At 36.8% G+C, this 72,089-nt stretch overlaps 3 protein-coding genes and 2 pseudogenes across 3 annotated transcripts; 2 read left to right on the top strand and 3 right to left on the bottom strand.

Annotated features, from left to right (window-relative positions):
- Positions 1-4,546: 4,546 nt before the first annotated feature.
- LOC100154951 lies at positions 4,547-5,184 on the top strand (annotated as a pseudogene).
- A 4,336-nt stretch (positions 5,185-9,520) lies between these two features.
- On the bottom strand, positions 9,521-10,459 carry LOC100153340 (olfactory receptor 4F3/4F16/4F29-like). Its single transcript, XM_001925116.2, has one exon. The coding sequence runs from the start codon at positions 10,457-10,459 to the stop codon at positions 9,521-9,523; it is 939 nt and encodes a 312-aa protein (XP_001925151.2).
- A 21,933-nt stretch (positions 10,460-32,392) lies between these two features.
- On the bottom strand, positions 32,393-33,349 carry LOC100155397 (olfactory receptor 4F15). The gene has a single exon (XM_001925009.2). The coding sequence runs from the start codon at positions 33,329-33,331 to the stop codon at positions 32,393-32,395; it is 939 nt and encodes a 312-aa protein (XP_001925044.2). The 5' UTR covers positions 33,332-33,349.
- Positions 33,350-44,881: 11,532 nt separating this feature from the next.
- LOC100155398 (olfactory receptor 4F6-like) lies at positions 44,882-45,820 on the bottom strand. Its single transcript, XM_001924491.2, has one exon. The coding sequence runs from the start codon at positions 45,818-45,820 to the stop codon at positions 44,882-44,884; it is 939 nt and encodes a 312-aa protein (XP_001924526.2).
- Positions 45,821-66,292: 20,472 nt separating this feature from the next.
- On the top strand, positions 66,293-67,110 carry LOC100738283 (annotated as a pseudogene).
- Positions 67,111-72,089: the final 4,979 nt, after the last annotated feature.

Below are 72,089 nucleotides of genomic sequence, written 5' to 3' on the forward strand. Positions count from 1 at the left end.
TCGCTGTATGCAGATGACATGATACCATACATAGAAAACCCTAAGGACTCAACCCCAAAACTCCTTGAACGGATTAATAAATTCAGCAAAGTGGCAGGATATAAGATTAACATTCAGAAGTCAGTTGCATTTCTGTATACCAGCAATGAAACATTAGAAAAGGAATACAAAAATACGATACCTTTTAAGATTGCACCACACAAAATCAAATACCTCGGAATACACCTGACCAAGGAGGTAAAGGACCTATATGCCGAGAACTATAAAACATTAAGCAAAGAAATCAAAGAAGATGTAAAGAAATGGAAAGATATTCCATGTTCATGGGTTGGAAAAATCAATATTGGAAAAATGGCCATCCTACCCAAAGCAGTCTACAGATTCAATGCAATCCCTATCAGATTACCCATGACATTTTTCACAGAACTAGAACAAACAATCCAAACATTTATATGGAACCACAAAAGACCCAGAATCGCCAAAGCAATCCTGAGAAACAAAAACCAAGCAGGAGGCATCACTCTCCCAGACTTCAAGAAATACTACAAAGCCACAGTCATCAAAACAGTGTGGTACTGGTATCAAAACAGACAGACAGACCAATGGAACAGAAGAGAGAATCCGGAAATAAACCCTGACACCTATGGTCAATTAATCTTTGACAAGGGAGGCAGGAACATCAAATGGGAAAAAGAAAGTCTATTCAGCAAGCATTGCTGGGAAACCTGGACAGCTGCATGCAAAGCAATGAAACTAGAACACACCCTCACACCATGCACCAAAATAAACTCCAAATGGCTGAAAGACTTAAATATACGACAGGACACCATCAAACTCCTAGAAGAAAACATAGGCAAAACACTCTCTGACATCAACCTCATGAATATTTTCTCAGGTCAGCCTCCCAAAGCAATAGAAATTAGAGCAAAAATAAACCCATGGGACGTAATCAAACTGAAAAGCTTTTGCACAGCAAAGGAAACCCAAAAGAAAACAAAAAGACAACTTACAGAATGGGAGAAAATAGTTTCAAACGATGCAACTGACAAGGGCTTAATCTCTAGAATATATAAACAACTTATACAACCCAACAGCAAAAAAGCCAATCAATCAATGGAAAAATGGGCAAAAGACCTGAATAGACATTTCTCCAAAGAAGATGTACAGATGGCCAACAAACACATGAAAAAATGCTCAACATCGCTGATTATAAGAGAAATGCAAATCAAAACTCCCAGGAGATACCACCTCACACCAGTCAGAATGGCCATCATTAATAAATCCACAAATAACAAGTGCTGGAGGGGCTGTGGAGAAAAGGGAACCCTCCTGCACTGTTGGTGGGAATGTAAACTGGTACAGCCACTATGGAGAACAGTTTGGAGATACCTTAGAAATCTATACATAGAACTTCCATATGACCCCACAATCCCACCCTTGGGCATCTATCCGGTCAAAACTCTACTTAAAAGAGGCACATGCACCCGCATGTTCATTGCAGCACTATTCACAATAGCCAAGACATGGAAACAACCCAAATGTCCATCAACAGATGATTGGATTCGGAAGAGGTGGTATATATACACAATGGAATACTACTCAGCCATAAAAAAGAATGACATCATGCCATTTGCAGCTACATGGATGGAACTAGAGAATCTTATCCTGAGTGAAATGAGCCAGAAAGACAAAGACAAATACCATATGATATCACTTATAACTGGAATCTAATATCCAGCACAAATGAACATCTCCTCAGAAAAGAAAGTCATGGACTTGGAGAAGAGACTTGTGGCTGCCTGATGGGAGGGGGAGGGAGTGGGAGGGATTGGGAGCTTGGGCTTATCAGACACAATTTAGAATAGATTTACAAGGAGATCCTGCTGAATAGCATTGAGAACTATGTCTAGATACTTATGTTGCAACAGAAGAAAGGGTGGGGGAAAAATGTAATTGTAATGTATACATGTAAGGATAACCTGACCCCCTTGCTGTACTGTGGGAAAATAAAAAAAAAGCAAAAAAGGTAGGCATTCCTATATGGATAGAGAGGTACAGGTGATATCCTAATTATTTAAAAATGACAAAATCTCTACCTTCTTTGCTCAGTGCCCAAATATTCCTTCAGTCCCTTAGTGTTTGTAAGAAATGTACTTTTAAATGAGCAAGACTGGAGTGTAGAAAACATTTAAAAATGAGTAGAGAATGGGTACTGATCAATTTGAATAAACTACCATCATAAACAAACAAAAAAAAAGAAATCTAGAGGAAGTAAAAAAAAAATACCAAGAAACAAATACAAACGGAAACACACGTTCCGAAAACTATGCAATGCAGCAAAGGCAGTTCTATGAGGGAATTTCACAGCCATACAGGCCTACTTCAAGAAATAAGAAAAATCTCATTTGCAGGAACATGGATGGAACTTCATCTGAGTGAGGTAAGTCAGAAGGAGAAAGCCAAACACCATATGATATCACTTATATCTGGAATCTAATATATGGCACAAAGGAAACTTTCCACAGAAAAGAAAATCCTGGACTTGGAGAATAGATTTGTGGTTGCCAAGGGGGAAGGGGAGGGACTTGGAGGGACTGGGAGCTTGGGGTAAATAGATGCAGAATGTTGCCTTGGGATGGATTAGCAATGGGACCCTGTTGTGTAGCAATGGGAACTCTGTCTAGTCACTTATGATGGAACATGTAAAGTGAGAAAAAAGAATGTATATATGCATGTGTAACAGGGTCACCATGCTGTACAGTAGAAAAAAATATATAAATAAATGATTTTCAAAAAAAAGGAAAAAAAAGAAAAATCTCAGGTAAAAAAATCCAAATGTACATTTAAAGCAATTAAAAAAAAAAAAACAGGCAAAAGTTAAAGGTAGTAGAAGCAAGGAAATAAAGATCATGTGGAAATACATGATATAGAAACAAAAAACCAAAGAAATGATAAATGAAACTAAGAGTTGGTTGTTTGAAAAGATAAACAAAATTGGCAAAACTCAGCCAGACTCACCACGTAAAAAAGAGAGATCCCAAATAAATAAAATAGATATGAAGAAGGGGAAATTACAAATGACACCACAGAAATACAAAGATTCATGAGAGAATAATATAAAAAATTATATTCCAACAAATGAGTCAACTCAGAAGAAATGGATAAATTGCTAGAAGCATAATATCCTCCAAGACTGAATCATGAAGAAATAGAAAATCTTAACAGACTCGTCACTAATAAAAAATTGAATCAATAATAAAAAATTTCCCCAAATAAAGAAGTCCAATTCCATATGGTTTCACCAGTTAATTCTTCTAAACATTTAGAGAATAATTAGTGCCTAGCCTTCTCAAACTATTCCAAAAATTGAAGAGGAAGGACCACTTCCAAACTAATTTTACAATGTCAAAATTACCCTGATATAAAAACCAGACAAAGACACCACACGCACAAAAAAGAAATCATAGCCAATATCCCTACTGAACACAGATGCAAAAATCTTCAACAAAATACTAGCAAGCCAAATTCAAAAATACATGAAAAGAGTCACACAACACAACTGAGGAGATTTCATTTAGTGATGCAAGACGGTTTAGCATTGAGAAGCATTCAGTGTGATAGGTCACATTAAAAAACAAAGGATAAAACATATAATCATGTCAATACATGCAGAGAAATATTTAAAACATTTAAGATTCAACACCATTTATGAGAGAACTCTCAACAAAGTGAGTATAAATGGAATATACATCAACAAATAAATGCCATATTTGACAAACCCCCAGTTAACATCATGCTCAAAGGTGAAATGAATTTAGTAAAGTTGCAGGATGAAAGTTAATAAATAGAAACTGCTGCATTTCCAAACACTAGTAAACTATGAGAAAGAAAAATCAAAAAAGAAATTAACAACTACATGAAATAATAAAGTAAATTGGAAAAACTCAACCAAGGAGGTGAAGGACATATACTCTGAAAACTGACACACTAAGAAATTGAAAGCAAAATAAATAAATAAATAAATAAATAAATAAATAAATAAATGGAAATATATATTGTGTTCATGAATTGGAAGAATTAATAGTTAAAATTTCCATACTACTCAAAGCAACCTAGAGACTCAATTCTCTCTCTATCAAAATACCAATGACATTTTTCACAGAACTAGAAGAAATAATCCTAAACTTTGTATGGGATCACAAAAGTCCCTAAAGCCAAAGCCATTTTGAGAAGGAACAACAAAGCTAAAGGTATCCTGCTCCCAACATGAAATGATGCCACAAAACTACAGTAATAATAATAATAATAATAAAAAGTATGGGAGTTCCATTACGTCTCAGTGGAAACAAACCCAACTGGTATCCATGAAGAAGCAGATTTGATCCTTGACCCCGCTCAGTGGGTTAAGGATCTGGTATTGCTGCAAGCTGTGCTGTAGGCCATCAGCTATAGCTCCAGTTATTCCCCTAGTCTGGGAACTTCCATATGCTATGGAGGAGCCCTAAAAAAAAGGTATAGTTTTGGCTGGCAGGAACCTGGCCCCAAGATGGTGCCCAGTAAAGTGGCAGTATCTACAATGAATAAAAACCCTGGAGCAGGCAACAGCTTTGGATCCTGACTAGATGGACAGTTAGAGGCATTGGGAGTGGACAGAGCCATTTAAGACACCTACACCCTGGGTGTCCTGCAGGAGGATTAGGAACAAAAGAAGCTGGATGTTCTGCAGGGTATCCTCTCTGCTTTCCTGGAAGAAGAATCCCTCCTTAACATCTACAAGGGCATTGTGTGTTGGCACCACAGTGAAAAAGAAGATGAGGTTCAGGTTGTTGCCACCTTCATGAGAAGCAGGCATAGATTGTGATGAAGCCCAGGATTGTGTCAGAAGAGGAGAAGCAGAGGAAAGCTGTGCCCCTGGCCACATATGCTGATGCGGCAGACAAAGACAATAAAGCAGATGGGAAGGATGATTCAGGTGAAGGCACGATGAACATTGGTTCTGGCAAATCTCTGCTCCAAAACACCCATGTGGAAGATGTCCCAAGTGCTGGAAAACTGGAGCAAGACTCACTCTGGGATGAGTCCCAGAGGAAGAAGGAATTGGATAAGCTGCAGAAGGAGAGGGACAAACTAATCAAATAGGAGTGCAAGGAAAAGAAAAAGAAAAGGACAGAAAGAGGGGAGTGAAACTGGCCATGGCTTCAAGTGCTTGTGATGAGGGACTCAATTACCCTATCAGGTGAGTAGGGGGATGAGAAATGTCAGACAACAACCCTGCCAATAGCTGGGAGAATAAATTTTTCTGCTTTGGATGGGTATCTAGGTGGCAAAGCATAGCACACATGACATTCTCTCTAACACTGAGTCTTTTTACTTCATTTGAGTTCTAGGAGAAGCTCCTTCAGGACTTAACCTCTTATCCTGTGGGCCTCTTATAAGAGGAAAGCTAATGGGATGAATGACGATATCTGACAACATCAACGCTGTTTTTTCTTAGTGCAAAGAGCCTGAATTTCCTGGGGAAAAAAAAAAGAGATCAAAATTTAAAGAGACTCTTGTTGTGTCCTTGATGAAAATGTTTTTTTCTTGGAACCAGGAGTTCTGAACCCATAGAGCCCAGATTTACAAGGATGAGAAGCTCAAATTTTCCAACTATCCCCTGACTCCTGGACCCATGTATACTACTCAACAGGGACAATGAACCAAGCAAAAATTATACATTGTGTATGTATGGTTGACCATTGAACAACACACGTTTGAATGATGTCATTCCACTTATAGACAAATATTTTTTTCAATAAATATGTACTCAATCCCCAGTTGGATAGGGCCACATAATCCAAATTATGTGTGGATTTTCAACTGTATGGAGGATAAGTGCCTATAAACCCCTTGGTCCCAACGGCTAACTGTATACAGTGTCCTATCGAAGGCTTTGCATTCTCAGAATATCACCTCCAAGCTAGTGGTTCAGCTGCAGATGTAGTAAGCCATTCCATTTCTCTTTTACCAGCAGATTCTGGATGGTACAGTATGATAGAGACAGTAGATCCAATGGTCATAAGCAACATTCACACATTCCTTTTTTGTGTAGAGCCTCGGTATGATATGGTGTTTGTGGGATGCCTTGTCTGTATATAAACTTTTCCGTAATTTTTAGGGAAAAATGCTACAGAACCATACCAGTCTGCATTGTGATTAGCCCATTGATGCTTGCTAGAAGTTTCACATCTTATCTCTTCTCAATCAACAATTTTTCTAATTACACTGTAGTCTGAGTAATAAGGCCTAAGCAGCAAGGCCCTTTGCACAGAGTCTAGAACTACTACAGAAGAAATTTTTCCAGATTGAGGATCTACTCAAAGCTGACAGACCTATCATCTGTTATATGGGCTGGAGGGGTATTCTTGGATATAGATTATATGTCTTCCAGGAAAATGAACCATACTGTTTTCCTTGCTGGCTGCACCATTTTACATTCTCACCAACAGTGTATAACGGCTCCAATTTCCTCACATGTTCATCAACACTTGTTATATTTTGTTTGTTGTTAATATCCTTCCCAAGAGGTGTGAGGTCACATCTCAATTTGTTTTTTATTTGCATTTCTCTGATAATTAATGATGGGTTATTTTCTCAAATGCCTATTTACTATTTATGTGTCTTCTTTAAGAGAAATATCTATTCAAACACTTTGTCCATTTTTAATTGAGTAGTTTTTTTTTCTTTTTGCTATTGAGATGTAGGAGTTCCTAACTCAAGGAGATATTAATAACTTTTACACAAAACCTTTAAAAATAAATTTCTCTAAGAATTGGTTTATAGAGATCAACAGTGCTGATATGAATCTAATAGAGTTCAAATTCCCCCAATTTTTAAATTGAACTTCTACTCTTCTAGATTTGCTAAGCTTTTATAGGAACCATTCTTATAAAAATTACTGGCTCAGAAGTGTTTTTATATGAGAATCCAAATTCACATAGTGAAAATAAATTCTTAGACAATTCAGACTGAATCAATATTTTTAATAAAACAGTAATAGATCTTCTTGACCATACCAATATAAAGTATAAGACAAGCACTTAGATGAAATTTAAAATCATGTGTTCAGTCATTTGAGTTATACATCTGACAGGTCTGTAGTGTGTCCACTTAAACATAATATTTAATATTTTCAACAATTGTAAGAGCTTAGTTTAGTATTAAGCATAGTATTTAGTGGATATTCTTTGACTAATTTTTTTTTTTTTTGCTTTTTAGGGCTGCACCAGCAGAATATGGAGGTTCTCAGGCTAGGGGTCAAATCTGAGCTACAGCTGCAGGCCTACACCACAGCCATAGCAACACAGATTCTGAGCTGCATTCTGCGACCTACACTACAGCTCACTGCAGTCCCTCATCCTGAACCCACTGAGTGAGGCCATGGATCAAACCCACAACTTCATGGTTCCTGGTTGGATTTGTTTCCACTGACGAGAACTCATTCTTTGACTAATTTTTAAATGCGGCTGAATATTGAAAGATTGGTCATGGTGTGTGTGTGAATGCGTGTGTGTGTGTTTCTCTCTGTACTTATATTTTTGTAGAGTGTCCATGTCTTTTGACCAGTTAATGCACGTGTTCATTTCTTCTGCTTTAAGAATACTATTTACTGTCTGTAAGAAAGTATGAATAGAAAGTGTGGGTCTGTTGGGAATTATATTAGTATGCTCATGAGTTTTGCTGATTTATTAAAATGATAGTATATGACAGACAATTCTCAAGTACTCCCCTTCGAGAACTCTGAGTGGAATAGAAATTAGTTCTTTTGGTTAAGTCATAATTAAATGGGTGACTGAGACTATACTAGAAGTAACATGATAAAAAATATCAAGGGGAAAAAGAGTACATTTATCTTAAGAAAAATGTTATTCTAGAAATTAAGAGTATTCTAAAAGACAAAACTGAATGGACATAGAAAGCTATAGGTGGTTTTCAGGAAGTAAATCCTATTTGCTTTGACATAAATCTGTAAACACACACACAAACACATATACATTTCAAAGAATCAGTCTGAATTGAAGCAAAGATATGTATTAAAATTAAAAGATATGTATTAAAATTTGACAATATTTGGACAGTCAAGTTTTCATAGGCTTATTTAAATAAATTTAGAATTGTTATAATAACAAATATTACATTAAAACACGACTAGGTTTTGGTTTTCTCTGTTAGAATGACATAACAATTTGATCTTGATATATTTATTTTGCTCTTAAGAAGCAGTGCATGTTTAATTGTCTTTTTGGTAATTTTCTGAGTAATCAGAGATTCTGTAAGCAACTCACAAAGTGGGTTGTAAACAGTACTTAGTAGAAAAAAGGAAAGAAAAATTCATAAGAATAAATATTGCTATGTTAAACTGTGATCCAGTCCTTTATTGGGATGGGGCATTGTATGTACTACAATGTATATTACATTTTTTACTGTGGATCACTGTCAAAGGTATGAAAGCCACTTCTCTAAGTTATCTTACCCTTGCCATTTAGATATTCTCTCTTCACTCACACTAGAAAGCTGAACTCCTGAAGAAGAATATGTTCTTTAAGATGTAAAACTGTTGAGTAGGCACTTTATAATATTATAAACTATAATAGAAAAATTTAAAAGGAGCAACAGTGAGGGAAGTCTAAAGGGGACAGAGCCCCAAATGCAGGGAAGTGGGAAAAGAAAGAGGAATCGTGGGACAGGGAGATAGAGAAGGAAGACTGCCTGAGAAAAGAAAGCGAAAGGGGGGAAAGATTTTCCTAGCCCAAAGACCACTTGCTTAGGAAAATTGCATAGGAAGACATAGGAATAAAAGAGGAATGGAAATGTAATGGGTTTGAGTTGCATCATGTTAATCTCAGAGAAAAATCCTGGTGTTTCCCAGTTCTTTTTATTCTAAGAACAGCTTCCATGGCTTCTACCTGGGTATGTGTGAAACATGTGTACATGTTTTCAAAGATTCTATGTGTGTACTCTCAAAGATTCTGCCCTCCTTGCACAGCCCTGTCAGAGACACAAAGGAGAGGTAAAATGTGAGCAGAGTACAGCATAACAACAGGAAGACACACTTAGGAAACCTCACATCAGGTCCTGATAGGAGTTGCTAAAGACTCACTTAGGAAACCTCACATCAGGTACTGATAGGAGTTGCTATCTGTGAGACAGGCTCCTGCTAATGAGAGAGACAGGTTCTCTCTGTTCTGAAGCCTTAGAGAAGTATTCCCTATTATGTATTTCTAATAATTACTTCATAAAAATATTATTCCTTAGGAATTGAGGCTCCAGAATACTATAATTTTTGATTATAAATACTATGATATAACTCCTTTTTTTTTCAGAAGTGGATATCTCTCTCTCCTAAGTGAAAGGAAAAATAGACCCTATATCAGTGTGAATGATTAAATCAAGGGAGGACAAACAAGATCTCCTTTCCAAGTTTGAAAATTATTAATGAACATCAGTAATCAACAAGGGTTCCTCACAGTACAGGCGTCACTTAAGAGATCTTTCTGTAACTCACTAGCTGTCTGCATACTCTTCTCATTGCCACCTTCATTTCTTGATTTCTGAATGTATAAATGACAGGATTCAAGAAAGGAGTGAGAACTGAATCAAAGATGGCCAGAAACTTATCCAGGGGTATGGAGGGAGATGGCCATGTATAGAGAAATATCAAAGGACCAAAGGCCAAGACTACCACAGTAATGTGAGCTGACAGTGTGGACAGAGCCTTGGAGGAACCTGCTGAAGAGTGTTTCTGTACAGTGAGAATGATGACAATATAGGAAATGATCACAATGATGAAGGAGCCAACAGAGATGAATCCACTATTGGCCATGACCAAGGACTCTAGTTGGTAAGTGTCTGTGCAGGCAAGTTTGATGAGCCGGGGAAGGTCACAGTAAAAGCTGTCCAACACATTAGACCCACAGAAGGGTAAGTTTACCACAAAAGCCAGTTGAACCGTGGAGTGGATAAGGCCAGTCATCCAGGCAGCCACTAGAAAGGAGATACACATTCTTGGGCTCATGATGGTCAGATAATGGAGAGGTTTACATATGGCAACATATCTGTCAAAGGCCATGGCAATGAGCAGCATCATCTCCACACCCCCAATGACATGGATGAAGAAGATTTGAGTGATGCAACCACTGAAGGAGATGACTTTACGTTTCCTAAAAAGGTCATAAATCATCTTGGGAGAAGCGACAGAAGAAACTCCTAGGTCAAGGAAGGAGAGGTTGGCTAACAGAAAGTACATGGGGGAGTGTAAGTGAGGGTCAGAAGTCACAGTGAGCATAATGAGGGAGTTTCCCATCATGCTTGCCACGTAAAATGTGGAGATGAACACAAAGAGGAGAAGTTGTATTTCCCAGGAGTTGGTGAGTCCCAGGAATACAAACTCTGACACCACAGAATGATTTGCTCCATCCATGGGCTTTCTTACTATTGCTACCTGAAGGGAGACAATAGGAAAAATATGAATTATGATAATTATTTCAATGAATTTGGAGGAGAGAGATGAAAGTTATGAAAGCCTATTTCCAGTAGGCTATTAGTATTAAAAGTGACCTAATATGTTTATGGACTCTAAAAGTGTTTACACATAGAAATGAGTGGCTCTTATACAGAGTTGTTCTTATCACTGTCTTGTCTCTGTCTTTATGAACCTCTGCTTCCTGTAACTCAGGAGAAACAAAATGGTCAACCAGAGTAATATAAAGTCAACCTCAAACTTTTTGATTTTTGAATCAGATCTGGCATGATTTGACCTTTGTCACATCAAACTAATAATCACTAGTGAAAAAACTTCCAATCCTATAATCTTCATCCAGAGGAGGGCCATTTTCCTCCTTCCCAGTTCCTGCCTCCGGGAACATATTCCTCTTCAATATTATTTAAATGTTGACCACATCTATGAAGTCTTGCTTTATGACTACTAGAATTTAATTTATATTACCACCATAACCACCAGGTTTTCTATGCATTTAATAACACTCTGCTTCTTCCCAGTGTAGATGCTATGATGTTTTTCAAGATACAAGATTGGTCAACAGAGGTGATAGAAATCAACCTGAAATTAATATAGCCTGTCTCCAGTCACACAAACTCTTCATCAATTCTCAACAATTTCATCAACTTTCAAGACTACAAGTCTTATTCTGACAAACGACCCATCCTACTGACTCCCTATCTCTTGAGAACACTTGTCTTCAAGGTTTATTAATAATTTGAGGTCTTGCTTTATACTACCAACTTATATTTTTTAGTATTTCTTGTATTTTAGTAAACTGAGTAATGTTCTAACTCATCTGGGAGACTATAAGCTTCTTGAAGGCAGGGATTGTGACTTATTCATATTAGGACTCCCTGAAGCCATGAAAAATGGTCCATACAGAGGTGCAGGTCCATTAACTGTCTGTTACCAGTTTGCATCATGTTAGGTTTTGAATCTGAGAAGAAGTATTTAGAAATTTCTCCAGAGACTTCACATCACAGCAAAACCCATGTGTATGATTTAATATTTTCTAAAGCATCAGTCCAAGAAGGATTTGAGAAAAACAACCCTGGTCCTTTACCAAAGATAATTTGAGGAGCACTGCCCTAAAGTACTTAGCACATGGTCTGTGAAGCTGAAAACTATGAAGGGCATCATGTATACTGAAAAGCATCTTGTTCTTTTCTGTGTAAGAAAATATCGCATTATCTTATAATTTCAGTTTTAGTTAGAGAAGCAACATCGCACAATGGAAAGAATGTGACCTTGGATTCTGTAAAACATGATTTAAGCTATAATGAGCCACCAACAAGAGGATTTGGGGCAAGTTACTTAAATTCTTGAACCTCAGTTCATCTATGAAATTGCAATTAGTAACACTAACTTCTCAGAGAAGTATAAAATGGGTATAAAATAATTATAACATAATTGAGGTTTTATAATTTTATAAATAATTATAATATTTATAAAATATTATCAATAATAATATTACTGAGAATTAATATAAAATTTGAGGTATAAAATAATTTTGGTTTTATAATCTTTTATTGATTGTATATCTATTATGTGCAAATATTCAGTAACTGATAATGTTGCTTCTCTTCTATTATTTTCACACATCTATAATATTGCTAAATACATATCATAAATGAATAGATAAGAAAAGAAAATGTTATTGGACAGTAGATAATATAAAAATTCCACATATAAAAGGTATTTTGATAGCATATTATGATTTTATCTCCACATATAATGATAGGAGATTATAATATTCATATTCTTTCAGTGAGCAAAATAAAAACTAGTCTGTGTAGACTAAATATATTTGCTTTCTAAAAACTACTGCATTTCTTTGTAATACTCACTACAAATGCAGCTCATTGATATTTTCGTTTGTTCTCCTTCCCGGTGAGACTGCAACTCCCATAAAGTTAAGGACTACACTTGTGTTGTTATCCAAGTATCCTAAAACTTAGAATCATAAGAGGTATTAATGGAGCTATGCATATACTTCAGGAATTATGCCGAAAGATAGAAGAGGATGTATTTGGATGAAAAAAAACCTATAATAATTAGGAATATATAGATATATAATTAAGGAATATTGATAAAGAAAACTGCTCACCTCCTAAGCGACCAAGAATAATAGAAAACAAGGAACTATAAAAGTGAGATGACTTAGAGAAAAAGAAATAAATTGTAAATCTAAAAAGGATGAAAAATTAAGACGTATTTATAGAATGTCAAAGAAAAGAAGCATAAGTCTTACTTTATTTTTATTTATTTTTATTTTTTGTCTTTTTGCTATTTCTTGGGCCGCTCCCGCGGCATATGGAGGTTCCCAGGCTAGGGGTTGAATTGGAGCTGTAGCACCAGCCTACGCCAGAGCCACAGCAACGTGGGATCCGAGCCGCGTCTGCAACCTACACCACAGCTCACGGCAACACTGGATCGTTAACCCACTGAGCAAGGGCACGGACTGAACCCGCAACCTCATGGTTCCTAGCCGGATTCATTAACCACTGCGCCACGACGGGAACTCCAAAAGGTGTTTTTTTTTTTTTTTTTTTTTTTTTGTCGTTTTGCCTTTTCTAGGGCCGCTTCCCACGGCGTATGGAGGTTTCCAGGCTAGGGGTCTAATCAGAGCTGTAGCCGCCGGCCTATGCCATAGCCACAGCAATCCTGGACCCGAGCCGCGTCTGTAACATACACCACAGCTCACAGCAACGCCAGATCCTTAACCCACTGAGCAAGGCCAGGGATCGAACCTACAACCTCATGGTTCCTAGTCGGATTCGTTAACCACTGCGCCACGAAGGGAACTCCCCATAAGTCTTACTTTAAGTAAAAGACAATTTTTGAGATATGATTGACAATACTTTCTGGACCAAATCCAGAAATTCTATAATTGTAGAATTTTGTATTAAAAAATTGTGGTATTATATTCCTGGTAACTTTTACATGTTAAGGTGCTTCAGAGAGTTTCTTAATAAGCTCTTATCAGCCATGTGCGTATAGCTGTGAATTTATTTGCCTCTTGGCTTTCCAATCTCCATCAACTAGGCAAGAACTGAGAGTTTTAGGAAAAGTGAGTTTAAAGAATGAGATATAAACATGGACCTTAGATGTACCTATCCTAATGTCAGGGAATGTAGAAACTCAAAAGTTTGGGTCATTCCAGTTTTGTTCTTTTGTTTATTTTTTGGATGCCCTGTGGCATAGGGCATTCCTGAGCCAGAGATCAGATCCAAGCCACACTTGGACCTATGCTGCAGCTGCGGCAATGACAAATATTTTTAACTGCTGTAGCAGGCCGGAGATCAAACCTACATCCTTGGGTCATCACAGTTTTAAAGTCACCTGAGACAGAGTTAGGATCTATATCTCAGTTCAGGTCAAAAGCTATAGAGAGGTTTCTAAATGGAGACACAGTCATATGATGTTTATTCACGGAAAAGTCATCAAATATTCATAGGCTAAAACTCCTGAATTAGGGTGTTCTAAATGCATCTTCTCTTATCTACTGGTTATACTCTGAAGTACATTTTCTCAAACATAATAATTATACCCACATTTAAAAAACTAATTTGATATCCACCATGCAAAAGACATGGCCTTCCTCTTTGCGTTCTGTTGTGATTAGTTCTTTTCTTGGTCCATGGAGAATTGATTAATACCCCATGGAGACATTTAATCCTTTACAGATGGAGGGAATATTGGTAACTGAAGTTCCAAATAATAGTCATCAAATTGAAAGGGAACTACATATAGCAGTTAGATTTGGACCCGGAATCTAAATTATCATTTATATAAATTTCTTCCTCAATTAAAAATATTGTGCATTTAACAACCCCCTCAGCAGAAACTTCCTGCATTTTATCTTTCAAATGGTCACAAAACCTGCTTTATATCCAAGTAAAACACTGCTTCCTCTGATTAAATACCACCCCTACTTTAACTATTTATATCTATCAAAAAAATAAATAATTCTGTGTTCTTTCAAATAATCTTTTATGTGCAAAAATGAAACAAATGTCACTCCTTCACTTTCTGTTTGCAAGATTCAGCAAACTCAATACCTTTTCAAGTTCCACTCACGGACTCAGGGTTCCTTTCTTGCTTATTCTATTCTATCCCCCTGCCCTCCCAACTCTCATCTGTTAACTTTCTCTGAATCTTTCTTCATTCTATTTACAGCTTAGTGATAAAATTAATACACAACACAACACGCTATTTCTAACCATGTAAGTTAAGAGACCAGGAAAACAAATTCAATCTCTGGTAGTTTCATATACTAAATAATTTCCAATCATATTTTAAAGTGACATGACATTGGATTTTTTGGTCTCTATGTCTCTTCTACTTAGATGTGTATGAAATCCTTTTCCATAATGTAATCTTTAGTTCCTAATAAATGTTTCCTTTTCTTAGAGAATATAATCATTTTATACACATCTCTCTGCAAAGCTAATGGAGAGAAAACACGATTACCTTTTAAAAATATTTTCACATTTCATTAATTTTTCTTGCCTGTTTATCAAGTGGCAGAGGGTAAGAAACATTTATTTAATCAACATTAGGAACAGAATGATTAATTGCCACCTATGATGACCCAAAATATTATAAAACCATTTGACTTTTGCTTATATCTTTCACATTACCCTAAGAACATTGCGATACTAACTTAAAGTCAAAGGCAGTTAACCTTGCAATGTGTCTATATAGTTTTATACAATCATTCTTCTGTACTATTCAATTCCTTATCCTGGATGCTATCTACGTTGTGTTAGGATAACACTCATACACTTGAGGATATTACTCATATTCAAAGCAATTAAAACAACAAATATTATGTCTGAAACTAAAGCCACACTTTGCATTGTTAAATCTATTTACATCCTCCCATTTTACCTGTATAAAGAGAACAGCATCATCAGGTAACCTGAGACTTTCCTATGTTCTCCAAAACAAAATGCCATATAAAATCCTGATGTAAGAAGAAATGAAGCTAATTACCGCTCGAGAAAACAGTGACCAAATGATAGTTCAGAGCTTATGGATCAGGGGACTTTACCCCTAGGGAACTAATTGGTTTGACCAGAGCAACCAAAGGATCTAAAAACTCATAATAAGACACTACAGAGAAAGAGGGAAACAAAAGTGGAATATTTTTAAATATGCTATTTTTTTGGGGAAAATTTATAAATATTGATAATTACCATCTTTTATTCAAGCATAGTTTATTTACAATGTTTCTTCAATTTCTGTTGTACAGCAAAGTGACCTAATCACACACAGTTCCCTGTGCTGTAGAGTAGGGCCCCATCGGTAATTACCAATTAGAAATAACCTCTGAAAATAGGTAAATAATAACACAAAAATTAACTATAATCATCTTAACATCTCCAAAAAAGCCAATGTGATTAATTTTCATATTGTTCAAATACTAGAATACTGTACAGAAGACTTCATTTCTGTACATTCATACATTAAGTAATTGTGGATGTGGGAGTTCCTGTTGTGGTTAGCAGTTAATAAACCCAACTAGTATCTGTGAGAATGTGGTTTTGATTCCTAGCCTCACTCAGTGGGTTAAGGATCCAGCATTGCTGTGAGCTGTGGTGTAGGTCACATGGCTCTGGTGTAGGCAGGTGGCTGCAGCTATGATTTGACTCCTAGCCTGGGAACCTCCATATGCCGTGGTTTGCAGCCCCAGAAAGATTAAAAAAAAAAGCAATTGTGGATGTGTACAAAACTTAGCTATACAGAAGTTGTTTCAGTGAGAATGTCTTAAAGGTGAACGAAAGAACTAAAACATATACCAAATGATGATAAATTTAACACATTATGATACAGCCATACAGTCAATTTTTTTTTTTTTTGTCTTCTTGGCATTTCTTGGGCCACTCCCATGGCATATGGAGGTTCCCAGGCTAGGGGTTGAATCGGAGCTGTAGCCACCAGCCTACGCCAGAGCCACAGCAACGCAGGTTCTGAGCCGCGTCTGCGACCTATACCACAGCTCATGGCAACACCGGATCCTTAACCCACCGAGCAAGGCCAGGGATCGAACCGCATCCTCATGGTTCCTAGTCGGATTCGTTAACCACTGAGCCACAATGGGAACTCCATAAAGTCAAATTTTGAAGGTATTGAAAACTTGTTCAAATTCTATATAGTTAAAGAAAATCACACACATTTTTGAATGAAACTCTGGACAGCAAAGCAGCATGTGCATTGTGTTGTTGTGCAGTAAATATCTATCTTTATCTGTACGTAGTGTCTGAGCAAATAGACAATTCTTTTGAAAAGTACTTCAGGATGGTGCATATTTTATCTTCAATTTGTATACTTCTCTCAGTCAGAATCCTGCCAGAAACAAAACAAAACAAAAAAGCACAGTCAGGTTACAAATGAACACAGAAACATAAAGGATAAGAGAGTACTATGAGCAAATATATGCCAATAAAATGGACAACTTAGAAGGAATGAACAAATTCTTAGAAAAAAAGATAATCTCCTAAGACTGAACTTGGAAGAGATAGAAAATATGAACAGACAAATTACTAGTCCTGAAGTACTGAAATTGAGTCAGTAATTCAAAAACTCCCAAGAAACAAAAGTCCATGGCTAGATGGCTTCACAGGTGAATTTTACCAAACATTTAGAGAAGAGTTAATGCCTATATTTTTGAAATTATTCCAAAAAATCTCAGAGGAAAGAATGCTTCTGAACTCATTCCAGGAAGCTAGAATCACCTTGATACCAAAACCAGGCAAAAATATCACAAAAAGGAAAATCATAGGCTAATATCACTGATAAACAGAGATGCAAAAATCCTCAGCAGAATACTGGCAAACAGGATCCAATATTACTTGAGAAGGATCATACACTATAAGTGGGATTTATCTCAGGGATACAAGGATTTTTCAATATCTGCAAATCAATCAGTGTGGTACACAATATTAACAAATTGAAGAATGAAAAGCATATAATCATCTCAATAAATGCCAAACATGCTTTTGACAATATTCAACACATATGTATGATAAAAACTCTCAAGAAAGTGGGCACAGAGGGAACATACCTCAACATAAAGGCTGTATATTACAAACCACAACTAATATCATACTCAGTGGTGAAAAGCTAAAAGCATTTCCACTAAGATCAGAACAAGACAAGGATGTACAGTCTTGCCACTGTAATTCAATATTTTTTTGGAAGTCCTATCCATGGCAATCAGAGAAGAAAAAGATATACAAGGAATCCATATTGGAAAGAAGAAGTAAAACTATCACTGTTTGCAGATGACATGATACAATACATAGAAATTCCTAAAGATGTCACCAGAAAACTACTAGAGCCATTAATGAGTTTGGTAAAGTTCTAGGATAAAAATTAATATAAGAAATCTCTTGCACTTATATACACTAACAATGAAATAACCCAAAAAGAACTTAAAGAAACAATTCCATTTACCATTGCATTAAAAAGATTAAAATATTTGGGAATAAACCTACCTAAGCATACAAAAAGACCTGTATTATGAAAACTATGACACTGAGGAAATAAATCAAAGATGCACAAACCAATGGAAAGATATAGCACGTTCTCGGATTGGAAGAATCACTATTGTCAAAAATGCTATACTACCCAAGGCAATCTACATATTCAAGGCAATCACTATCAAATCACCAGTGACATTTTTCACAGAACTTGAACAAAAAAATTTAAAATTTGTGTGGAATCATAAAGACCTCAAATAACCAAAGTTGTCCTGAGAAAGAAAAATGGAGCTGGAGGAATCAGGCTCCCTGACTTCAGATCATACTACAAAGCTACAGTCATCAAAAGAGTATGGTACTGCTACAAAAACAGAAATGGAGATCAATGGAACAGGATAGAAAGCCCTGAAATAAACTCATGAATCTGTCATCAATTAATCTACCACACAGGATGCAAGAATATCCAATGGAGAAAAGACAGTCCCTTCAATAAGAGATGTTGGAAAACTGCTCCTCTACATGTAAAAGAATCAAATTAGAATATACCCTAACACCACACAAAAAGAATAAACTCAAAATGAATTAAAGAAAGACCTAAATGTGAGACCAAAAACTATAAAACTCTTACAGGAAAACACAGGCAAAACACTCTTCACCATTAATCACAGGAATATTATTTTGGATTGACCTCCTAGAGTGATGAAAATAAAAGCAAAAATAAACAAATGGGACCTAACTAAACAAAAACTTTTGCACAGCAATGGAAACCATAAACAAAATGAAAAGATACACCACAGAATAGGAGAAAAATCTTTGCATATACAGTGACTGAAAAGGGATTAAACTTCAAAATATACAAACAGCTCATGTAGCTCAATATTTAAAAAAAATGGTCAGAAAATCTAAATAGACATTTCTCCAAAGGAGACAGACAAATGGCCAAAAAGCACGAGAAAAGATGCATAACACTGCTGATTTTCAGAGAAATGCAAATCAAAACTACATTGAGGTATCATTTCAATGGCCACCATCAAATTATCTATAAACAATAAATATTGGAGAGAAAGGCAAACCCTCTTACACTGTTGGTGGGAATGTAATTTGTTGTAGCCACTATGGAGAACAGAATGAGTGTCCTTAAAAAACTAAAAATAGAGGTACTATATGATCCAGCAATCCTACTCCTGGGCGTATGCCATGCACCCTTATGTTCACTGCAGCACTATTCTCAATAGCTGAGACATGGAAACAATCTAAACATTCATATCTAGAAGAATGGATTAAGACATTGTACATATATACAGTGGAATACTACTCGGCCATAAAAAGAATGCAATAATGTCATTAGCAGCAACATGGATGCAACTAGGGATTCTTATATTAAGTGAAATAAGTCAGAAAGAGAAAGATAAATACCATACGTATCACTTATGTGTGGTATATAAAATTGGCAAAATGAATCTATCTACAAGACAGAAACAGGCTCACAGACATAGGGAACAGACTTGTGGTTGCCAAGAGACATGCAGAAGGGAGTGGGATGGACTGGGAGTTTGGGGTTAGTAGATGCAAAGCATTACATTTAGAATGGATAAGCAATAGGGTCCTACTGTATAGCACAGGGAACTATATACAGTCTTTTGGGATAGAACATGATGGGAGGTAATATGAAAAAAAGAATATAGGTATGTATGCATGATGGATCACTATGCTATACAGGACAAATTGGTACAACATTGTAAATCAACTATACTTTAATTAAAAAATACAGGGAGTTCCCGTCGTGGCGCAGTGGTTAACAAATCTGACTAGGAACCATGAGGTTGCGGGTTTGGTCCCTGCCCTTGCTCGGTGGGTTGACAATCTGGCGTTGCCGTGAGCTGTGGTGTAGGTTGCAGACTCGGCTTGGATCCCGTGTTGCTGTGGCTCTGGCATAGGCCGGCGGCTACAGCTCCAATTGGACCCCTAGCCTGGGAACATCCATATGCCATGGGAACGGCCCAAGAAATAGCAAAAAGACAAAAAAAAAATACATAAAAGAGAAAATATAATGCACTCCAATATTCATTCAGCACTATTAATAATAGCTGAGACATGGTCCATAGGTGGATGAATGGATAAAAAGATGTGGAATATATATACGGTGAGATACTACTCAGCCATAAAAAAGAATTAAATAATGCTATTTGCAGCAACATGGATAGATTAGAGATGATCATAGTAAATGAAGTAAGTGAGACAGATCAAGATGAATATCATATGATATTACCTATATGTGGAATCAAAAAAAAAGTGATACAGATGAACATATTTACAAAACAGAACTAGACTCACAGACATAGAATGCAATCATGTGATTACCATATGGGAAAGGTGGGGGGAAGGGAGAAATTTAGAATTTGGGATTAACATATACCATTGCTATATAAAAAATAAATAAACAAGGACTTACTGTATAGCACTATATTCAATATCTTGTAATATGGGAAAAGAATCTGATAACTGAATCACTTTGCTGTATACCTAAAACACTGTAAATCACCTATACATTAATAAGAAAAACATTAATTAAAAAATCTCTACTTGTGTTGCTGTTTATGTGGCTTATTTTGATAAGAGAATCCTTCATTTCTGCTTAACTTCCATCAGTACCTAATCTGGAGAGCATACTCTACTTGGTGGGATAAGTACAATTTTATTCCTATAGGTTATCAGTCTTGAGATGGTCCTTTGTTTAATACGAAGCCACTATTTTCCATTGAAGAGAACTGCTTGGCAAAGCAGCAGTATTAAGCACTCCAATGAAGCTCCTGAATTCTGGTCTTAATAGTCCTTGTCCCTGTTGTGGAACAGAAACCAAATTTCCCTCTAATAATTGTTGACTGTCAATCCGACATGCAATGCTGTCCTTAGACTCAAATGAGAGAATCCTCTGCCCTGGTCCCTGTCTTCTAGAAGACCTTAAATTGGTCCCTCCTCAGGGATGCCCTTCACCATGGTGTGAATATTTCAGGGAACCAAAGAGCCATGTCCACCTGAAGCCTTTGTCCATCCTTCTAGATCATGTTCTGGTCCCCCCAACTCAGCAGTATCTTTTCAAACTTCCTCAAGTCTATAAACCTGACTGTCCAGGATTTGTGTAGATATGTATATATAGTTGTCATGTATTTTTTTTGACAAAGAAGCACAGAATTTTTTGCACTCAATATTTTGTTACTTTGATTTATAACTTTTAAATATTCCAATATATAGCTTACAAATTTCCATTTTTACTCTTGCCCAAGGCTCCACAAATGTCTGAGGTAGATCTTTGCAGTTTCCTGGTTCAGGGACATGAAGAGCCCAAAGTGGTAAAGGAGTAGTCTCAGCTGTGCTCCCTTTGGAAACATTCTTCCTTGGGGTACTAGGACCTCTGAACCTACTAAACCAAAGTTTAAAAGAATAGGACACATAAGTTTCCCTGGTAAATTATTTTGGCTTATTGTTAGAGTAACTTTTTCCACTTGGGTTCATATATTCCAGCTTTAGAGAGATAGCAGTGTATATATTGGCCATTGGTTTGGTTTAAGATACATACTGTGTCAAACAGACAGCATTCTAAACTAGTAAGGTGTTCATTCGTACAAAAGCTGAGTGTTCTCTAGGCCATTCCACTACTCTATCAAGCTAGTTATTTTTGGATGTTGGAATGTGAATAAGTCCAGTGAATGCTATAGGTGTAAGCCCATGACTATACTTCACCTCCTATAAAAATAAGTCCAGATGCAATTTTGTAACATTACTGCAACAGATAAAGCACTAAGTGTATTCAATGAATCAATCAATGGTAGTGCTGGCAGCATCCCTGTGAATAAGAAAGAAAAAGTACCTCAAATAAATAGATAATTTATATTATGTAATTATAATATATATTATGACATATTACATATATGATAGAAATATTTTATAGTTATTTTATATATGTATTAAACACAGTACGTACTTATATGTAATTTATGTTATTAATAATGAATAACTTATAAGTAGTTATAATGTTTATAATATTTTATATTAAATTCATATTTATAAAATGTGTGTATATATGATGTATAAACATGTCTTTTTCCATAGGATGTGAGATTAGAGACAGTGAGATAGAGACAGACAGAGATGGATAAATATCTCTATAGAGATAAGCATCTCCACATTCCATAAAAGAAGGGTTTTGAACTCTATTCAGCCTGCCACAAGGTAGGCAGCTAGTCCTCCCAGAGTAGGGTGAAATACGATACTATGCAGGGCGCTGACCATTTACTTTTGTACTGCTGCTTGAGCACTTCACAGTTATGATAGAGAGATAAGCCTAATGAGGGGACATGTACGTTGCCAATTTTATGTGGAGATGTCAATGAGCTGCTATGCCCACTTTTAGGACCAATTAAGCACTCTAGAATAGCTGGGGAAAGAGGCTGACTGACATTTACAGGGGCAGGTCATTTCACTCCTGTACAGTGAATAACTTCTAACAGGCTTTTACATGGGTATGAATTCTGTCATTCTCTGCTTTTCTGAGAAGTCTATCTACATACCTCTCCACAGAACTCTATGCCAATCCTTTTTAGCTTATTCTTTCTTAGACCCTAAAGAACCAAACAAACCATTAGGCCTGCCCACAGTTAGTAATATTTGTACCATAAGCCACATTTCCTTCCAAGGGAAGTGTACAACTAAAGTTATTCCCTGAGGTTTTTCCCATTAGAAAGTTTTTCCTTCGTCACTATCCTTCAAGGTAATCTCTAAGGAGAAGAGTAGAATTTAATGTAATGGCTATTTACTTATAGTTGATGCCATCATAACATACATAACTATTCATAACCAGGCTATATTTTTTTCCATGTTTATTGGTCATAGAGAATTCCCAATGTCCAAAGACAGAGATGTAGTGAAAGGAGACCATGGGATGCTGATCCTCCTACCCCTCAGGCTGCTTTTACATTCCAAAGTGTCTGTGGAGCCTTTTCTTACTCCAGCTACAATTCAAAACTGGAAATTTTATGAATTAGCCAATAAACAGATCACAGAAACACACTCAAGTATGGCATATGTTGCCTCCAAAATACAAAGAAGTTCACCAAACATTGGGCTTCTTTCACTGCTGGATATTGCAAGGCATAGGAACTTTTGAAGAGATGCCCTGGTGTGCTCCAAACCACTTTACTATGTCACTGATATGAAAGGCCCCTGAAATTCTGGTGGATTCCTTTCATCATCTGGCATACATGAGTCTTACGAAGGCATCTAGAGTGCTTCCTATTTCTAGCTCACAAGGTCTAATTAGCATGAAGTCCTTAATGTAATGTACCAACATAATATTCCATGTGATACCAAAACCTTCAAGTACTCTCTCTGACAATAATATGAGAAGAATCAGGAAAACTGTGTCAAAGTTTGTATTGCCAAGGAAGCAATTCTGAGACGAAGATCAGCACATAGGAAGCTTTTTAGGAAGGACTATCTGGATCAATTCCTGTTTGGAGTTAGGAAATTAAGCAAGATGTAGAAGAGGAGCAGCTGGAAGATGGTACAGTTACCAGGCCTCAGCCAACCTTGCAAGGAGCTCTGAACCTGGAATGAGCTTCTAGAATTGTCCCAAGTGAACTGTTAAGCAGTTATTGGATGCAAACTTACAAAGAATGAGAGCATGACCTTGGGTATATCAGCTTTCTTTCTGCCAAGCACATTCCAAAAAGGGCAGAATAATGAAACATGTCAGACAACAACCCTCCCAACAGCTGGAGGAATAAATTCTTCTGTCCCAGAGAGGGGATCTGGGTGGCAGAGCATAGCACACATGACATCCACCCTTAACACTTGCATCTTGTTGCTTCATTTGAGTTCTAGGAGTAGCTCCTCCAGGACTTTACTGAACTTCATTATTTGGGCATCTTTCATGAGAAAGTTAAAGGGATGAATGACAACACCTGCTCCTGAAGTGGGTTCTGAGTCCATAACTGGTACTCATATCCCTCCTAAGTTGTGATGCATGGCACTCCAAGAGCCTGTTTGCTGGGTTAATCAAGCCATGGCTGTTGCATCTGTCCATTTCCCAACAAGATTGGTTAAGGGACTTTTAAAGTCATGCATGTGGATCAACTGGTGCCAAAGAGTTTTCTCCCTCCTTCCCTTGTATAACAATAGCCTTACTTCTTCTTAATGATCAATTATCCCTGCCAGGCTGGTGATTCTTCTTCTTTCCCATTTGTTTTTAGTGCAAGAAGACTGAATATCTTGGGAAATAGGTATAGAACAAAATTTAATGGAACCCTTGTGTCTATGGTGGAAATGTTTCCTTTTGTTATTAAAACTAGGACTTCCAAATTTATGGTGTCCAGAATTTCAGGGATAGGAAGCTCAAAATTTCAACCATACCTTATATCTTGGGCCCATGTATGCTACCTACTGGGGCAAAGAACACCAAATAATAATTACTTATTACCTGTATTTACATACATATACCTCAAAATATCAACTCTAAGCTGATGCTTCAGCTGCAAATGCAGTAAGCAATTCCACTGTTCTGTTAGACCAGTAGATTCTGAGTGGTGCAGTATGTGATTGATCCAGGAGATCCAATGGTCCTATGTCAACTCCTTCTCTTTCATTTGCATCCATGGTATGTTGCTATGTTTTGTGGCAACCCATGCCTGTATTATTTTTACATGTCCTTTTATTAAACAAGAACTCCTTCATGACTGTTTAATACAACATTTATTAGTGATTAGTACTGAGAAAATTATTTACCTCTACATACCAAAAATATAGATTTGAACACCATGAAAACAATCAGGACAAGTACCATGAAAAATTGGTTCTTCAAAAGAAATAAAGGGGGAAACTGAGGGCAGCATGAGGCTTTGTCTGCTGTCAGGGACACACCAAGAGAAGCAAAGGCTTTGGGGCCCCCAAACAACTCCAAATGGGTAGTCAAACCCAGGAGCTGGCCAGAGCCAGTGGTACCCATCTCCAGGCATCCAACTCAGCTTCAGAAGCCAGGGCACAAGCTCTGACCAACCAACAGATAAACCAAAGTTTGCCAGATGGGCATCACCTCAGAAAGCTCTACAGCTGTGTCTACATTGTTATAGGAAAAAGACTTTTAAGAGACAAGGTATAGTCATAATTAAATTAACATTGCCCCTCTGCCCCAAGTACCACTGGGCCAAGTACTGAGTAATCACATGGGAGTAAACAGCCATCTGACTTGACTGCCTTTGTTAGAAAACAATGACAACATTCTGATCCTTCAAAGTGACAGAAAAATTACTAGTTTATGTTTCAATAAATCCACTCCTTCATTTTACAATGGGCTCAGCTAGTTTACTCCAGATTTTTCTTTACCAGACAAAACTCAGTCCTGCAGGGGTGGGAAGGCAAAAGAGTTTTCAAATCCTGCCTCGTGATGAAACTGACATACGTGGATAAAACCAGTGCTTTTTTACAACTTGATTCTGATGCAGTTTCATGCCTATATTTTAATTACTCTATAATCCTTAGGAAATGGTTGATTCAGAAATGTAAAAATTTTTGTTGTGATTCTGCAATTGGTGATGATTGCTATAAACTTTACATCCTTTCTCTTCTCAATACCAGTGTTTCTAGTATCTCAGGGGTATGACCAACTAGAAGAGCTATACTTACAAAGTCTGGAACTATCACAAAAAAAACCTTTCCAGAAGAGAACACAGAAAAAAACACTCTCTGACAAAAACCATAGCAATGATTTCTTAGTCTTCCAAGGCAATAGAAATGAAAGCGAAAATAAATAAATGGGACCTAATCAAACCTATAAGCTTTTTCACAGCAAAGAAAACCATAAACTAAATGAAAAGACAACCTACGGACTGGGAGGAAATATTTGCAAATGATGTTTTCAACAGGGCTTAATTTCCAAAATACACAAACAGCTCATATAACTCAAAAACAACAAAAAACCCCAACACAATAAAAAATTGGCAGAAGACCTAAACAGATATTTCTCCAAAGGAGATGTACAGATGGCCACTAGGCACATGACAAGCTGCTCAGTATTGCTGATTATTAGAGAAATGCAAATCAGAACTACAAGGTATCACCTTATACCTGTCGGAATGGCCATCATTAAAAAGTCTACAAATAATAAATGTTGGAGAGGGTGTGGAGAAAAGGCAACCTTCTTATACTGTTGGTGAGAACACAAGTTGGTGGAGCCACTATGGGAAACAATATGGAGGTTCCTAAAAAACTAAAAATAGAGTTACCACATGATCCAGCAATCACACTCCTGAGTAAATATCTGGAGGAAACTCTAGTTTGAAAAGATACATGCACCTCCATGTTAACAGCAGCATTGTTTACAAGAGTCAAGATGTGGAACAAATCTAAATGCCCACTGAGAGATGAATGAAGAAGATGTGATATATATATATTACACAGCCATAAAAAATGAATAATTCCATTTGCAGCACATGGATGCAACTAGAGATTATCAGACTAAGTGAAGTAAGTCCGACAGAGAAAGACAAATATCATCCAATATCACTAATATGTAGAATCTAAAATATGATACAAACAGATTTATTTACAAAACAGAAATAGACTCACAGACATAGAAAAAAAATTTATGGTTACCAAAGAGGAAGAGGAGAGAGGGATAAATTAGAAGTTTGGTATTAGCAGATACAAACTACTATATACAAAATAGATATGTATGTAAAATAGATAAAAAGCAAATACCAACTCCATAACATATGGAACTATATTCAATATTTTATAATAACCTATAATGGAAAAATATATGAAAAAATATATTCATATTCTTTTTATATATATAACTGAATCACTTTGCTGTACACCAGAAACTAACACATTATAAATCAATTATACTTCAATGAAAAAAAACCTCTTGCAGACCTGTACCCCTCTGGAAGCTTACAATCTTTCATATCTTTCAGTACATGGCTTAGAGTGGTATCTTATATACAATATGTTTCTTCCAGAAACAGAAGTAACCTACCAGGCATTGTGCTTCTTAATTAGTAATAGGAAGTGCAAAATGTGATAAAATTTTTCTTTTGCTTTGAAGATCATATCCTGACATTCCTCAGACCATTGAACTCCTAAATTTTTTTTCCAACTTGAACTGACAAATATAATTGTAAGTATTTAAAGTGTTTAAAGTGTATGATATTTGATAGGGATTGCAATGAATCTGTAGATTGCTTTGGGTAGTATGGCCATTTTTATTTTTTTTTATTTTTTTATTTTATTTTATTTTTTTTTTGCCATTTTTATAATATTGATTTTTCTACCCCAGGAGCATGGACTATCTTTCCATTTCTTTACATCCTCTTTAATTTCCTTGATTAATGTTTTATAGTTCTCGGCATATAAGTCCTTTACCTACTTGGGCAGGTGTATTCCCAGATATCTGATTTTTGGGGGTGCAATTTTAAAAGGTATTGTATTTTTGTATTCCTTTTCTAATATTTCATTGTCAGTATACAGAAATGGGACTGATTTCTGAATGTTAATCTTATATCCTTCTTCTTTGCTGAATTTGTTGATCAGTTCAAGTAGTTTTTGGGTTGAGTCCTTAGGGTTTCCTATGTATAGTATCATGTCATCTGCATACAGTGACAGTTTTACCTCCTCTCTTCCTATCTGGATGCCTTTTATTTCTTTTGTTTGTCTGATTGCTATGGCTAGTACTTCCAGTACTATGTTGAATAACAGTAGTGAGAGTGGGCATTCTTGTCTTGCTCCAGATTTTAGTGGGAAGGCTTTCTGCTTTTCTCCATTGAGTATTATATTTGCTGTGGGTTTGTCATAAACGGCTTTGATTATGTTAAGGAATGGTTCCTCTATACCCACTTTGGTAAGAGTTTTGATCAGGAATGGATGTTGGACTTTGTCAAATGCTTTCTCTGCATCTATTGAGATGATCATGTGGTGTTTGACTTTTTTGTTAATATGGTGTATGACATTGATTGATTTGCATATGTTGAACCATCATTGTGCACCTGGGATGAAGCCCACCTGGTCATGGTGTATGATCTGTTTTATATGTTCTTGAATTCAGATGGCTAAAATTTTGTTGAGAATGTTTGCGTCTATTCAGGCCCTTGGTCTATTTTTATTTTTATTTTTTGCTGTTGAGTTGTATGTGTTCCTTATATATTTGGGATGTTAACCCCTTAAAAGATATATGGTTTGCAAATATTTTCTCTCATTCTGTAAGGTGCCTTTTCAATTTAATGATTGTTTCCTTTGCTATGTAGAAGTTCTTTAATTTGATATAGTCTCACTTGTTCATTTTACCTCTTGTTGCATGTGCATTTGGTGTCTTATTCAATAAAGCACTACCATGAGCAAGACCAAGAAATTTTTGCTCTATGTTTTCTTCCAGGAATTTTATAATTTCAGGTCTTACATTTAAGTCCTTGATCCCTTTTGTGAAGTCCTACAGCTTTAATGATGTGGCAATTTTCTCATTCTTCATAGAATTCATTCCCTCCCTTGAAAACACATATACATTATCTAAGCATCCAAGGTAATTGCCATTTCTTCCTTAAATGTTTTGATGGCATGATGCTGTTAATGTAATAGATAATTATAATGATCTTTAAAATGTTCAGATGATCCATATCCCTTCAGACTGTATATGACAAAGGGTAAAACAGTAAATATGCCCCTTTTCATTCCATGTACATGCTAACTATTTCTAATTCTCCTTTTTAAAGGAAGAATGGGAAAGAAAATCACCAGAGTGGAAAAAAAACTCTTCAGATCAAAGAACATGTATCACATAACCCGAGGCCATCCTAATCTGCTCTAGCAAAGATAGCACCTTTGGTACAGCAGCTCCCATTAAGACTCCTACTGGGTTAAATTTACAATAGTCCATTATCATCCTCCAGAATCTGTCTGGCTTTTGTAGGGGTCATAGTGGTGAATTAAATGGAGATAAGGTGGATCAAAATTCCTATATATTTTGGATATATTTTTGCCCTTACTATCCCTACAGAACATAATATACTTTTTGAAATACTCTCTTGGATTGTAGGTAGAACAATTTCAGTTCTTCTCCTCTACAATAGCTACAGCCCACAGGGCAAGGAAATAGTGTGGCATTTGTGCCAATTACCAAGTATTTCCATTCAGACTATGCATACAGGAAATGGTGAAATCATCACTGTGGGTTTTCATTTGGTGGACCCATTATGTACCAGATCTAGGACCAGGACTCTATGTATCCAATACCCACTTGCCTCCATTTAAACATGAGGGCCCCAATAACCCTTCAGAAAAACAAGTACTAAAGTCAAAAATTCAGTGTCAAAGAGTCCTCAATATGTTGTGATATTCCTTTTCTCCTGCTGTGTGATTACGTAAGTAAACAGTCATGAGTACCTTCTGGAAAAGCACAGGGAGAGTCATTGCAGTGTATTCTTACAGAGCTGTTGCACAGTCCTTCCTCCTGGCATTTTAATTAAACCAGCCTTGGTGATGTCGTGTCCTTCATCCCCTAACAGAAGGATAGCATAAGTGGTTATCTTAAGGTGTTACACATAATAGATCCATTTAACTATCTTATTGAGCCTTTAGACTCCTTCATGTATAGTATATCAGGGAAATTTTGGCATTTCAACTTTGATAGTAGTTAAGTGCCTAGAAAAGATGCTTAGTTGGTTTTACATACATGATAAATATTTTTGAATTTATTAATCCCACTGAATATAGGATTTTGAGGTGATGGAGTAACCAGAGGAAGGTCCACAAAAAGGGATTCTTTCATGTAAAGAAGCTATTCTGATATCTTTTATTATCAGAAATGTATTATAGTGCAGGAGTTAAAATAACAAATCCTGGATCAAAACTGTAAGACTCTGTCCAGGCTTATTGCTTCATAAACCTTGAAGATATTTAACATAATTGTGCCTCAGACCCTTCCTCTGTAAAATGAGATAGAGTATCCACTTCATAAGACTTAATGAATAATACCTAAATTGTGAAGAGCTCTACCTGAGTGACATCAATTACTACCTCCCCTAGGACACAGATGATGACAATCGACTTCACTGCTCATGAAAGAAGGTAAAATTATTAGGTTTCTTTCTATGATTTAGTAACCAAATTAAATAATAGATTGCACAATTTCTTGAAAAAGTGAATACATTTTATAAATATTTTATAAATATTTTATTTTCTATGTGCTGAAATTTTTATATTTATCTTTTTGGAGAGACACAATGATTTTAATGTGACTTACTTCAGCAGAGTACACAATTCACTGATCACATTTGCTTCCCACAAAAGAGAAAACATCATTAATTGTAAGCATTTGAGAGGACTCCAAGCCTCCAAAATAGAATTTCAATCAAATATCTCTCTGAACACCACTGTAGACAAAAGAATACTATTTAACAGTCAATTATAATTTTTTTTTCATAATTAAATCTATGGCTTCAAATTTGGCTTAGGTAGCACCTGAACAAGGAAATACAATCATGTTACTATATCCAATGTCCTATGATAAACCAGAATAAAAAGAGTATAAAAACAAAAAAGAAATTAGAAATGGATTTACAATTGATAAAGTGCTAAATGGTAATGACAAGTTGCTAGTAAGAAGAAATACAAATGCGAGGTATAAAGCTCTCCTTTAAAACAGAACTTCAGGCAAAGCTCAAGTACAACATAAGCAGAAACTCAAAGACAAAATTGATTTGAAAGTGACAACTCAACAGCAAAAAAGCCAATCACCCAATGGAAAAATGGGCAAAAGACCTGAATAGACATTTCTCCAAGGAAGACATACAGATGGCCAACAAGCACTTGAAACAATGCTCAACATCGCTGATTATTAGAGAAATGCAAATCAAAACTACCATGAGATACCACCTCACACCAGTCAGAATGGCCATCATTAATAAGTCCACAAATAATAAATGCTGGAGGGGGTGTGGAGAAAAGGGAACCCTCCTGCACTGTTGGTGGGAATGTATGCTAGTACAACCACTACAGAGAACAGTATAGAGGTATCTTAGAAAACTATACATAGAACTACAATATGACTCAGCAATCCCACTCCAGACAAAACTCTCCTTAAAAAAGACACATGCACTCACATGTTCATTTCATCATTTTTCACAATAGCCAAGAGCTGGAAACAACCAAATGTCCATTGACAGACAATTGGATTAGGAAGATGTGGTATATATATACAACAGAATACTACTCAGCCATAGAAAAGAACAAAATAATGTCATTTGCAGCAACATGGATGGTACCAGAGACTCTCATCCTGAGTGAAGTAAGTCAAAAAGAGAAAGACAAACACCATATGATATCACTTATATCTGGAATCTAATATATGGCACAAAGGAATCTTTCCACAGAAAAGAAAATCATGGACTTGGAGAATAGACTTGTGGTTGCCAAGGGGAAGGGGGAGGGGGAGGGAGTGGGAGGGAATGGAAGCTTGGGGTAAAAAGATGCAGAAGGTTGCCTTCGGGGTGAATTAGCCATGGGATCCTGCTGTGTGGCACTGGGAACTCTGTCTAGTCACTTATGATGGAACATGCAATGTGAGAAAAAAGAGTGTATACACCTATGTGTAACAGGATCACCATGATGTACAGTAGGAAAAATATATATACATAAATAAATGATGAAAAATTTAAAATAAAAAATAAAAAAGAAAGTGAAAGGGCAATGGCCTGGCAACCAGAGGTATGGCTTCTGGTACCTGGCTCTCTCTGGTAATTTCTGGCTGTGTGTCCTTTGGCAAACTACAGTCACCTCTCAATTCCTCATGAGCAATTGAGGGGGTTGGAACTAATGGTGCTGATAATCTACCCTAGCTTTAAATTATAATATTCCAACATATGATTGACAACTTCCCAGACTACCAGATAGAGAAGCTTCATAAGGAGGCAAAATATGTATAAACTGAGGAAATAGGCAAAGTAGGAACAAAGAGAATTAAAATCAGTATAGGTAGTAAACAGACGAAAGATAATAAGAATGTCTAGTTTATCAACAGTTTATTCAAGAAAAGAAAAAGGATAAAATTTGATTATTTGTTCAATTACATGGCACTCTCTTAGACCATGTAGGTTACAAAGGACATATGATTTGTTTTTTAACACTTTGATGTACAGAGTGTCAAAGAATGACATCATTTTTAATTTACCAATTTTTAATAGATACCATAGTTTAAGAAACAGTATATTTCTAGGCATATAAGATGACCTAAGTCTTGAATATTTCTCTGAAATTACATAATGTCATTTCTGCAACCAGCATGAGTGAGAATTTATAGGTCTGAATCTTCATAGCCATCCACTCAGGAAATATTCCTGTAATGCACAAGATGACTGAATAGCCTCCTCATTGCTACTTTCATCTCTTTGTTCCTGAGTGTGTAGATGACTGGATTCAGAAATGGAGTGATAAATGCATCAAAAATAGCAAGATATTTATCCAGGTGTGATGTGGGAGAAGGCCATGTGTAGAAAAATATCAGTGGCCCAAAGTACAAAACCACCATAGTGATGTGAGCTGACAAAGTGGAAAGGGCCTTAGATGAACCACCAGAAGCATGTTTCCAAATGGTGAACAGAATAAAGATATAGGAAATGATGAGCAAGACAAAGGAGCCCATAGAAAGGAGCCCACTGTTGACAGTTACCATGAACTGCAGCTCCTGGGTGTCTGTGCAGGCAAGTCTGAGGAGCCGTGGAAGGTCACAGTAAAAACTGTCTAATACATTCAGATCACAAAAAGGTAAATCCACCACAAAAAATAATTGAGCCATTGAATGGATAAGGCCAATGATCCAGGAAGTCACTAAAAAGCATAGACATATTCTTGGATTTATGATGGTCAGGTAATGGTGAGGCCTACATTTGGCCACGTATCTGTCAAAGGCCATGGCAATGAGCAGCACCATCTCTGTGCCCCCAGCAGCATGGGTAAAGAAGATCTGGGTAATACATCCACAAAAGGAGATGGCTTTGTGCTTCTTGAAAATATTGCCAATCATTTTGGGGGCTGTGATTGAGCAAAATACCATATCAATGGCTGGAAGGTTAGCCAGGAGGAAATACATGGGGGAGTGCAGATGAGAATCCAAGGTTACAGTGAACACAATGACAAGGTTCCCCATCATGCTTGAAGAGTAGAACAAAAAGGAGAAGACAAAAAGGAGAAGCTGGATCTCCCATGAATTGGTGAACCCCAGGAATACAAACTCTGATACTATGGAGTGATTCCTTACATCCATTGCCTCACACACCAGGACCAGTTTCCATGCTACCTAAAGGAAGAAGGAAAATGAACAAACATTGCCTAGGCAAGTATTAGTATTCAAGAAAGAACACCTTCAGTCCATGAAAACATCAACTATCATATTAACATCTCACACAAGCAAGTAATCTTCACAACATGCATACCTGATTTCTACTTAGAGGAGTCAGCTGGATCCCATAAGGCACTATGATTTTCCAAACTACTAGTACTAAATTCTTCTTCTTCTGGGCCTCTTTCCCCTTTGCTTTCCTCTAGGATTACATGGATATTTCCTTACTCCTGCCCAGTGTGTTCTATGTTAATAACATATGAGGTTATCTTCAAACACTTTTGACTATGAATTCTTATGAATGGGTATGATTTCAGCTTTTCGGTGAGCCACCTAAGTTCCTCATGCACAGCATACAGCTATCTAAGTCTCTTCTATCACTTATCAATATAAATCTTCAAAACTTTCTTTCTTTTTTTCCTTCCTATATCTATCTTCCTTTTTCTTTCTTTCTTTCTTCCTTTTTCTTTCTTTCTTTCTTTCTTTCTTTCTTTCTTTCTTTCTTTCTTTCTTTCTTTCTTTCTTTCTTTCTTTCTTTCTTTCTTTCTTTCCTTCCTTCCTTCCTTCCTTCCTTTCTTTTCCTTCCTTTCTTCCTTCCAATTTCTCTCATTCTATACTTAAGTCACAAAATCCAACTGTCAACATCCCAGGTTTGATGCTCCCTGTGAAATCTTCCAAATTTGCCCAAGTGTCAGTGCTCCCTTTGCACTATTAACATTTATTTTACTCTGCCTCTCATAATTATACATATTTCCATCTCATAAACTAAAACATAGCTCTTGGCTACAGGAATCATGTCTGGTTCATCTGAGTAGCCCCCAACCTCCATTACAATCACCAGTAGTGATTAACACAACCAAGTATATATTTATATATGTTTATGTTTATATACGTTTATGTTTATATATGTTTATGGATATATGGATATATGTTTATGTATAACTGGTTACTTTGCTATACACCTGAAGCTAATATAACATTTTAAGTCAACTATACTCCAATAAAGTTAAAACAAACAACCCCCCCAAGAATCCCAAATACATTTGGAATGGTTACAGTGTGACAGAAATAAAATATTGGGTGAAAAGAGTTAGATAATGTCTGTGTCTGTAATTGAGAGAGGAGGATGACTGAATTATAAAGTCCAGAAAGAGAAGAAAAGAATATAAGCCAGATGCCAGCATGGGAAGATAAAGACAAAAATACAATCCTTCGGAAGTAAAGAACTGGGAGAGATAAACCATCAGAGTTCCACTATTTAATGGTGTGTTCATGATTTGGTACAGTATCTACATTTTACCAGTAAGATGACTTACATAAGATAAAATATAGGCAGTTATTTGCTTATTATCACAAAGGTAACCAGTGAGAGAGTTTATACTAGGATCAAGAACCCCTGACTCTTGCTGAAAATTCTTTGCATTTTAATATCCTTTGTACTAGCTTCCTATTTCTCCAGTAACAAATTATGAGAACTTAGTGGCTGAAGAAAACACAAATATATTTTTTCTAAGTTCTGGAGAGGAGCGAGTCAAAATGGGTTTTCTGTGCTAAAATCAAAGTGTTGACAGAGCTGCATCTTTTCTGGAGGATCCAGGAGAGAATCCATTTCATTGCCTTTTCCTAGATCACCTGCATTCTTTGGTTTTAGACCCCTTCCTTCCTCTCCAAAGTACATCACTCCAAACTCTGCCTGTCATCACATCTCCTCTCTGACCCTCCTGCCTTCCTCGTATTAAGACCTTTGTGATTACTTTGGGCTGACACAAACTTCTCACCTTAGAAGTTTTTTTTTTTCTTTTTTTGTCTTTTTAGGGCCATACCCAAGGATTTAGAGGTTCCCAGGCTAGGTGTTGAATCAGAGCTATAGCCGCTGGCCTACACAAGCACAGCCAATGTCAGATCTGAGTCGTGACTGTGACCTACACCACAGCTCATGTCAACGCTGGATCCTTAACCCACTGAGTGAGACCAGGGATCAAACCTGTGTTCCAATGGATGCTACTGAGATTCACCCCCATGGGAACTCCCATCTCAAAATTCTTAATCACTTCTGCAAAGTTTCTTTTGCCACAGAAAGTAACATATTCACAGGTCCAGGGATTAAAACAAGGACATCTATGGGGGCCATTTTTCTGTATACCACAACTTTCTTACATGTAAGCAAATAATTTAGGGAAAAAAGAAAAATCTTAAAACTAACCAATAAATTTGACAAAAGAAATTTCAGACAGCCTGTCATAAAGGTAGAAGAGCTAGTGAAGGAGGGAGGACAAATGGTGCATCCTGACTTGTCCCGGAAACTACACGAGTGCCTTCTGATTGCAATTACATCTAGGACTGAATTTGAACAACTAATGTCCAGCAATGACAGGGAGCCTATGATAGTCAGCCAACCTTTATGTTCTTTGGCAATTAGATATATAATTGACTCCAGAGTTGTTCTCTAGATGTCTTCTGATTCTTAATTCAATAAGTATTTTTGAGTGCTCAAAATGCCAGGCACCATTGTGGGCATTGGGGATATAGCATGGCAAGTATTCCATCACTGAGGGGTCCTTATTCATGACAGAAAAAGCAATTTTGGTGTGTTACATACAGTACTTCCTTCTCTAGAAAGGATAAAAACACTAGAATAAATGTTGTTAAGTCATCACATATCTGGGGATTCTCAAACATTCTGCTTGCTCTTAGTTCAGTTTCTACCTTTAGAAATTCTCTTCTCAGGATTTAGACTGCTTCCTTTACCTGAATCTTCACCAATAATTTCTATCACACTAATTTTTAGTGGCTTTCTAATAAATACTCATGAGTTCTACCTCCCCAAATATATTATAAAAAAACTTTGGGCAGCTTCCATATATCATAATCCTTTGGACTAACTGAAAAGCAATTCAAAAATGATGCTGGAAGATTTCTTGGCTTATTCACTTATTCACTCAACAAATATTTATGCAGCATGTCTAAAGTGCCCACTACTCTCCTAATTAGTGATCATATAGAGATAAAAAAAGGGCAGAGATCAATCATGTGGAATAAAGTAATGAAGTAAGAAATTGAACGTATACAGAATGGGACCATAGGTTATCAGAACAGCTTTAAGTAAGAGTTGTATAAACAATTTTATGACTTAAAACCAAACATACAGGTCATGAACTATGAACAAACTAATCAAAATTTCACTAGGAATAGGCAGAAAAATAATAAAAAAGAATTCCTTCTGATCACTAAAGGAAAAATACTTCTCATCAACAGTATTTTAAGGCTTTCATGAAGTAGCAATAACAATAATAAAATACTTAGAAGGGAAAATATAAGTGGTGCTTCCTCCAGATTGAAATTTGAATAGCAAAAAATTACAAATGAGAATAGCAAAAGAAACGGTGGTAAATTTGACTATTAATGAACATATAAGGAATAGAGTTAGCAAAACTAGAAGAGGGTTTATTGGGTTATTCAGAAAAAAAAAAATGAGATTCCTTGTGAAGCTTATACTAATTTACAGAGTCTAGCCAGAGGGCAAGAAGGACATTTTTTAAAAAGTAGTTTAAATACATTTTAAAAATCAGAAATAAAATTGAGGAGTTCCCGTCGTGGCGCAGTGGTTAACGAATCTGACTAGGAACCATGAGGTTGAGGGTTCGATCCCTGCCCTTGCTCAGTGGGTTAACGATCTGGCATTGCCGTGAGCTGTGGTGTAGGTTGCAGACAGGGCTCGGATCCCTCGTTGCTGTGGCTCTGGCGTAGGCCAGTGGCTACAGCTCCGGTTCGACCCCTAGCCTGGGAACCTCCATATGCCGTGGGAGCGGCACAAGAAATAGCAAAAAAGACAAAAAAAAAAAAAAAAAAAGAAAGAAAGAAAGAAATAAAATTGATAGAAAGAAATGCAAAACAAAATTGAATCACTGAATGTAGGAGGAGATGAAGAGAGTCAGATAGATGGCAAATTATGATAGAGGAAGAGATAGTAGAGTGGGAGCTTGTTTAGACATGCAGTCTTAAGAGCCTCAGTGTTCCAAATTATTTTCTACTAGCACTTAGCATTAGAATTGCTTTCCTTTAAGCTAACATATTAGATCCCCTAGTTTTACTTTCATTACTAAGCGAAAAGGTGCTTCACTAAGCTATTACAGACAAATATGTTACCAGGTGACTTTCCTTTGCTGAGATCTTGTGCATGCAGGTAATGAGATTTTGATGACAATGAAGTGATCCATTTTAACTCTGATTCATTACCCAAGAAGGCTTAGTTTGAATAGGTTGCTGCAGAAGATAGGTAAAGAGAAGATGAGCTCAGCTCGAGACAGAGAGACTCTAAGAATGAGAGTTAAAGCTGAGAAAAAGAGAAATAAAGTCAAAGACAAAATGTACCTACTTGAAAATCCCTTCAATAGCAAAGAAGACAAAATAATGGAAATAGCAAATATCAGCATATCTGGAAATTTATCCAGCTCTTGTCTTCAAGCTTTAAGAATCTTGAGTATCCATCTATTGTCTCCGAGTTATAGTTCAGTCTCTGAATAGCTTCTAGTGGGAGAAGCTAGAATATGGGTGTTTATGATCATTTTGGGGCATCCTGGACTTTCCATGCAAAAAATATGTACTCTCCCAAGATCATTGCCATTAGATGAGATATCACCTTGAATTCTCTAATTTTAGTGTAGCTATTACTCTCAAGAATTATGATAAGATTTATAGCCATCATTTATTTAGACTTTTAAAATGATTACAATATGTGGCAAATCCAGATTCTGCAGCATTTGATGGAACTGTCATTTAAATGTCTTGATCTCTCTGGAATTAGAATTGGGCAATCCTTAGAATAGAATTATGCTTAAAACTTTTGGAAAAAAAAAAAACAGAGAAATGCTCATTATTCTCAATGAATAAATTCAGTCAGCTGGAAGAGATCTAGAAGTATGTTCTGACTCAGTTCCTTTCCTTTGTTTCTCCACTCAGGACATGTCAGTTCTTCCCCAGTTTACAAAATTTGAAAGCTCATTTTCTTCTTTGGTTTTCTGACATTTTTATTAACATAATCATCCAAAGATTCTTCTTTACAAAAAGAGAATCTCTCATTCTTTCAATTAAGCCCTTGGTTCTTTCTCTGTGGATATAAAGAAGTCAGAAACTCTTTCAGATAAATGTTTAAAGTCCTTGAATTTGGTCAAAGCAAATAAAAATCACTCATCTGTACCTTCTAGATTTAATAACCCTAATTCCTTTGGCTTTTCCTCATAGAGGCCATTTCTATCCCTTTAACTTTGTAGCTCTAACTGCCCCCATTTCACTACATCTTACTGTAGTGACCTAGGAAAAAATTCTAATAAATATTTAAAAATATAAACAAAATCAGGATGTTTGCTCACTGACTATTAAACATTATACATTTAGCTTCCTACTTTTTTCCCCCCTCTATGTTCATCACCTAATTTTCACTGAAACTACATTATTTTAGCATGATGAGTTATATTAATAGATATTTTTCTTCTAAGCAAGTTTTCAGTCTTCCATTCTTCACCTTGATTCTATGAAATCAGGGTTTTATTTTTTAAAATTTCACTTATCATTAGTATCCAGTGGAATTTCTCCTCTTTTTACCTTAGTTCTTTAAAGATTGAAGTAAAACAGATAACAAGCTTGTTGTGACTACAAGAACCACACTTGTCTTTACTTTCAGTGCTAATAAATTTCCCTAAACATTCTTTAGTACAGTTAAGAACATAACCTATATCCTGGTTCTGACTAAATTGTGGACTCCAGACTCTGCAATGTATCTTCGGTTGCACCTTGGGCTCTCCAAGTCACTTTCAAGTCCTAGTTAAATATTGAGGTTAATTCTTCTCCATGTTCACAACCATTCATATTGATTCTCCTGTTGTGTTCATCATCTCACTACTCCCACCTGTCTTCCTGCTTCCAAGCCAAATCTTAAATGATATAACAAAAAGCAAACTGTTACCTGAGTTTTCCTTGTCACTGAAGTTTATCTAGTTTAACACCTTTCTCCTATTGTTGACCTTACCCCATTCATTCCCTGCAGCTATTTACAGATTATTTTCTCAAGCACACAGAGGTATATAGAATGTTTCTAAAAATGGAAACAAAATAGCTAATTAACTTCACTAGAGGATAGAGATCAAATAATGCTATAGTGACCTGGGATTGTAAAAGTAAAGTCAATTAGTCAAGGAAATGGTCTTCTAAAAATATATTCATTGTGATCAAAGCAACAAAGGGGGAAATGTTGAAAGTGAGTAACAAGAGGGAGGAATAACACCAGAATTTCTACAAAATTCAATATCTGTCATTTTATTTGCCAGTTTAAATCCTATTATGATGAATGAAAGACTCCTTGGATAATTTCATAGTATTCACTTTTCAAAAGCTTCATAGAAATAATAATGGAATAATCTTATAAAACATAAAATTTCTCTATACATCAAAAAACTAGACAAGTGAAAAAAATAAACAAGAAATTAATTTTTTTTTGTCTTTTTGCCATTTTCTTGGGCTGCTACTGTGGCATATGGAGGTTCCCAGACTAGGGGTCAAATCGGAGCTGAAACCACTGGCCTATGCCAGAGCCACAGCAACACAGGATCCAAGCTATGTCTGTGACCTACACCACGGCTCATGGGAACGCCAGATCCTTAACCCACTGAACAAGGTCAGGGATTGAACCTGTAACCTCATGGTTCCTAGTTGGATTCATTAACCACTGAGCCATGACGGGAACTCCTAAAAATGGTTTTTAATGTGACTTTTATAGATAATAAGTTTACCACATTTCAATAAGCACTTTGAAGATATAAGCTTTGTCTAACTCATATTTGTTTCTTCCAAAGCTACTTGTACAGTTTCCCACATTCAAGTGGGCCTAATATCTATGTGTTGAACTTAAAGAAAAAAATCCAGCCATTAAAATTACTCCATTGTCCTTTACTGTGACTGTCATTTGGAGGTAGGAATAATATGTATAAGGAAGTTAATGTCAAAATATCAAGAAGAAGTAACAGGACTTGTTTCTCTGTCTTCAGCCTCAGGTACAGAACATTGAAGTAATCATATTCCTCAGTCCATACTAAATTACCAGCATTGGTTTACAAAGGGCCCTACTCTTGTTTTACTTGTTTGTTCACTTTAAACTCCATTTCCAATCTCTTTCTCTCAGAAGAAATGATTCTAGTTTTTAAAAAACGTGTCCCAGTATTGAATGTGTTATTCTAAAACATGTATATTGTTTTGTATGTTTATTCATATAAAACATTTTTATACATATTATTTGAATTCTTTTTTCACTTAGACCATGCTGCTATGTGTATATCTAGTCTATTATTTCCAAATCCTGGATACTAATCCAGTGGGTATGTACTACCTTTTGCCTATCTGATCACCTAGTGACAGACACCCAGTTTTCAGGGCTGCTGCATATGACTGCCCAAGCATCGGATGCCCTGCTCCAACGTCTTCAACTTCCACATCTCAGTTATGTTAACATTCAGTTGGAACAAAGTTGTTTGATAAAACCGATTCTTAAAACCCCAAAAACATGCCCACTGATTAGAACACAACCACTGTCACAAGTCCTTTGAGGTTTCACCTGCCACCTAAGATCCTTCTCCAAATTCCTTATGTGTCAGCTACTAAAAGTTAATACCTGGAAAAGCAGGAGTCTCTAGGACTCTGTTCCAACTCTGTGGCAAGTATATGTTGTGATGAGTCAGTGCCTATACCATGAAGTTATTTCATATTTTGAATCCTTCACTGTATTAAAATCAACATCTGAAATAGGCACCTTAACACCTGTCTCCCTGAAGATCAGTAGTGACCATAATCATTCCTCTTGATGCAGTAAAAATCATTCACTTTTGAACTAGTAATCATTATTTAATTACTTTTATGGCACAGAAAAACAATACAAATGAAGCAGGTGGCTAATCTAAAGTATAAATTCCAGTGCTAGAAATAATATCAAAGGAGAAAAAAGAAAATTTTCCTCTCCAGTGTTCTGAGCCCCAGGCAGAAGGTACAGAGAGTTGTCATTAATTTGTGTTGCTATGGTAACAGTGTGTGTCAAAGATTCATGACAAAATAGTCAAATGCCCACTCAAGTTGAATTATACTAGAGAGCCTATATGAAATGTTGGGGCACAGCACAAGGAGTTGGCTAAAATGATTGATTACACCGTCAGTGACACCCCAATGAGAACTTCATAGGAAAACTAAGTTGAAGGTCTGAAGATAAAGACATCAATTCTAAAGGCATAAGACCAGGAAACTCAAAAAGAGAACGGTGAAGGATGCCATATGGAATCAAAAGAGTAAATGAATCAAAGAAGGACAAAGAGAAGAGGACAATCACTTATACAGCTTGTCTTTATAGTCTAACCAACGTGGAATGGGTCGAAATAAAGTCTTGCTTACAATAAATATATGTTACATGCACAAAAAATCATAATAAACCATTGTCAAGTCCATTGGAGAATGGAATGACTACTCAAGAAGGGAGAAAGAATGCAAACATTTATTAAGTCAGTTCTATTTTTATTAGGACCAGATAATAAACCAACTGAGCATGTCTAACATTACTTATGATGACATATAAATGTTATGCAATCCCCGATATGATGTAATAGGAAGCCTGATTCACCTATTTCTTATTCTTTACAAAAACCCCAGACACTAGGCTAATTATGAGGAAAAGCTTCAGACAAACCCACATTACTCAACCTTCTACAAAATACCTGACCAATATATAGCCATGATAAAAAAAGTAAAACTGAGAAATTAAAAAACCAGAGGAGACATAACTAAACATAACATGGTGTCCTAGATTGTACTCTGGAATAGGAAAAGAATGTTAATAGCAAATCTGGTGAAATCTGAATACAATTAGAGTTTAGCTAGTAGTAATGCATTAGCGTCAATTTCTTAGTTTTGACAAAAGTACCATGAAAATTTAGGATAATAACATTAGAGGAAACTAAGAACCTTCTGTATCTTCTCTGCAACTTCTCTGTAAATCTAAATTTATGCCAAAATAAAAGCTTTATTAAAAAAAACATGATCATTGGGAGTTCCCGTCATGGCTCAGTGGTTAAGGAATCTGACTAGGAACCATGAGGTTGCCGGTTTGATCCCTGGTCTTGCTCAGTGGGTTAAGGATCCGGTGTTACCGTGAGCTGTGGTGTAGTTTGCAGATGTGGCTCAGATGCTCAGATCCCGCATTGCTGTGGCTCTGGCGTAGGCCAGTGGCTATAGCTCCGATTAGACATCCAGCCTGGGAACCTCCATATGCTGTGGGAATGGCCCTAGAAAAGACAAAAAAAAAAAAAAAAAAAAAAAAAGAAAGAAAAAAAAATGATCAGAAGAAGAAATATAAAATGGGCTGAATAGACTTACTAGATGGAAATCATACACGAACATATGTTGAAATTCTGCTATTTGTCAAATGCCCATTTAGGGCACGTGGTGAATAATATAATGGTGCAGGAAAGTGAAGAATTAATTGTCCAGTAGAGACATGAGACTTAGCAATTGAGGAAACATGATCTAAAAATGACAGAAGACAGAAATGACCAGGAGTTTATCAACCTAGAGTCTAGATTTGGATCTTCCATATAACTTTTATGATTTGATCTAATTAGTTAATTTTCCATTACCTGAGATTTTCTAAAATAAACTTTGTGTGTGAGATGATTTATAGTTTTGTTTAAAATTTAAAACATATTATCCTAATTGAATTTTAATAATTTTCTAAGTAAGTGCATGTGATAATTTATTATCTTTCAGATCTAAGATACCTCTCTACATTGTGTGATGCAGAAGGTGGAGCTCTGAAAATTAATTTTTTTTTTTTTGGTGCCAGATCTGCCATTAGAGGACCCTAGAAGGTGATTGAAAGATTAGAGGAGGAAGAAAAAGCACTCCTTCCTATTTGCTGCCTGTGGGCTTCCTCTCTGCTCACTGTGCCTGTGAGCATCACCCAACCACACCCTTCACTTTAGCAATCGTGGTTACTTTCCAAGATAGCTGCTGTTTTCCAGCATTAGAGGAACTCATCTCATCATTCCTTCCTTGGGAATACCTGTGTTAACCAGCAGAATCCCTTCTCATTGGTTATGTCCCTGCCTATAGGACCTCCTCTGAGCTCAAAGATGCTTCAAGCCACATTACCTTCCTCATATTTGGGTTTCAGCTACACAGGTCCTTATGCCAAGCTTTTAATAGTTTTTAAGTTTTGTTTTTCAATTTTTATTTTTTTTCTTTTTATGGATGCACCTGTGGCATATAGACATTCCTGGGCTAGAGGCAGAATAGGAGCTGCAGCAGGCCTGGATCACAGGGATGCCAACACCAGATTAAAGCTGCATCTGGGACCTATGCTCCAGTTTGTGGCAATGATGGATATTAACCCACAGAGTGAGGCCAGGAATGGAAACTGTATCCTCATGGACACTATGTCTGGATCTTAACCTGCTGAGCCACAATGGGAACTCTGTTTTTCTGTTTAAATAATTATAATTTCTTCCCTTTATTTCCCATTTTTCACCGTCTAAGAGGGTGAAAGCTGCTTCTCACAAATGTTGTGATGTCTTAGATCTCATTCTTTTTCAAAAAACTTGTTAACAAATTTATGCTTAGTTAACAATTCCTTACATCAAATTTTTCTGTTAAAAAAAATTGTATCATTTCTGTACTCTTACTGGACCCTGAAAAATCAGATTAGCAACAGAATAATGAAGGAAGATAACTGATGATACGTTGAAAAGCTAGATAACAAATCAGGGAGTTCCAGTTGTGGCTCAGTGGTAACAAACTCAACTAGTATCCATGAGGACTTGGGTTCAATCCCTGGCTCCACTCAGTGGGTTAAGGATCCAGTGTTGCCATGAGCTATGGTATAGGTTGCAGATGTGGCTTGGATCCTAACCCTAGCCCTAACCCTAACCCTAACCATGCCATGGCTGTGGAGTAGGCTGGTAGCTATAGCTCAGATTTGACCCCTAGCCTGGGAACTTCCATAGGCTGTGGGTTGACCCTAAAAAGTAAAAAAAAAAAAAAAAGAAAGAAAAAGAAAAGAAAACAAAACAAAACAAATTAACTGTATAGTATGGCAAAAAAGGTTAAGTAAGAATTAATAAGACAGTCTACTTAAACATGGGAAAAACAGAAAGTGAATAATAAGCCAATACTGACTTTCAAAAGAGATTGTTCATATTAATTCTATTTGGCACTATATAAAAGTAAGGTTACTGGCAAGCTAAGAAAGACAGACCTCTAGTCTTAAATCTCCTAGAGAAGCAGAGCTCAGAGATTCACATCACAATTCAATCTGGGTAGGAAGAAAAAGGACAGAAAGAACCCATACTAGTAGGTGGTGACATTCTGGTTAAATTTGACATATCTTATTTAGTTCATATCCCTCTGAAATTCTAGAGTATTTTGCCTTTTTATACACGCTTAGTCTATTTAAGAGATTTTACTGTCATTCACAAACTGAGTGCATAATCTCCTCATTGCCACCTTCATCTCTTTATTTCTTAGAGTATAAATAACTGCATTTAAAAAAGGAGTGATAACTGCATCAAAGATGGCAAGAAACTTATCCACATGTGATATGGGAAATGGCCACACATAGAAAAAAATTAATGGCCCAAAGAACAAAACAACCACAGTGACATGAGCTGACAGAGTGGAGAAGGCCTTGGATACACCACCTGAAGATCTTTTCCAAACAGTCACCAAAATAAAGATATAAGAGATGATCAAAATTAAAAAGGATGCCACAGAAATAAAGCCACTATTAGCAGTAACCATGAATCCCAATGTGTAAGTCTCTATGCAAGCAAGTTTGATAAATCGAGGAAGATCACAAAAAAAGCTGTCTAATTCATTAGGGCCACAGAAAGGCAAGTCTACAACAAAAGCCAATTGAGTCACTGAATGAATGAAGCCAATAATCCAAGAAGTGACTAGAAATAAAATGCACCTTCGTGGATTCATGATACTCAGGTAGCGGAGAGGCTTACATATGGCCACATATCTGTCATAGGCCATGGCAATGAGCAGCACTATCTCCGTGCCCCCAACTGTGTGGATAAAGAAGATCTGAACTACACAGCCCCCAAAAGAGATGGTTTTATCTTTCCTTAAAAGATCATAAATCATCTTGGGAACTGTGGATGAGCAAAATATTAAGTCTATGATGGAAAGATTGGCCAACAGGAAGTACATGGGAGAATATAAACGAGGGTCAGAGGTCACACTAAACACAATGAGGAGGTTTCCCATCAGACTTGCCACATAGAAGACAGAAGAAAAGAGGAAGAGAAGGAGTTGTATCTCCCAGGAATCAGAGAGCCCCAGGAACACAAACTCAGACACCACAGAGCGATTGGCTTTATCCATTGCCTCTGTTTGCAGTGACAACTCTCCTGTCACCTGAAAGAAGAGAGTAAGGAAAACAGGTTTAGGAGAAATGGCATCGATCTCAATCTTGAGTAGTTCAGTACTTGTCAGAAAACTGGACAAAGGCTGATGTGTGCTTCTGGAGACCATTTCAGTCAGGAAGCAATTCATATTCCTCTGTTGTATATTTCATTGCCAAAATATATTGCAAAAAATAAGGATCCTTTTACTTTGGATGGAAAGTTCTGTTGTATTTTCGTATTGTTATTTTACAGTCATGTCTCAAGTTACTATAAGTTAAAAGGCTTTTATAGATTGTTCAACTATGTGAAATTATTATTAAGTGCCTGGGTTTTATACTCTGGGCATTTCTCAGTATATTGATACCATATCTGTGATCACCTTGGCAAGTTCAGCTCCAGGCCTATGCCACAGCCATGGCAACACCAGATCATCTGTGACCTGTGCTGTAGCTTATAGCAATGCCAGATCTTTCACCCACTGAGCGAAGCAGGGAACCTGCATCCTCGTAGACACTATATGGGATCCTTAACCTGTTGAACCACAATGGGAACTCCAGTGCTTTTTTTAAGACCTGAGAAATTTCTCATATTTGTAAATTAGGATGACAAAATAGTTACTTAAATGAATGAAGAAAAGATGGGAGTAGAGGATGCCAGAACATGGCTGTTATCATCCCACAGAGGGCAGATGAGTGCCAGAGAAAGTGACACAATTATGGGCTCTGCAGAGGGGATTCCGACTAGAGTGGGAGAGGAAAGAATGTTGGACCAGAACAACAATGATGAGTCATAAATCCCAAGTAGAAGAGAAAGAGTGAAAATATCAGAGGTTTTACACATGGCTCTGTTAACAATATATGTGTGTACTTACATACTTAAATGTGTATATACTTATATAACAATATATGTGTATGTTTAGTATGCATTTTATTTATTATTTATTCAGTATACTGAATCTCATTCTGACTTAAATAAATGCATACTAAAAATAACGACACTAGTTTTTTTCTTATCAGACTGACAGACATTTAAACATGTGACAAAATTCAGAGGAAATGGAGGAAAAGGTAGTCTCATAACTGGTGGCAGGAAAGTAAATGGATAAAATATGTACCAATTTGGCAATACCTTCCAAAATTTCATATGCTTGTATACTTTGACTCAGCTATTCTACTACTGGAAAAAAGATCTCCGGCCAAATTTATGCATGCATGTGAACAAAGTGGACAGAGAAAAGATTCGGAGGTGTTTATTAAGGCATTGTTGTTTATAAGACAAAAGCTGAAAATAAATTAAATGGGTAGAAATAGGGCACTAGTTAAATAATCTCTATTAGATCCATTCCATAGAATACTATGCATCTATTTACAACGCTAAAGTAGAACAAAAAGTATATAGTCAGGCTAGATGGGAGGAAGAGGGGTATCTTGCACTCATCCCATGTGGCTTTTAAAAATTATATAAATAAATTACATGTGCAAAATTACATAAATAAAACAACAAATGCATTGAAATTGCTTAGGTGTACACACACACACACACACACACACACACACACACACCCCTAAAAACCTATTAACTATAATTATTTCTAAGGAGTTGGGTTGAGAAAATTATACAGGAAAAGGGATCTTTCACTTTTCACTTGATGCTCTTAGTGACTCTTAAATTTTTGCAGTGGCCGTATATCAATTTCACTTTTACAAAAAGGTCATTGTATGTGGCTCTGAAAAATTACACAATTTTTATCTTTAGAGATTCAAAACTTGCAAAGATATAACCATGATGTATCTCTAAAATTAAAACAAAGACCAAACCCACTCCTAAGACAGTCACTAACTTTGTTACCCCACTCCTCCCTATTTCTTGCACTCTAAGCTCAACCACTTCCTCCTGCCCGGGCATGCACTCAGATGGTATTTACCCTTCTCTCGTACATACACTCAAATATTTTGTCTCATGGCTTCCTTCCACATTCTTTACTTGCTTGCAATGCCCTTGCCTGCACTATGTCCTGTAATTCTTCTCTTTCTTCAACAACCTATTCTGCAAAACTCCTTCCTCCATGATGTCCTCTTTAATACTCTTAAATACACTAGTGAAGATAAATTTTTCTTACATTGTGGTAACCAAACCAAAAACATTAACGATAATAGTTTTCTATCAGTGTTCTAACAAAAACCACTGTTTAAATCTCTATTGCTATAAAGTCTTTTAAATATCTCATTAAAATGTCTTATTTAGATGTTTTCTTGATAATGGTATAAATGATATTCACATGCATAAAAAATAAGTCAGCTTCAATTAGTTTGGCTCTTTTCATGGGACTTATCATCAGCAACCTCCTCAATGTTGCAATTTATCAAGCAGATAATTGAATTCCAAATTACTCTCCTGGATTCCAATCCCTTTTAAATTTTTACACAAGGCCTTATTTTATCTTCCCAAAAAATGGATGACTTTTTTTTTTTTTTGCTTTTTAGGGCCACATCTGCAGGATATGGAAGTTCCCAGGCTAGGGGTGGAATCAGAGCTGAGGCTGCCACAGCAACATGGGATCCAAGATGAGTCTTCAACTTATACCACAGCTCAGGACAACACTGGGTCCTTAACCCACTAGCCAAGGCCAGGGATCAAACCCGCATCCTCATGGATAGTAGTGGGTTTGTTACTGCTAAACCACAATGGGAACACCTGGATGACATTTTTTATGTATTTGATTAGCAAAGATTAAAGTTTAATGAATAAATAATTAATAAATAAAAATTAATTAATAAAAAAGTTAATAAATAAAGTTAGATAAGTCCTACTATTGGTAAAAAGTTGGAAGACAATTGTACATTCATTGGTGGCAATGCTTCTTATCTGGTCTTCATATTCTGTGTATACTGAAAATTTGAGTTTGCTAGGTGCCACACTCAGTATCCACTAAACATCTTTCCTTTTAATTGAAGGAAGAATAATAGTTTAAATCTGATCTTTTCAGTGAAGACATAATGAATTTGTCCACTTGACTCATTACTGTGAAAGGAAACCAGGTTATTATTGATGATTAGCAACTAAATTTCCATATGCATTTGTAGCATCCTGAATCCTACAACTTTAATACAGAGCACTGACCACTGCCCACACTCCACCACCAAGCATAACATGTAGAAAATGAGAGATACCTCAGAGATCATCTAGTAACCAGCTGATTCTCCTTTCTGCTCATCCTTGTGCTGGCTGACACAAAAAGGAAACCAATTAATTACAAATAACATGGGCTTTCCATCAATGCCAACAAAGCTGACAATTCTAGATTTTTTTTTTAAAGATAGATCAATGTTTGGAGTCATTTATATAAAACTTTTAATCCACTTCCTAACCTTAGCCTCAAATTATTAAAAGGCTGAGTTTAAATTAGGATTACTGGAAAATAATAAAATTCACAGAGAAACATCTTGATCTGATTATCCTAGATGTTTCTCTATTAGTTAGCTCTTCCTGAGGTGGTAGAAAGAGCTCATAAGGAAAAAGATGTACAGGATGGGAAATGGAACTGCATGCTTCCCCCTACACCCCAACCCCATGATTGTTTTCACTGCTACTAATGCAGAAAACTTGGAGAAGGCTTGTTGCTGGGATCTGAATGAAACCTTGGTAGTGACTATAAAATCCTTTCTTTTAAAGTTAGGGAAATTAAGGTAGAGAGAGGATAAAGAGCATTGCTAAAGCTAAGGAAGAAGTTGATGAAAAATCCATCATTTATATGTTCGACTCTTAGCTTCCAGTCAATCCAGGTTATTTTATTTCCACTATACCATGCTTCTTTTGCTGTGAAGGTCCAACATTTGCATCTAGTCTGTGGCCCAGGAAATCATAAAATGTCGAAGCTATTTTCTTCAGCATTGTCCAAAATTCTTTCTGTTTTACTTCCACTGGACTCAAACGCTCTGCTCCCAATTTATTCTTTAGCATAAGTCACTAGCATAACTTCTCCAGTACAGACTGTAATGTCATTATTTGACTCCATTTATTCTGCTGTGTTCCACCTAAAGTTCTGATCTGCATCAAAGACCATTTCCAACCTTGTAAACTACCGGACCAAGGTGGAAATTATCATGGCCTTAGAGGACCACAGAATGCAGTGCTCTTACATTTGAAATGTTATTGTCATCTGGCATAAAAAGCCATATGTAATACTGCCATAGCAGGAAAAGCAGCTAATTAGAAGCCCTGAAAAATTACTTAAATGCTGCAGTGGAGACCTGGGATTGTCATCCTGAGTATATTTAGCCAAGGGAATTGTTTCCTAGGGCCACAGAAATTTGGCGACAGCAACCAAGGTGAAAAGCTGGTAATGGGTCACTTGAGAAGAAGAAGGAAGGAAGACTGGGGATTTTTTTGCTTTTTGGTAAAAAACTGCACATTTTAATATTTTTGCATTGTTGTTTTCTTATTTGTGAAGGGAGAAAATACATAAAAATGAAAATATAGACTTTAAAACAAGGGAAAATCACACATCATCTCCAAAGGAAGGAAGAGTGAGAAAAGAGAGAAAGAAAAACAGTCCTCCAATGTGGCATTAGAGTGTGATCCATGTCCCATCAGGAAGGATAACTAAGTTATAGATAATAAGATATAGATAGTTAATTAGTCAATAGTTAGTTCTTTATTACGTTTATGATGTGGAGAGATGAAAAGGTCATTATAACAGCAACACAAGGGGGTGGACTCAAATGCTTGTGGAGCTGGGATAAAGCAAATCACTGGTTTAATCTCTCATAGATCAGCTTTTCAAAAAGAAGAATCAACAGAATGGAAAACCTCCTCTGATTATATTTTGTATCTTTGTACTAAAAGTATGCAGAATGCTAGTGAAAGGGCCACTGATGAACTCTAATTATCAGAGTACTCTAGATCAGTTTTCTACTGCTTTGCAACAAAGTAGCTTAAATCAATAACATTCTATTTGCTCATCAGTCTGCACTTAAAGCTAAGCTCAGCTGGGAAGTTCTTCTGCTGATCTTACCTAGGCTTTCCCATGAGTCATCTGGTATCTGGCAGCTTGACTGGGGTTGAAGGCTTTAAGACAGCCTCATTCACATCTCTGGGGCCTCTCTCTCCAAGAGGTCTACTCTCATTCAGTAGTCTTGCCCAAGCTTCCTCACAAGGTGGTGAGGAACACTACATGAGGGCAAAGACAGAAGCTGCAAAGCAAACCACACTTAGAATGCAGCAACATCATTATTGCCACATTCTGATGGTCAAAGCAAGGCACAAGACCAGGCCAGATTTATGGTTCAGCAAATAGACTCCACCTCTATTGGCAGGATGAGGTGGAAAATATTGTATGTATGTTTCTTTATCAACTAGAAACTGCTTAACTACCCACTCTGATTTGGCTAAATCTCAGAAATACCTTTAGTATAAGGAACCTGAGATCTGTCCTACAAGGCTTGAAAGTGCTGTTGTTCCAACTTTTACTAACTCGAAGGAGCATCAGCTCTCTTTCATTCCTGCTTTTATCTTAGATTCAAAGATTTGTAGGAGTTCCCATCATGGTGCAGCAGAAACAAATCTGACTAGGAACCATGAGGTTGTGGGTGAGATCCCTGGCCTCGCTCAGTGGGTTAAGGGATGTGGCATTGCTGTGAGCTGTGGTGTAGGTCACAGACATAGCTCAGATCCTGTGTTGCTGTGGCTGTGGTGTAGGCCAGCAGCTGTAGCTCTGATTCAGCCCAAAGCCTGGGAACCTCCATATGTCGCAGATACAGCCCTAAAAACAAAAACAAACAAACAAAAAACCCCAAAGATAAGTAATTTTAATTTTTAAATGATTTTGTATTCTGATACTATATATGAGATTCACTTAAGCTACTGACCTTCTGGAGCTTTCTGTACATAGGGCCACTCAGTCTCCTTTCTAATAAAATAGAGACACAGTCACATTACTTGACTTGAAAGGAGCCTAGAGGTCCCGTGAAAACTCTCATTATCAACAAGTGAGATTGGACATATACAGAACTGTCTGATGAACTTGAGCTGTCCAGAGGAGGAAAGTCTGTGGCAAGATCATTATGAAAAGTCAAAGACACCAGGTAGAGTAGGCAAGACAAGCAGCAAGGCCTGGTGTTAGTGGCAGTAACTCCTGGTGTGGAATGAGGGTGTTGTTGATCACCCTCCAATGCAGCTTTTCTACCCCTTCCCACTCCACCCCCAGGTTCCTGCTTGTTTCTGTGCTCCCTAGAATTGATAGGGTTGTGATACAAAGGAAAGACCTATGTCATTAGTGTCTAATCTCTTCTGTGGGAAAGGATTCCCACAGAAGAGGCTGTTAGAGGCATACAGCAAGCAAAGGGCTGGCAATCCAGAGAAGGCTGCAGAGTTTCAGATGGTGTCCTGTGGGAGACTCAGGGATCAGCAGTTTTGAAAAAGCTGAGCAATGGCTCAAGAATAAAGCCATATGCCACAGACTGGCATCTGCCCAGGATGTAGAAGAAAGGCTACAGCAGCCATCAGAACAAAGCATCTATACCTCTTATATGAGAGTCTTTAGAGTACTCTGAGCATGCTAGAGAGAATACTTGGGGAAGAGAACCCAGGGAAAGATGAAATTGCTGCTTCTTAAGCAGATCAGATAAATAGGACTTGGCATGTATCTACTACTCAGCAGATCCCACAGCCTGTTTTTTTGTTTTGTTTTCTATATTCTTTTCCACTATGGCTTATCATGGGACATTGAATATAGTTCTCTGTGCTATATACAGTGGGATCTTGTTGATTGTCCCCTTCATATATTATAGCTTACATTTGCTAACCCCAACCCCCACTCCATCCCTCCCCAAATCCTTCCACCTTGGCAATCACAAGTTTGTTCTCTAGGTCTGTGAGTCTGTTTCTATTTCATAGATAAGTTCATTTGTGTCATATTTTAGATTCCACATATAAGTGATATCCTATGGTATTTGTCTTTCTTTTTCTGATTTACTTCACTTAGTATGATAATCTCTAGCTGCATCCATGTTGCTGTGAATGTGTAGCCTGATGTTTTGTTTTGTTTTATTTTTTGACTATGTCTGGGGCATGTGGAAGTTCCCAGGCCAGGGACGGAACCTGTACAACAGCAGGGACCTCAGCCACTGCAGTGACAACTCCAGATCCTTAACCCATGATGCCACAGGGGAACTCCAGCCTGGTGTTTTGATTTTCTCATTTTTACTTTTTAAATTTGATTCCTGTACCTGCTTATTAAATGTGTGACGTACTTCTTTAAATGTTGAATGCCTAGAGAAATATTTTTCCCTAAAAATTGTTCTAACCATTTACCAACCAAAAGACAGTAAAATCCTAGGTTTATAAAATGCATGAATCAATATGGGGAAGGTTTTCCCTACAAAACTCTTCATTTATGGCTGAAAACATTTGTTGCCATCATTCATATAGATGTCTATGGAGAAGGCACACCAATATCTGTCCATTTTAGATTCTATATATTCTACCTTGTAGTTCTTATACAGTAGGGATGTGCAATTATTGTTTGTTATTACATATGGCATCTATAATTATTAATTGTGGCCACAAGATATCTGGGGTTCCAGGAAAAGCCCATTTTCTAATTAGTTCCTATTGCCAGTTGGTTCACTTAATAAGTGCCCATTCCATTGTAATCAAAGCAAATTCACAGTAATTTTATTTCTTCCTCCAGAATACATCCCAAATTCAACATTTAAGCATCTGCATTGCTATGCTTTATGATAAGCGAAGACACTACCAATTTGCCTCTGGGCAACTGCAACTGTCTTATAATCAATTTCCTTTTCCTTACACTTAGCACCTTAAATCTATTCCCAAGGCAGAAGTCAGAATGACATTTTAGATAGAAAGTAGTACCTTGCTATTCCTCAGCTTGAAATCCTTCAGTGGTTTCCAAGCAAGAACATAAAGATGAAAGGAGGGGAGGGGAAGGAGAAGACCAGACTAAAGAAGGGTCAGGTGTTGGAGGGCCTCATTGTCATGTTAATGAGTTTAAACTGCCTCCTGAGGGCAATGGGAGCACTGAAGTTTTATGCAGGCAGTGAAGTGATAAAACCTTTACTTTAGAAAAAATTCTTGGTAGATGGATGGAGAATCTATAGAAGGGAATTATACCAACTACAGAGAAATCCATTAGCAGAGGATTATGATAGTTTGATAATGGTACCTGAACTTTAAGGCATGCAATGATTAGATAGACTGAAAAAATATTTAGGGAATAGAAATTATAGGCCTTAGTCATTGGATGAAGAGGCAACGAAGAGGATATTTTAACTGGATGAATTGTGATGCCATCTACCATGCTGGTATAGAAGCTGATTTTGAAGAGAAGTGTTAAGTTTAACTTGGGTCAGTCTGGGTTTCAGTTATTAGTCTGACTTTTCAAGCAGAAAAATCCAGTAGGAAGCTAGATATATAGTATATGGCTTAGCAAAGATATCTAGGCTCGATACTTATATTCTGGTGTTACAAGTATACAAGTATATTTGGTGCCAAGAAAGAAGACGAAATCACCCAAGGAGACCATTTAATATGAAAAGAACTTAGGCCTGAAACAGAGTCATAAAGAATGCCAGGATATACGGTACAGTCAGGGGGACAAAAACCAACAAAGGATACTAAAAAAGAAATAGTGGGCAAGAATACCGGGAAGGCATATAGGGTTAGGCCACTCAAATGACTGTTCTCTTGCTCTCTGTACTTCCCCTGCTTGACCAGTGCCTGCTGCACCTGTACCCTTCTCACACAACTGGCCTTCCTACATATCTGCCCTGGGCCTCAGCTCACGATTGTGCCTAATAGGTTATCAAAGGGATGGTGAGGGTGTGCCCCTCTGCTGGTTTCCCTGGTAACACATGAAACAACCCAATGTCAATTCCCTCTATAACTTGCAACACTCACCCACCTCCTGTCCACCGGCAAAGAGAAGACTGGGCTTTTTCTTTGAGATCTTGCACTGGACAAGTACAGGCCTGTATGGTGCAGCCCAACAAAGTGCCAGAGAAGAAAACCATGAGAGTGGCAGGGAAAAAAGAAAAGACAAAGTTATCAACAATGTTGAATTCCATTAAACAAAATCAAGAAAGAAAAACATCAAAGTAAGATCAAGGAAATAATTAACCAAGAATAGCAAGCAAGAACAGCAAGGTCCTGGAGTTCTCCTGTGGCACAGTGGGTTAAGGACCCAGTGTTGTGACTGTAGCAGCTGTGGTGTGGGTTCCATTCTTGGCCTGGGTGTGTACTGTGGTGTGGGTTCCATTCCTGGCCTGTGGTGTGTACTGTGGTGTGGGTTCCATTCCTGGCCTGGGAACTTCTGCATATCACAGGTGTGGCCAATATCCCAGCAAGGGTATAATAGGCTCTCAAGGTATTTGTCTGTGAATGTGAGGGACATATAATATGATGGCTAAAAAATGCCTCCCTCTATCAGATGACTACATCTTAATCCCTAGAACCTGTGAATGTTACCTTATATATGACCAAAGGAAAAAAAAAATAGAAAAAGAAAGAAAGGTCTTTATAGATGTGATTAAATTAAAGATCTTGAGATGCAGATATTACCCTGGATCATCCAAGTGAAGTATAAATGTAGTCATAAATGTCCTTATAAGAGATGAGAGGCAGGGTATTTCATGCTGACAGGAGAGGGGGAAGCAATGTAACCACAGAGGCAGAGATTGGAATGATGCTACTACAAGCTGAGGAATACCTACAGCTACCAGAAGCTGGAGGTGATAAGGAAGAAAGATTCTCCTTGATTGTCTGGAGGGATCATGGCCCTGCTGATACCTTGATGTCAGCCTAGTGGAACTGATTTTGGACTTAAAAAAATGTTTAAGCCACCAAATTTGCGCAAATTGGTTAAAGCAGTCATACTGTAGGGGAAAATGACCCAACAAAAATGTCGAAAGGAGACACCCCAGCCATGACGACTAAGCAAAATCCAGCTAAACTGCCCCTAACCCAGACAACTAACTCTAACCACCCCTCCCCCACACATCTGCTTCTGTAAAACTCACTCCTGCGTCTATTACTTTGCCAGTTCTCATTCCTGTCCGCCAAGCATGGACCCGAAAGAACTAGCCCATAAAAGCCTTGTGAAACCCCTCTTCGGTGGTGCTCAGACTTCAGAAGCAATATTTGAATACTGATATAAACAAATCAGCAGAGAGGTTGGATTTAAGGTGTAGGAATGAGATACACCAAGGGCCCTAAGGAAGAATTCAGGGGAGATCTAGAACCCACCCGCAGAAAGGCCTCTGCACAGAGGGGGTCCTGACTCCACTTCACTAATCAAATTCTCTCTCCTAAAAATTAGAAATTTAGGGTTCATAAATTCTGGTCAGACTCTGCTGGCCATTTTAGTGATGCAGCTACAGAGATGTTACAAAGAAAGAAGTATAAATGACAGACTTCATGACCTCAGAGTGTTGAAAGAAAAAGTGGCTAAAGTTCCTTACCATGTTCCCACTCCTGTTCCACTTCCTGATGATTCTGACAGGGACGGAGTAGGCGCAGGTAGTTGTGGAAATCCCAATAAAGGATTACAGATAGAGTGGGAAAACTAGGGGATTTGGGAGATCAGGGTAAGTTAATAAATTGCTCAAAAAAGCTATCATAACAAGGCAGGCTTGCTTGACTAGCGGAGGTTCAGAATTGCCTCAGGTCATTGGATGGGGGATGGGATGAGGCCTGCTTTCAGATTCAGTCCAAGGGCAGGAGTTTGAGGACTGCCCTTCTGCTGATTTGAATAGACACCTTACCACATACTAAGGAGGAGCAACTGCTCAAAGAAAGAGGAAGAGATGGTTTTTTCCGACTCCCACTCTCCTCCGGATAATAAAACTGTAGCCCACCTAATCCTCAGGGCAGAGCCTCCTTGCCTACCTGCTTGCATCTCTCCAAGTGTCTATTTGGAGAGATAATAAATCTATTTCTTGCCTATCACTTTGTTTTTTGCTGAATTTCTTCTGTGCGATAGCATGAAGAACCTGAACCTCAGCAGGTCCAGACACCAGGTGAGCCATTCTAATTTAAAACTGTGGGTTCAAGTCCCAATCTGGGTTTAGTCTGGGTTTGAGTTCCTGGCACATGGGTTTAAGTCCCATTGTGGGTTTAGGCTAGGTTCAGGCCATTCGTGCGGTCAGCTTCAATTCTGCTCTTGGATTCCACAAAATAGCTCTGCATGAAAATAAGTTCCCCCTTGTTTTTGTTACTTGCAACCAAAATTTTTGACTAAGAATTTGATAGGATTAGGTTTTAATCCCAACTTGATCATTTTCTAGGTATTAACTTCTAGGCCAAAGCTACTTAATTTATAAAGTAGAGACAACAAAACCTACCTTTTGAGGTTTTATGGGTTTTATAAGCTTCAAAGTAGAACATATGTGAAACCCCTGGAGTGTCATCCTCAGATGCTCAGTTATTGTTAGTTCCATTCTCCTTCACCCAGAGATGGTTTGAAGAAAATAGAAAAATCTACACAGATAGTTTATTTTACATATAGTACTTAGACCTTGGAAACAGATAGTAAAGAATATTCTATGACAAAAAGTGCTTGTAGATTATAAAGAAGCCTGAAGTTTCCCATGGAAATCTGAGAAAAGATGTGGCACAGTGCCAGACGACCTTTCCATCCAAGGCAGCCAAATCAACACTGCCTCCCTATGTCTCTTCCAATAACACTGTTTCTGTTTCTGCACCAAATCCACCTCCAAATAGTTACATAATAATAGCTCACCTGGGAATCTATCATGAATATTCTGTCAAAGCCTTTTAGATTCCATTTATTTAACATAAGGCACACATTCCTTAAATCCTTAAATCGTACTCTCCACAAAAAACAAGATTTTGCCTCACACCCCGTTCTTCATGGCACCTAAAAGATTGCAATTCCCATAACAGGGAAATTTCAGGCAAAATGATAGAGAAGTCACTTTAAATCCCCAAGATTTCTCTTCTTCTTTTTTTTTTTTAACTTCTAAAATGGGGGGAGTTATAGTGCCTGCTCCATAGAATTGTTGTGAGAAATAATGAGACTGTGCATGTAAAATATTCATTGTCTCATTAATGATGATAAAAATAAGGGAAGAGTACCATAAACCCTTCTTAGCCTTTGTTTGTTTCTTAGAATACTTGATCAAGAGATTTGATGATGCCTCATAGTAATTTCACAGGAGAGTCCTCAGATATTTTTTATTGTGGTCATTTAAAAATAACTCCCTATGCTTTCAGATTAAATTCTAAGTCCTCTCGCCACAAACATGACTTTGAAACTAATTTGCAAGACACAAGTTGCCAGACTTGCCATTTACAAGACTAGATGTGCATGTATCTGTTTAAGAAAAAATAATGGTGGCACCTGTGGCATATGGAAGTTTCAAGGCCAAGGGTCAACTCAGAGCTGCAGCTGGGGCCTACACCGCAGCCACAGCAACACCAGATCTGAGACACATCTGCAACCTAAACCACAGTTGTGACTGAGCTGGATCTTTAACCCACTGAGCCAAGCCAGGGATTGATCCTGTATCCTCACAGAGACTATGCTGGGTTCCTAACCTGCTGAACCACAACAGGAATGTCCATATATTGAATTTTAAACCAAAGAACATGCAACATGAAGTCTTATTCGATCAGTTATGCACTATTTAGTCCCTGAGGTCTGAGATCTGCAACTCAGAAACCTAGAACTTGCAGTCAACCTTACACTCTTCTTCACTATCAATAGCAATGAACACTCAGTTAAGCAAATTACCTTCAACTCATCCCCACTTTCCCATTGCCACTCATGTTCTATTAGTTCATGCTCCTGTAATTTTTGAACTGCTCTGCAGAAGCCATCCTCCTGAAATTGGCCTGCTTCCAGCTTTGGACCCTCAAATTCACCTCCTACACTGACATCAAGTGATATTCTAACTGAGGTCTGATCATGCTATTCTCATGCCCATATTACTCTTGTTAACCACTGCTTTTAGTAATCTAAGTCACTAAATATATCTATTACACTTTCCATCATATGACATCTACCTAACTCTTCAACCACATCTATGTACCTTATGATTCAGCAAAAAAACATCTTTATAGCTCACTGATTACCCCTGCTCTTTTTACTAATTTGTAAAGATATATATATATATATACACACACACATATATATATACATATATACACACACACACACACACACATATATATATAAAGATACACACACACACACCAATGTTTACAAAACCACTGTAAGATATCTTATATAGCTAAGATAAGTGGCCATCAACAGATGAATGGATAAAGAATATGTGATGGAAGGGAGGGGCAAGATAGGGGAAGGGGCTTAAGAGGTACAAAATACTAAGGATGAAATAAGGTAAAAGATGTAATATATGGCACAAGGAATATAGCCAATATTTTATAATATCTTCAAGTAGAGTATAATCTGTGAAAATATTGAAACACTATGATGTATATCTGAAACTAATATAATATTGTATATCAAGTATAATTCAATAAAAAAGAAAAGCATAAAGAAGAGGAAAAATCACCTATAGCCTCTTCTTAAAAAGACAGCAACTGTTAAAATTTATACATATCTTCAGGTACTTTAAAATTCATTTACCTCTTATAAAAATTCCAATTTTGGTTTGAATTTGATAGTTACGCAAAGTTAGGCAATTCATGTGCTCTCTTTGAGTTATATTTTCTCTCTTTCTCTCTCTCTCTTTTTTAATGGCTGCACCTTGGCATATGGAAATTCTTGGGCTCTAGCCAGAGCTGCCACCCATGCCACAGCTGCAGCAACACTGAATCCTTAATCCACTGCACTGGGCTGAGGATTAAACAGGCACCTCCATAGAGACAAGCCAGATCATTAACCCACTGTGCCACAGCAGGAAATCCCTGCAGGTGGATTCTCAACCCACTGCAGCATGGCAGGAACTCCAAGTCCTATTTTCTTATCTGTAAAATATGAATTATATACTTCTTTCTTACACTCTTCCTTGATCCATTGTGCAACAAAAGAAATGGAATGTTTTTAGAGGTTGTGAACTTTTAGAAAAAAGGAAATTAACATTATAAAATTTAGTATTTATATCCTAGGAAATGATTAATATGACAGATTTAAAAATAGCATTTATACTAGGACATAACTTGAAGAAATTAACTTTGTTGTAATTATGTGAGAGAATAAGAACATTTTCAATTTGGATGAGCTCATGACTCATATTGCTAACCATAAAGAATAATGATATTTTAATATACAGTGTATTTATTTTCAGAGGATATAGTATAGCTATAATATATATAATATTAATATTATATATATGATATAAATTCTTTCTAAAGCCAATATGAGATAAAAATTAACAGATGTATGACCTGTAAGATTCAGGAAACAATTGAATCATATTTAAAATTAGTTATGGAGTTCCCGTTTTAGCTCATTGGTTAGCGAACGCAACTAGCATCCATGAGGATGCGGGTTTGATCCCTGGCCTCGCTCAGTGGGTTCAGGATCTTGCATTGCCATGAGCTGTGGTGTAGGTCACAGATGCGGCTCAGATTCTGAGTTACTGTGGCTGTGGTGTAGGCTGGCAGCTACAGCTCTGATTAAACCCCTACCCTAGAAACCTCCATATGCCACGTGTGTGGCCCTAAAAAGACAAAAAGACCAAAATAAAATAAAATAAAATAAAATAAGTCATTAATATTTTATAATAAGATTTAATTAACATATTAAGAAAATGGAAATTATGTATACAGATAGTAAATAGGAGCAGAGAATTACTAATATATTAAAGTTGAAAAAGGAAATATAATTAATAATAAAAAGTATTCTAGATATCATAAGATTATAGAGAGGTGTAATAATTGTTTTAATTATATAGCTGAATCACAGACAAGTAGATTTAAAATTCTTTGGCATTTCTCAAGTGTATAAAAGATCAATATCTACTGGATTATAATAGTTTCCATCTCTACTGAGGATTCAGCAGAAATAAACTAACCTAAATAATCATCCTAAATAAATTATATATGAAGGTTTGGAGAGGAATGAGAAAACCATTATGAAACCCTCAAAAGGATGCTTAACACAGGTTTTAGAGTTTACACATTTGCACATGTTTAAAGTTAAGCTGTGCATTGTGTATGTAGCCTTGATCTACCCTTTGACCTCTAAGCTACAAGGATTTAGGTCCTTCCCTATGTTAGTGACTTTAGTTAAATTTTTTATTTCCGTTGTGCCCACATAGGAATGCTTAGAGAAGGAGGACATTAAATAAGATGGTCTTCCATCCAAATAATACATTATTAACATTGGCCAAGACACAGAAGCAACCTAAATGTCTATTGACCCAGAAATGGATAAAGAAGATGTGGTACAGGAGTTCCTGTTGTGGAGCAGTGGAAATGAATCCAACTAGGAACCATGAGGTTGTGGGTTAGATCCCTGGCCTCGCTCAGTGGGTTAAGGATCCAGCATTGCTGTGAGCTCTGGTGTAGACTGCAGATGCGGCTTGGATCCCACGCTGCTGTGGCTGTGGTGTAGGCTAGCAGCTGTGGCTCTGATTGGACCCCTAGCCTGGGAACCTCCATATGCTGAGGTGTGGCCCTAAAAAGCAAAAATAAATTTAAAAAAATGAGATGGTCTTACTAAGCTATCTGGCAGTGAATCTTTCAGATTAAAATGATACCTGCTTCAGAGATGATCACTATGGATACTTTTGTATGTTCAGTGAACAGAAATATTTCTGGCTCATGTAATGGGAATGACTTTTGACTTTTTTTCATCTGTAGACAAAAAATTAAACTATTTCTTCCCCTGCAAAGTAACAACTCAAGCTTCTAGAAATATCCACACTTCCCCTCCTTCACTGCTTTCAGTTGTCTGTCCTTTGTTCAAATATTCCTCCTTTGGCTAACCTTTGCGGGGTTTTTTTTTGTATTTAAAGAAATTAAAGTATAAGACATATTAGTTTCAGGTGTACAACATAATGGGAACTTAAATCTATAAGGATTTAAGTCCTTTTCTATGTTAATGACTAGTTAGAATTCTTATCTGAGGAATTATGTTCTTTAGGTTCAGCCTGTGGAACAGACATTGCCAACAGGGAGAGGGATGACAAAGTCTTTTCACAGCCCACTAGCTGTAATATTCCTCAGAAAGCAAGAAATGGTGAACAGTATAAGATGATGCAGAGAGACCAGAATGATGATTAATTTACTCTGAGGTATTTGGTGACCTTCATGTTTAAAGAAGATGCAGGGGAAGCTGTCAGATTGTAAGGAATTAGGAGGAGGCCATTGATGGGTAATAGAGCAGTTAGTATTAAGGGGAAAAAATATTTCTTGAAAGTTGGAACATAAAGAGAGATGATCATGGAAAGATAGTATGGAACTGAGTTATAGCAACACATTCTAAATTAGGAATTTGTCTTTTCAAAGGCATTGTGAACCACTGAGCTCTGAAAATGACAAAAACAGATGGAAAAACATACCATGTCCATGGTCTGGAAGAGGCGATATCGCAAAAATAATCATACTACTAAAGACAATCTAGAGATTCAGTCCAATCCCATCAAAAAAAAAAAAAACTGCCTTTTTTTTTTTTTTACAAAACTAGAACAAATAATTTTAAAATTTGTATGGAAACACAAATGACCTCAAATATCCAAGAGAATCTTGACAAAAAAGAACAGAGTTGGAGAAGTCACTTCAGACTATACTGCAAAGCTACATTAAGCATAACAAAATAATACTGGCACAAAAATAGTACAAAGATCAATGGAATAGAGAGCCTAGGAAAAAACACACACACAATTATGGTCATTTTCACTTCTATGACCCACTGGAGTTAGTCAGGCAGTATATGGTTGTACATAAGGCAAAAAGATTTTCTTTCCTCTCTCTCACACCAAACAGTAAGACTATTTCTTACAATTTGCATTTACTATTTCTATGATAATTAGTAAAAAATTAAATTTTATTTATCCTCTGAATTTTCTCTTCCTTAAGTTTTCTAAGCTGTATGTGCAAAAACAGACCTTATTATCTTATACTTTCCTTTGATGTTTATATCTTCTTCTTGTACTCTGTTCCTCTCTCCATGAATCAATGAGAATACTACAGTTGTACACAATATAGGAAACTTTGGACCTGGAAGGGACTGCAGAAATAATTTTCTATTACCTGCTCATTTTACAGTTGAGGAAATAATACTATAGAGAAATGAAGTGTATTATCTGAAGTTACAGAGTAAGTCACTAAATAAACTTGAATAGAATTTAAATTTTATGATTCACAATGTGGATTATGAATCCATAGTGTGTTTAGTCCAACACACTAAAGTTATTTCTGAGTTAAAAGTATTAATTTTGGTGTGAAATTATGGATCATGTAATCAAATCAATAGTTAAACTCTTCCACATAGATTATGACTATGCTAGCTTTTGATTGGAGAGTGGAATAGCCTTACAGATAATTCACACACACACACACACACATACACACAGGATTTTTATGAAGTTTCCTATTTAACTTGCTAATTTTTTTTGGTTGAGTTGATTTTAATATAAGAAAAGCCAATATATTTACATATTCCTTAGAGATTCTTTAATCTTACTTATGAGATAAATATTTCAAATTAAGAGGATGATGTTTAAACATTTTTTAAAATCTCTTTTTTCCTCTCCTTTTGTGATTCATTCATAGCTTCCTATGTTGGTCTGCCAGGATTCTGGGTGACAATTCCCTTGGACAAATGAACCCATGTCGGCAAGCCCAAATCTCTGCAGTATCATCTGGTAAGCACTTTACTGTGCCAATTAGCCATATCTTTCACAATAACAGTCTTCACTATTATTCACTTTCACTATAAAGCTTCATATACATGAAGCAATGCTAGTTTTAACTAGGCAAAGTTGAATATGGTTAACTCTTTTGTAATAGTCACATGTCAGGTCTTTATATGAGTGTGTTGGTGACAAATATAGAAATAGCTTAGGGATATTGGTGTATAATGTTGACGTCCCCAAGGTCAGTATTGAATAAACATCTCTGGTGAAGGATCAGTTGTAAATAAATCAATTAATTGCTACCTTGTACAACAGAAACAACTTCAGTTGAGCTTAATAAAGAAGAATCAATACACATGAGAGGAAAGAGAACATGCAGTCAGAAACTGAAATTACTTTTTTTCCTTTAATCCATTGCTATCCAAGATTGAGACCCAAGAAAGGGAATTAGAAGTTAGGAGGCAGTATTTTAAGTGGGAATGAAATTTGACTTCATTTAGTTCTGGGCTTTATTTCATCTCCTGATGTGAAGACAGAGCCCCTTTCTTTCCCCTGTTAATAAGAGAGCACTGCGAGCAGAGTCTCTATGGGAAGCAAAAGGAGTTCATGTGGGCCAGGACAATGGCAGTCTGGGAACTCTACCAGGAGCTCTGAGATCAGGTATTATGCAGATTTTCCTTTTCTGACCATGGTTATTTAAATAGGTAGGATGAATTATGACTGTGTTTGAAGCACCTTAAGAAACCCAGATGCTTACGGACACTTGAGGACAAAGCTTCCTTCTCTCTCACTTAGATCAGCCTAGGATGCTGGGAGTAGAATGTGGGGCACTGGAGAGGGACTAAGAGGTGTTAAATAATAAGAAAGTCATGAGAAAAGAGCAAAATCTTTTCTGTATACTGGATAAAGACAGATCAGAGAATCGATGTAAGTTTTACCTCTTACCAGTCTAACCTGGGGTTTCCCTTCTCATGGTCTCTACTTCCCTTACTGTGAAAAGGAGCTAATATTAGCAACTTTTATGGTTTTGAACATGCATATAAAGATGTTATTGTGGTGTTTTGCCCAAGATAGCCACTGTTTTTGTTTTGATGTGGGTTGCTATTATATTTTCATAGCTAGCTCGCCAAAACTGCTTCAGACTGGGAGATGTTACCTGATTGTGCCTCATCAATTCTTTAATATCAGATATGAAGCTGTACAGCCAAATAAATTATATCCATTTCTCAAAGTGCAGCATAGATCTTAATTTTTTACCTAAGATAGCCCTGATCAGTCAGGCTCATGTGTATTTTTTCTACTTCAAAAATTTTATGATTATACTTCTTATTTGACATTTTTATATAAGTACATCATTTTTATTTTTCATGGGCTAAAATGTAAAACCTTAAAGGTAGTGAATAATATTTTGACACTTCCAGAAGTCCACAGTGTCCTGGAAAAATGCATTCTGCTAATTAGACATTTAGGAAATATTTGGTTGATTGATTACTTATGGGTATGTTAAAGGGCAAAATAAATGACATAGAAAATCTATAGTAATATTCTAATATGTCGTAAGTTATGCAAAAGGAATTAGAGAAGAAGGAGATTAAGGTGAAGAGAAGGCTTTCTATTGGATATGGGACATAAAACCAGCTGCAGATGAGGGTAAAGATGGTGGTAGCACTCAAATGTGGAGAATGCCATCGTTGTGGTGAGCTTCCTTACATCCTGCGCTGGCATTCTGTTATAAAATCACAGAAATGTTCAACTTGAAAGAATTACCTAGCATCTCCCACCCCAGTTCCTTATACTTTACTGATAATGTAAATGAATTTGAGCAATGAGTCAAGTGTAGACAGGATGGGAAAAATAACTTATTCTAGCTTCCCACAGACTTAGGTCTAGGACTTGATCACAAATCTTGTGCTTCCAAATGCAAGGTTCTTTCTGAAATTGTGTGATCATCACATGGACAATGATCTACAAATACCAATCACATAGAATTTGGTTTGCTACATTGCATTAGCTCATCCATGTCTAGCTACTGCAGCACAAACCTCTTTTCTGGCATGTCCTAATTCCATCATATACTCTCACAGCTTAAGCTATGTGATCACTTTCACTCCAGCTGAGCGACAAAAGCTGGAAAATTTGGGGGTTTCTGTATTATCTTTTATCTTATGTGAAAGAGGAAAGTGATTTGATAAAACTGTGATAGCAACGCTAAACATGAGAGAGTATTAATGAGTATTGATAAGACTAATGGCATTGCATGTAGCAGGTAATCAAGGGAGTAAGGAAAGGGAAGGTCATCAAAATTGTCTCAAACTCCATGGGCAGGAATAACCAACTGTGAGAGACAAATGAATAAGTTATATTCCATTTCCTCTTTCTTTCCTCATGTTACTCCAAGGCACTCCTATGCTGCCTCTTATGGAAACTGAGAGTATTTTAGGGAGGCTGGGGTGTTAGAAGCAGTGTTTTGTGGCAATGAGTTACTGCCTATTTTCTGCAACTACAATTTAATGGGTTTGTAAGTAAGACAACGTTTTTTATCCATGACTTGAAGCTCATGCAGTCATTGACTCCCTACAATGTTGATGTCTTCTTTACTTTCTTTTTCAGGTAAAGTTGTGTCACCTCTGCTTGTAAAGGCAATGGGTGGAGTCAATCACTCTGCTGTGTCTGAGTTTGTGTTCCTGGGACTCTCTAATTCATGGGAAATCCAGCTTCTTCTTTTCCTTTTTTCATCTGTGTTCTATGTGGTGAGCCTCATAGAAAACCTACTCATTGTGTTCTCTGTGAGCTCTGACCCTAACTTGCACTCCCCCATGTACTTTCTGTTGGCCAACCTCTCCCTTCTTGATGTGGGGGTTTGCTTGATTACAGCCACCAAAGTGATTTATGACATTCTCAGAAAACTTAAAGCCATCTCTTTATTCATGCTACTGGGGGCACAGAAATGGTGCTGCTCATTGCCATGGCCTTTGACAGATATGTTGCCATATGTAAGCCTCTCTACTACCTGGCCATCATGAGCCCACAAATGTGCATTTTGATTTTGGCTGCCTCCTGGGTCCTTGGCATCATCCATTCAGTGGCCCAATTGGCTTCCGTTGTAGACTTGCCCTTCTGTGGTCCCAATGCATTGGACAGCTTTTACTGTGACCTCCCCCAACTCATTAAACTTGCTTGCACAGAGACCTACAGGCTAGAGTTCATGGTCACAGCCTACAGTGGACTCATCTCTGTGGTTTCCTTCTTCATCCTGATTATTTCTTATGTCTTCATTCTGGTCACTGTTTGGAAACACTCCTCGGGTGGTTTATCCAAGGCCCTCTCCACTTTGTCAGCTCACGTCACTGTGGTGGTTTTGTTCTTTGGGCCATTAATCTTCTTCTACACCTGGCCCTTCCCCTCATCACAGCTGGACAAGTTTTTTGCTATCTTTGGTGCAGTTTCACTCTTTTTCTGAGTCCAGCCATCTATACACTCAGGAACAAGGAGATGAAGGCGTGAATGAAGAAACTCTGCCATCAGCTTGTGAGTTACAGGAAGATATCTTAAATACTCTAAGATAAAAGACATTAGCTCTGCCCTAAATGACAACAGAAAAAAATAATGTCATTGGAATTTTAGATCTCTATTAATTTTATGTGCTGGTTATGTTTAGGTACTTATCATGCTGCTGTGCATCTCTAGAACTGTAATTAATAAGGATAAAGAGCTCTAACTTTGTAGCTTTCTGACCCCGTGCTGGACATTTTATATTAATTATTTTATTTACTATTCTTCATATCTCTGGGTGATTTTTTTAATAATTAAGAAATATTTTTTGCTTGTTGTCCATAAAATTACTCTGTAAAATGCTTCAAATTATAGCTAATTTTTGCCTTAATCCACCATTTCCAATTGTCTTTTTCTTCAAAAGGTGATGAACAGAACTTGTCCAATATTGTTTTGGAAGTTAGTATATTCCTCTTCTCTGTTATTCTTTCCTTGCTTTGAATTGGTTAATTTCCTTTTCTCAGATTACCTACAAAACTTCCATAATAATTAGTTGTTTTATTTTCACCTCTTAGGGAGCAGAAATAAGACCAAGAAGTCATTACTCTTCATTAGTATCAATTCATATGATTATTTGTTTCCATGTTCCTTCTTTATTTTCAGCACTCTTCCCCCACATTTCTTAAATGGGTCCTAGTTATAACTGGAGGATAATATTATCACTCATCCATGCCTTTTATGTATGTCACTTACTCAAAGCCCACAATTAAATAGTATTCATGTCTGTACTACTTTTCTCCTCTAATAAATACTCTATAGGGCATTCATCATAACTTTTCCTATTGCTACCAAAATCTGGCAATTAAGTATGGGTCAAGAATTTCATATATGAGTATTACTGCATTCCTTGATCTTTATCTATTAGTGGATCATATTTTCCATGACTGAATAGCTAAGGCACTTTAGAATTTTGGGGGATCCAAAGGTAATATAGGCCAGAGACAAAATCTTCCTGACCTGTAAGTAAACTAAGCTTTTGACACACAAACTAATCACTATGATAAAAACATACTGATGCCAACTTATTTTAAAGACTCTTTAAAAATGTCACTTATATATTCATATAACCTATAGGTTATCAATTTCTGGTAGATCTTTGTAATGAATCCATTCTCTTAAATCACAGACGGGTTTCAGACCTCTTTTAGAAATTATTTTACTCTTTTTCTTTTCTTTTCTTTTCTTTTCTTTTTTCCTCAGCTTCCCATGGCATATGGAGTTTCCAGATCAGGGACAGAATCCAAGCCAGAGCTGTGACCTGCCCCACAGCTGCAGCAACACCAGATCCTTAACCCACTTCACTGCCTGGGGATTAAACCCACTTCGCTGCTGCTGCAGAGACAAGGCTGATCCTGTTACACCACAGCTGGAACTCCTATTTTACTCTCTTATATAAACTTTTCTTATATTATCTTGAACTTCTTTAAAATTATTAATTCATTGCAAAATATATTTTTGACAATAATAGGCTAAGACATAAACTTGACTAGGCGAGAGATATTTCTTTTTGGCCAATTAGCCTTTAGCTGAGGGATGTTGTATGTATATAGCTGCTAAGTGGTCGAGCTGGGTTGTAAGTCCAAGTGTTTTTTTGCTCCAGCATCCCTACCGTTAATCACCATAGTCCACTGCCTCCCAAGTTGGTAGGTCCATCTTGACCGTAATTCTAAAAAATCTGAATATTTTCTCTCTCTAATTAATAACATTAAATAACAACCATAAAACACCTACCAACTCAATAAAATATAATGCTATTCAAGATTTGTGTTGTCAAAACCCAGGTTAAAGGAAATATTGAAAGGGCTTCTCTAAACCAAAAAGAAAGGAAGGAAAGGGAAGAAAAAAGAAAAGAAAAAAAAAAAAAGAAGAAGAAGAAGAGGAAAAACTAGGACTGAGGAAATCACAATCAGAGAGCAGTCACTCAAATAAGCCAGGATACAGATTTAATCATGAACATGCTTCAAACAAAATAAAATTAAAAAGAAAAAAATAAAAGAGTCATCAAAACCATAAAATGTGGGCAAGGGATGATAGGAGGTAAATAAACCTTTTTGTTTGTATGTATGTCTCTCTTCTTAATTTTAATATAGTAATGAAGTGTTTGAACTTACAGGGCCATCAGGCTAAAACACACAATTATGGGAAGGGGTTAGCATACTTAAAAAACAGGGCAACCACAAGCCAAAACCAAATATTGCATTTGCAAAAAATGAAAAAAAAATACACTCAAGCAAATAATAGCAGGAGACCATCCAACCAAAAAAAAAAAAAAAAAAAAAGAAAGGAAGAATGGAGAACCATAGAATCAACTGGAACACGAGGTTCAAATGGCAATAAATAATCATCTATCAATTATCACCTTAAATGTCAATGGACTGAATGCCCCAATCAAAAGACACAGGGTGGCTGAGTGGATAAAAAGGCAAAAACCTTCAATATGCTGCCTACAAGAAACTCACCTTAGGACAAAAGATACATATAGATTGAAAGTGAAAGGCTGGGGAAAAGTATTTCACGCCAATAGACATGACAGAAAAGCAGGAGTCGCAACGCTCATATCAGACAAAATAGACTTTAAAACCAAAGACATAAAGAAAGACAAAGAAGGACACTATTTAATGATTAAGGGATCCATCCAAGGAGAGGATGTTACTATCGTCAACATATATGCCCCAAACATAGGAGCACCCAGATACATACAACAAATATTAACAGACATAAAGGGAGATATTGATGAGAATACAATCATAGTAGGAGACCTTAATACCCCCCTCACATCAATGGACAGATCCTCTAGACAGAAAACCAATAAAGCAACAGAGATCCTAAAGGAAACAATAGAAAAGTTAGACTTCATTGATATCTTCAGGACACTACATCCAAAAAAAGCAGAATACACATTCTTCTCAAATGCTCATGGAACATTCTCAAGAATCGACCACATATTGGGACATAAAGCGAATCTCAATAAATTTAGGAGCATAGAAATTATCTCAAGTATCTTCTCTGACCACAATGCCATGAAATTAGAAACCAACCATGGGAAAAGCAAAGAGAAAAAACCTACTCCATGGAGACTCAACAACATGCTACTAAAAAACCAATGGGTCAATGAGGAAATCAAGAAGGAAATTAAAAACTACCTTGAAACAAATGATAATGAAGACACAACCTCTCAAAATCTATGGGATGCTGCGAAAGCAGTGCTCAGAGGGAAATTTATAGCAATACAGGCCTTTCTCAAAAAAGAAGAAAGATCCCAAATTGACAACTTAACCCTCCACCTAAACGAATTAGAAAAAGAAGAACAAAAAAGGCCTAAAGTCAGCAGAAGGAAGGAAATTATAAAGACCAAAGAAGAAATCAATAAAATAGAGATTCAAAAAACAATAGAGAAAATTAATAAAACCAAGAGCTGGTTCTTTGAAAAGGTGAACAAAATTGATAAACCCCTGGCCAGACTCACTAAAAAGAGGAGAGAAAGAACCCAAATCACCAAAATTAGAAATGAAAAAGGAGAAATCACAATGGATACAGCAGAAATACAAAAAACCATAAGAGAATACTATGAACAACTGTATGGCAACAAGTTTGACAATCTGGAAGAAATGGACAATTTTCTAGAATCTTACAGCTGCCAAAACTGAATCAAGCAGAAACAGACCAACTGAACAGACCGATCACTAGAAATGAAATTGAAGAGGTCATAAAATCACTCCCTACAAATAAAAGCCCAGGACCAGATGGCTTCACAGGTGAATTTTATCAAACATATAAAGAGGAATTGGTGCCCATCCTCCTTAAACTCTTTCAAAAGGTTGAAGAAGAAGGAATACTCCCAAAGACATTCTATGAGGCCACCATCACCCTCATTCCAAAACCAGGCAGAGATACCACCAAAAAAGAAAACTATCGCCCAATATCATTGATGAATATAGATGCAAAAATTCTCAACAAAATCTTAGCCAACCGAATCCAACAACATACCAAAAAAATTATACACCATGACCAGGTTGGGTTCATCCCAGGTTCACAAGGATGGTTCAACATACACAAATCAATCAGCATCATACACCACATTAACAAAAAAAAAAGTCAAAAATCATATGATCATCTCAATAGATGCAGAAAAAGCATTTGACAAAGTTCAACATCCATTCATGATCAAGACCCTCGCCAAAGTGGGTATAGAGGGAACATTCCTGAATATAATCAAAGCCATTTATGAGAAACCCACAGCAAATATAATACTCAATGGGGAAAAGTGAAAGCCTTCTCACTCAAATCTGGAACAAGACAGGGATGCCCACTCTCACCACTGCTCTTCAACATCGTTTTGGAAGTCTTAGCCACAGCAATTAGACAAACAAAAGAAATCAAAGGCATCCATATAGGAAGAGAAGAGATCAAACTGTCACTGTATGCAGATGACATGATTCTATACCTAGAAAACCCTAAGGACTCAACCCCAAAACTCCTTGAACTGATTAATAAATTCAGCAAAGTGGCAGGATATAAGATTTACATTCAGAAGTCAGTTGCATTTCTGTATACCAGCAATGAAACATTAGAAAAGGAATACAAAAATACGATACCTTTTAAAATTGTACCACACAAAATCAAATACCTTGGAATACACCTGACCAAAGAGGTAAAGGACCTATATGCCGAGAACTATAAAACCTTAATCAAAGAAATCAAAGAAGATGTAAAGAAATGGAAAGATATTCCATGTTCCTGGATTGGGAAAATCAATATTGTGAAAATGGCCATCCTACCCAAAGCAATCTACAGATTCAATGCAATCCCTATCAAATGACCCAGGACATTTTTCACACAACTAGAACAAACAATCCAAACATTTATATGGAACCACAAAAGACCCAG

Source organism: Sus scrofa, unplaced genomic scaffold (assembly GCF_000003025.6).
Source record: "Sus scrofa isolate TJ Tabasco breed Duroc unplaced genomic scaffold, Sscrofa11.1 Contig740, whole genome shotgun sequence".
Classification (NCBI taxonomy): Eukaryota; Metazoa; Chordata; class Mammalia; order Artiodactyla; family Suidae; genus Sus; species Sus scrofa.

Excerpts from the sequence above, each read along its gene's own strand:
- LOC100153340 (XM_001925116.2), bottom strand. The coding sequence starts at position 10,459 with ATGGATGGAGCAAATCATTCTGTGGTGTCAGAGTTTGTATTCCTGGGA.
- LOC100155398 (XM_001924491.2), bottom strand. The coding sequence starts at position 45,820 with ATGGATAAAGCCAATCGCTCTGTGGTGTCTGAGTTTGTGTTCCTGGGG.
- LOC100155397 (XM_001925009.2), bottom strand. The coding sequence starts at position 33,331 with ATGGATGTAAGGAATCACTCCATAGTATCAGAGTTTGTATTCCTGGGG.